General features: G+C 34.1%; 2 protein-coding genes across 5 annotated transcripts; both read left to right on the plus strand.

The window, feature by feature from the left end:
- The first annotated feature begins 12081 nt into the window (after positions 1-12081).
- Positions 12082-31922, plus strand: LOC125859983 (OVARIAN TUMOR DOMAIN-containing deubiquitinating enzyme 7). 4 transcript variants are annotated; one of them, XM_049539843.1, is made up of 12 exons: positions 12082-12257; positions 12467-12573; positions 14141-14216; positions 16475-16624; positions 16780-16841; positions 18655-18739; positions 18846-18992; positions 19108-19228; positions 21060-21172; positions 21301-21398; positions 22358-22501; positions 26900-27227. In XM_049539843.1, the coding sequence occupies exons 1-11, from the start codon at positions 12210-12212 to the stop codon at positions 22485-22487; spliced, it is 1137 nt and encodes a 378-aa protein (XP_049395800.1). In that variant the 5' UTR covers positions 12082-12209; the 3' UTR covers positions 22488-22501; positions 26900-27227. The 4 variants fall into 4 exon arrangements, with proteins under 4 accessions (XP_049395800.1, XP_049395801.1, XP_049395802.1 ...); XM_049539844.1 differs by lacking the exon at positions 26900-27227 and adding an exon at positions 31784-31922 and having other exon boundaries at positions 12096-12257; XM_049539845.1 differs by having other exon boundaries at positions 12096-12257; positions 21069-21172.
- A 37912-nt stretch (positions 31923-69834) lies between these two features.
- LOC125857651 (acetolactate synthase 2, chloroplastic) lies at positions 69835-72085 on the plus strand. Its single transcript, XM_049537255.1, has one exon. It carries the CDS (start codon positions 69925-69927, stop codon positions 71902-71904), a length of 1980 nt encoding a protein of 659 aa, XP_049393212.1. The 5' UTR covers positions 69835-69924; the 3' UTR covers positions 71905-72085.
- The last annotated feature ends 4 nt before the right edge of the window (positions 72086-72089 follow it).

Genomic DNA, 72089 nt, shown 5'->3' on the forward strand with positions numbered 1-72089 from the left:
ATAGTAACTACATATATACAATTATCTAACCGATATACATATAAAATCGCTGCGTTTTTATACAAACACGATGCCTGCATATGCAATTTATACAAATTAGATACTCCAAATAACAAAATTGTAGCTATACAACGCTAATATAATTTTTATGTTTGTTATTCCTAAAATTTGCTCATAAAAAATTATGGACTAGGCCCATTGACCACTTACTAAAATTAAATATTTAAAATAAACTCTATAATTACATAATCATTTTTAAACGAGTAATTGAAAATTCTCATTTAAAATTTACAGGAAAAGTTTTTTATGAAAAAGAGAGAACTAGTTCTTAAAATGGCCTAACGGGTCATTACAATGTCCACCACTAAAAACCATGTTCGTCCCTCGAACATAAAGAAGGAGAAGGAAGAATAACTGACATTTCCAAAAGCCTGATTTATAATCTTCCAGAGTCAGCTTTCATCTCTCCAAGTGAGCTCCTCCTCAAGACTATTCCATCAAGATCAACTACTAAATATTAAATTTTCGAATTAAACTTTGGCGGATCTACAAATCAAGAGTGATTACCAAGCCACAGACTAACCCATGAACCCAATCTGAACCGAAACCCCCAAACCAAAACACAACCATTAGGCCAATTTTTTTATCATATAACCACGGCAACATTCTGGTTCGATACTGGCTACAACCAAAAGTGAACTTGAACCAACCACCCCACACTCATAATGCTCAAATCATCACAGATCTTGTCAAGATTCCATTCTTACAACCAAATATTCCCACCAGGTTAAGCTATAAAATTATGATCTTTAGACATCGGGTACTCATCATGGGAGAATCAAATTTATCTAACTCAAATAAGGAAATGATCGAGTAACAACCCAGAGAGTGATACACTCAAGCATACAAAACCTCTAAAAACACTATAGAAATGCTAGATAAGTAAATGTGATTGTAGACAACACTTAAGAATGACATAACTAGATCAAATGATCTCCACATTCAACCACCCATAACGGAACGTGATCCCAATGATGAGATGAATATTAAGATTATCGGACAATTGAAAATATTCATGGTAGCTCTTCTATAAATTTTCATAAGCAAGGTGTCACGTATAGAACTACTGGAAAACTTTGACTATTCTAAGGCAACGCCAATTCTGCCATATCTAAAATGACCAAGTTCGCACAAGCATCCTACCCTACCAAGAGGACATTGCAAGATCGGTACACTCAATACACCACTAAGGATCCACCCACAGAAATGGAAACATGCACAAACATAAGTAATGAAACATAGATACTCTAAACCATGTCCAGAACGAAGTAGGTGGTCACATAAGAATGTACAGACTCGAGGTCGAATAACACAAGATATTCCTTCCATAGTGCCCATATCAAATATTTATGTTCATCTTAATGCATCTATTTGATTTTTAGGTACCCACAATCAACCAGTCTGATCCCCCTTATAATCATACACATACTCGATTTATCAAACCGCACATACTCCTCACAGTGTTCCACTGAAGCCAATATTCTTACTACTAACAGAACATCATAACCACACTGGCCATTTACCTTTTTCTCAAACTGTCAGCTTTCTTAGTAAGCACATTCTTGCCTTCAAAAATTCCTAATTGTGGCTCACTTTCTTTCCATGCAAGCATTCTATGACAGATACAAGTCTCACCCAAGGCTAATAGCACAAATTCCAAATCTGATAGTACCTTTCTGTCGATATAAAGTTATTGAATTAGCCAGAGTCAATTCCACGCAATCTTTCACATACCAAGTTTCAACTACCATTCACACTATCATATACCTCATGACAAAACTTAGAGAAATTCTTGGTCAACTCAATAATTATGTATACTATGAGCACATAATCTCTATTTACCATCAAGTGTCTATGTACGCATCACAACAATATGATGTGTATTCTTATTTAATACAGTAGTTTCAATCCCCTCAAAATCCTCAATAACTATGTAGAACAGTAGGTCCATACCATTGCGCATTCATAAGTCACCTATCATAATTTGAATAATCTAGCCCCACATAACAATGTATAATCTCCTACACATCACTGTTTGTTACCCAAACCTAAACTCAATCTTCATAAAAATCATTGATAAATCCCGATTAAGTCTGTCCAAATAAGTTCACATCTCATAGTCATATTTGAACTTAAAGGCATAAATTTACACAACCTTCAACTCCGAACAAAGGGTCTAAACGAGAGGTCTTATTCCTTTACCTTTCTAAAATTCTTTCCATGACGCGGATTCCAAATACCTTGAACTTTTTAATACATCAAAATCTTGTTCCTTTCGCTAATTAGCTTACCGATCTTATCCTTTGACCACAACCTATGACATTTCACCTTATACTCTAAACCAACACTTTCAAGTGAAACCCTTCCTTAGGTCCTTTAACAATCTAAAGTAACAAATTTTATGACCCAAACCATGCACAAGTCCTTCAAAATGCTCAGTAACCGATATGATCGATCATTTCTTACCTTACCAATCCATACATTGACAAAGCATACTACCACTAACGTAGACTTATAATGAAAGACTTGAACTCGGATTCCAACCGTACCAGTTATCAAACTCGAAATCGCAAAAGAACTTATTACCACATTAGAGCTGAGCATCTGTAGACTTCTTTCTCAAATCTTATCCAACAATTTTAAACCCATATGAATGACACTTAAAACTATCACCATAACCAGAGCAAAATAAATGTAACCATGTGTTTCTGAACCCAATTCTTCACTCTCTCTGAAACATCTTTGGCCTTTGCAATCAGAGTAAATATCATTGTCCTCACCTCCTCTACATCTCACTAATTCTTTCTATTTATGACTCTAGATATTTTCAATTCTATTCGAGTGGTGTCTCACCACATCCTACAACTTTCCATACAACTACGTTACTCACACAATAGTAGTAAACCATAACTTTAGATACATCCAAGTTGTTATTACCATATCAAATTCATTTAATAAAAAATATAATCATATGGTTGCATCCTTGTCATAATCCATCACGAACTCTTACTATCATTATTCTCAGTAGCCATTGCCATCACTCAATGCCAACCTTATCATCAACATGACACCTTAAATTAGCTACACCACCCAATTTCGAAGGACTAACCCTATTTTATATGCACTTTCTTACTAAAATCCTGAATTTCCTTCACACAAGTATACTCAATGGGACTTTCTTCACCCATAAGCTTGCCATTCCGAAGCTTACGATGAAATCATTGGTTCTCATTGAGAATTCTCTAAATGCACTTCACAACCTAAACACATTAATACCGTACCAAAGATCCACTAAAATCTTCCTATAAACAATGTTTAACTTATGCGTCCATAGTAATAAACTAGCTAGTTGGTTTCTCAAATATGAATGCGATATCGAATCTCATTATACGAGCATGTGATACAATTGATAACTCTTTAAGTAGTTAGTAAGCACTTTTGACAATCGACGTATTTGTTTCCATGTACCACTAGTACCACACCATGAAAGTCTGTGAGATCCACCACTAGAACACATGCATCATACCTACCGAGAAGTTCGTACCCAAATAGCCCACACATTTCTACCCATTGAATAACTACAAAACATTACCAAATATGTTATGTCTCTAGCCTAAGTGATATGCATTCTTTCGTAGGTCAGGTCGATAGCAGAAGTAACACACTCCATAACTCTAACCAAATAAGCATTGATACCATTGTAGTAGTCGTTTCATGACTCTCATTGATATACACTCAATCTATAAAATTGTAGTAGAGATTCTGACCTCAATTGGCATAACATCATCCTTATCATTCGCTAAGCAACCTATACATGTTATGACACTTTACTAACTGTAGTTTTCAAAGTTACAATGTTTATTATCTAGTTGTCCCTTACATTATTCCACTTCCAATTGTCGAACCAATCCGGATATCACCTATACCATACAAGTATTGTTCCCGCTGCTGGGTAACCAACCTTACTCAACCTTTTTGAATCGCTGAACATTCCAAATTTGATCACACATCCTTTCTATAAGTCTATCACTTCTACCTTAGTATCAAATCTAACATCTAAGTCATACACAACACACCAACTGCTCACAGGAAGAACCACATACGAGCCATCACTATAAGTGAGAGAGAATGAAATGAAGAGATCAGAATCACATCAAACTAAGGAAGCACGATAGAAATTCAAAAAGGGAATTTTTTTTCCAAAGAGTCACCATAGCCTCTCAAAGATAAGCAACAGACGTCTCCGGCCGATCTTAGAGACTCTACTAGACTTATCTTATACACACATGAGACCTATGAACTCGAGGCTATGATACCATTTGTCACGATTTAAAAATGGATATGATGGCACTCGTCTTATCATACTGAGACAAATCAACCTAAAACCCAACTTATATGATTAATGCAGAAGTAAAATAACAAAAACAGACTAACATCATCTAATAATGTGGAAATCAAAATCAAAACAAATAAAACCCCTAAACCTGTTCTTCACGTGTACAAGCCTATAAAGTATTATAATTGATTCGAAAGAAAAAGACAAGTCTCAAATGGCATTGTTTCTTCAATAGAACAAGATCATAAATAAGGACTAAGAGGGTCTGCTAAGTTGATAAACAACTACCTCACAAATCTCAACACTTAGCCTCGGACGTAGAAGAAAAGAGAGAGTAATCACACGGATTCGAACTAGTAACCTACACAAGTGTAGAAGCAAGGGGTGAGTACCAAATAATGCGGTACTTAGAAAGTAAAGTCCTAAACACAAAGTTAAGTAATATAGAATACGGGTACTCCTACCACTCCAACCGAACTTCCACAACTACAACCTACATAAAACTAGACGAACCTAGTAGTTCACAATTTACATAGCACATAGCTCAATAATAACACTCCAACAATTATAGACCAACAACAGACGAGATCAAGTTCATCCACCACAAGTTCCACAAAAAGGCACTCACAAGTTCACAAATGATAAAGATATGCATTGCAATTAAATACAATGCTAAGTATGGTGATGCAAGTAAGACATACTGATACACATTTGTAGTCTCTCAGTCTGGTATCCATGGGGGACATATATGTTCATGCATCTGTCACGACGTGTGACACAACCCTCGATAATAAAATCTATCATGGCGTATGCCACGTCCCTTGAACCATAATATATGTCGCGATGCACGATACATCACTTGAAATGGTACATCATCTTTAATGTCTTATTCTTCCTTAATTAACATAATACTTACCACAATCATGTCTCAGACCCAATGAAAATGACATGCTCACATAATTAGTGAGGATATGACCATTTCTATCAATGCACGATTTACAACAACGCAATCGTGATACAACATCAACAATGGAAACAATAAATTTTTACAATCATTCTCATCACAATATATGATCAAGTTGTTTTTTATTACCCTTTTCCTCATTAGGATCATTCAATATAAACAAGTCAACTCATCACCAAGTCTCATTATTCTCCAACACATACCACAAGGAAATACACGATTTTATACACTTAACAAGGGTCGAGAAATTCACTTGCCTCAAATAATCGAACGATCACTTCGGGACTTGAATCTTCCCCTTTCTTCGGCTTCCAAATCAATGCATTCTATTCAAATAAATAATCATAACGAGATTTAAAACTCACTACACACATAATACAATATGTTTAGCCTTAGCCCATAAACTCACCCAAATCTATAATCGAGCTCCTAAATGCTGATGCCAACCAATAGGTCAAATCATATTTTCTAGATTTCAAGCTTAGAGTTAGTTTTTAATTTCTCTAAATATCGTAAATCTAACAGTATTCATATAATATGATACACCTAATATTTAATTACATATACCAATATATCAAAACTTGAATCATAATGTGATAATTAAATAAATTTAAAAGAAATTGACCCACTAACTCGTGAAATCAGTAACTGCAAACACAAATTGACGCCTAACCTATTTGCAACTTTACTCTAATCTAATATCCCAATCATTGATCGCCATTAACTCCCTAATTCACTATTTATCATCCTTATCCAATGGTACACCAATTACTACTAATCCTTGTATATAACCTTTAACAGGAATCATACTAGCCCTTCAATTTAATAAGTCATTCCATACCAAACATATAATAATAGTAATATGGTCTCTATCCATATTCACAACATAGATACTATACGCAATTAGGATTTACCAGATGCAATTTGGTCTTGCGTTCTTGTTGTCGCCGAATACATTTGGTAATTTATTTATGTTTTCCTCTTTGTTTTGAAAGGGAAATTATGCCCAGAAATATAATAACATATTAACTATAACTTATTCCCTATGCATGAGCCAAGTGACATAGAGTATTAAACAAAATTATGGACTTGACCCATTAACCACTTACTAAAATTAAATATTTAAAATTATTCGCTAATTAAATAATCATAGTTAAACGAGTAATTGAAAATGCTCATTTAAAATTTACGAAAAGGATCTTTGATGAAAGAGAGATGACTAGTTCTGAAAATGGCCTAACGGGTCATTATAGTAAACCTAGTTCCAAAACAAACTTCTGCCCTTTACTATTTGCCTTTGTTTCATTTTTCAAAATTGATTTGGCTTGAAAGTAATACTGATTTCTAGTATGTCCTGTTTTACCACAATGAATGCACAATACTTCAGTTGTGTAATTTTCATTTTTAAGAGTTTTCTTCTTTTCCAAACTCACACCAAATCTATTTTTAGATTGATTTTATTGAATTTGGTGAAGCATTTGGGAAGACTTAGTCCACTTAATGTGTCTTTTCAAATCAAGTCTGGCTTTTTTAAGGTTTCCTGCAAAACTTTATTTCTTTGGGTAGTTGTTGAAAGTTTCGTTATCAAATTCTCAACATCATTTTCTGAGGATATTTGAAAAGTAACGATTTCACTTTTCCCTTTGAAAACACTGTTAAGTTTTTTGTTCTTTTCTTCAGGATTTTCACAAGTTTTCTCAAAAAGGTTGTTTCTGTGCTTAGTTTTTTGATAATCAGTTCTCAAGGAAGCATAATCGTTCATGAGTTAGTTCTTTTCAGAGACCACTGAGTGGCTTGCATAATGAGTATGGCGTATAAGGACTCTAATTTATTTTTAGAGCAGGTATGAATTTTTTTTTCTTTATATCAGAGAAACTTACCTCGGGTTTCTTTGATTCGTTGTCACGATCCAAAGTACATCCTAGGCGCCACAAGACATATAAGACCACGAGAGGCCCTACACAAGCCACTTGACATACAGACAACACAATATAATAGATAAAAGTAGAAAATCTCATATCAATAAAAGAGTTTGACATAAAAGTGGAAATCTAATCATAGTTTTGACAAGTCAACCTAATACATCAAGAATGGTTGAGAAGTAACATGTACACCACGTACAAAATCCGAAAACTAAATACATAAGAAAAGATATATTAAAGGTGACGTTATCCTCGGAACATGAAGACTCACAAGCGGGAGGAGGAGAAGCGTCTGACCCTACATTATTAGACAATGTAGGCACAAGTATGCATTAGTATATAGAATGTACTAAGTATGAATGATATGCATAAAAACGTAGAACATGATCATAAGAGGACATAAAGGATAACATGGTGTGCATGACCATGCTAAAACATAGTAAATCTTTAAAGAAGAATCATAAATCATGAATATGGTCAATGCATTTTAAAATCATATTGAAAGCTTCATAAAACTTTGAAAGTAACTTAGTTCATTTTTGTGGGATATTTACCATTAAGTGGCATAGACCACGTGAGCTATAATGTGGAATCTGGTGTCTTGATCCTACACTAAAAAGAGATCTCCTACTTACCAAGGTAAGGACCTTAAACTTCTAGCTTAGATGGATCCACTAGCTTTGTCTTTCTAAGACAAAACCTATTGGGTACATAATTAGGGACAAGGAGATTGCTACTAGAGACCTGACCTCTACTAACGAGAGAGCCCTCATCTCAATATCCTCTCGATGCTAAGTGAAATACTAACAGAATAGTCATATTCATAAACATATCATTATACATGAAAAAACACAATTAAGTTAAATGATCCAAGATTAAAACGTCAAGAGTAGCTCCTTAAATCATGAATTATGCATATGTGAGAAAACCACTCACCAATCATGATCCCTTAATATGTGAGAAAATCCATTCACAATTTCATTGATTCTTATCTTAAAGCAGCTGAGATCATAAAACATCTTTTCATAAATCATTATACATAAGTTCAAAGTTTTCTTCATAAATTAATAAACAAAATTATGGATAATGCATGAGTTCATGGGAAATCACTTAAAAACATGTAATTGAGTTAAAACAATCATAATAAGATCAAATTCAAATAATTGAATCAACATAATTTGAACCCATGGAGAATTGAATAAAACCCTGATCAAATTGAACTTGGAGAATTGAGAAATATTTAAGGCTTAATGGGTGAATGGAACCTATTGATGAAACCCTACATACCTTAATAAACAAAGCCCAAAAGCAATGGAGAAAAGGGAGACTTTAAGCTTGAAACTTTAGCTTTCTTCTTGAACTTGAGAGAGAATTGGGGAAGAAGAATATGGATGGGATTTGGGGTTTTGAGAGAATGAGAGAGTTAGGTTAATCTTAGGAGAAGAAGGGTAGTGTTGGAATGTATGCGTCCACCTATGTAGATGGGACCAGGTCCTCAACACAGTTACAGTAATAAACAGTAAAGAACAAATACTGAAAGTAAAGATTGACAATCAACTTTACGTGGAAACCTCCTTGCTCAAGGGAGTAAAACCATGACATGTTCTCAACAGGACTTTTCAAACTGCTTCCACTAATCTTCTCCAAGCAAAAGTAAAAGCCAGTTTACAAAATGAGACTAGCCTGCTAATCTCCACACTAAGCAATACCTCCTATCACTTAGCTGAGCCAGATCAGATACAACACTGCCCACTATACTAATCATAACCGATTAATATAGACTTTAGAGTAAGAAACTAAGTTACCCTTAACCTAGTTCTTACAATGATTCACACAAGATTGAAATGTTTCTTTCATAAGTGAAACGAATCCTACAATATAAGCACGATTACAAGCAAACAAAGTAACAGCAGGTACATGAAGTAAATGAAGCACTCTATCAGGTCCTTGCTATTTTTGAAGCTTGAAATGTCTCTCTTTGAATGAATGATGTTTTTGTTGTTTGTAAGTTGAATATATTAGACAAGAAGAATTATTATCCAATGTACAAACACCCTTGTTGCTTCTGATCTGTGAAGTACTCTGCAACTCCACCAACTTCCTGATGCGACAACTTTTATAAATGTACAACATATTGACACTGGACAAGCATACTTTGCAGAGGACCAGGTCCCTGCACTTGTGAGGAGATTATCAAAATATTTAGGAGCGTTAACACTTATCAGGTAGTTATAGGATTTAAAATTAGGGTCAAAACGATATAGTTTAGGCATTAAATGCATAGGAAACGATCCAAATACCCTTAAAAAATAACTGTTGAACAACCCAACAGGTTGGACCTACAGTCCGTAGAAATTTCTATGGCCCGTATTGGTCAACCGTAGAATCAACTTCAGAAACCAAAAATCACCTTAATTTCCACAGGACCTTTCTACGGTCCATCTAAATTCCTACGGTCCGTAGACCCCATCCATAGAACACAAGTTCAAGTCCAAAATTTTACCAAGTTCAAAACCTTTCAATGAGAACCTTTCTACGACCCGTAGAACCAAGTCTGCAACTTTCTTCCTACGGTCTGTAGATATGACTCGTAGAATCTGCTTCAGTGAAATATTTTGCACTTTCTTTCCAACTCAATTTTCCAACTTTCAAGGTGTTACATTTCTCATATGAATTAGAGCTTGCAATCATTGCTAGTGTTCTTTATTTGGTCTCATTGTCATCTTCATCTGCCTTTAGTTCTGAAAATGTCATAAGAACCAACCATGACTGATTTTTATGTCCTTTATTGTCTGAATCTCCGCCTGATGCATCACCTAATGCTGTCAGAGCCCTCTTTACTACCAAGCTACTTCTGAGATGTCATTCTTCTATATAAGGTAACATTCAAATATTTTCTAGTTTCTTGTGTCTTTTCAAGATAATTTTTTCTTGCATTCAAGTTCCCACATTGGACAATATTTTATAAAATGATCAGGACTTCAACACTTGTGACATACTTGTTCTTCGCGAGATATTTTTTTTGGAGTTTTGTGAACCTGGTTCTTTTTCTAAAAGTTGTTACATGTTCTTAACATCTCCTGAAACCTTCTAATTATGAGAGCCATGTTTTCTTCTTTAAAGTAATTTTTCTCATTTGCTTTTAGCACCATATTCCTATCTTTCCTTTCACCAGTCACTTCCACACTTCTAATTCTTTTTAAGCTTGTAAGTGATCTGGTTTCAGTCAAGTCATCCATGGTCAAGACATCTAGATCTCTTGCTTCAGTAATTGCTTTAACTTTACTTTCCCATGAGCTTGGCAACAGTTTCTGAACTGCCTTTCCACTTGAAATTGACTCACCAAGAGAATGTATCAGTTGAGAATTAATGTGAATATAGTGTGCATCTCTTGAATAGTTTTTCTATCCTTCATCTTGAAAAGTTCATCATTTTTGTTTAGTACATTAATCTTAGGATTTTTTACCTGGTTTCTTTATGATTAGTCTGTAGAGTATTCTAGGTTTCCTTCGCAATTGAGCAAGATGATATTCGATTGTATTTGTTATGATCTATTCCACATATTGGCATTTTCTTAGCCTTAAAATTATTTTGAACTTCGATCTTATCATCAGGTGTAAGTTTCGGTCGTCCTTTGGGAAACCTAATTTCCCTATCAGCGTCAAACTTAGTAGAAATAGTTGGACTGCCAAGTACAATGTTTCACAAATCATGATCTTCACCAATGATGAAATCCATCATCCTATTCTTCCACCAGCCATAGTATTAGCCCATGAAAAGGGGGAGTCAAGTTTGTGAAGCGTCTTATTGCGATATTGGTGGAGTTGACATGGATCCTTTCCAAGGTATTGTCCTTTGATTGAAAAGACCCCCTCTGATACCAATTTAAAGAACTATTAAGAACCAGGTTATCAAGGAAAGCCTCTTGCTCAAGAGAGTAAAAAATCATAACCTATACTTTGTAGGATTTCTACTTCAAATATTACTAACTTCCAAAGAGCAATGTTTCATATTAATATTACAACTCAACAATATAAGAGACTAACTCTAGTACCTTAACCCAATAGTTCACTAAAATTGTTCTAACTACTCTCCAATAAGTCAAACTCACTTTTTGTTACACACCTCATACTAATTAGTAAAACACTTAACCACAACCTATAAATTATTAGGAAAAATTACTTAAATGGGTACCTTTTAATAAATAATTATTGATTTTAGCGATACTTTTATTACCATTTATAGCAATACTATGTTAAATCTGCAATATGTATTAAAAGTGAATTATGTATGCAATATATATTTATTATAACTGCTTTTTTAAATATATTACGCTTGTTTGGTGAGAAATTGACACATTGTATTATAAATGTATTAAAATGTGTGATAAATATATTATCCATCAAGTATTATATGTGAATAATAAACCGTTCTTTGTAATATGTATTAAAATTGTATTATAAATGTATTAAAAGTGATCAAGTGAAAAATAAATGTTGTTGCTATAAATGGTAAATATTTTTTTAATATAGTATATTTATGTAAGTATACCAAATTATTACAACTCAGTAACAACCCTAGTTCAAAATTATAATTTTTTTTAAAAATAAATAAACTAAAATTTGATATCAAATAAAAATATGTCAAATAAATTGAAACGGAAAAATAACTTCTTCATTTTAAAAAGTATAAAAAATTAAACAAGGACTATCTAGTGAATTTTCTTGAAAAAATAAAAAAAGAGGTCAAAAACATTTTTTCAAACTTAAAACTTTTAATTTTTTTTTTAAATAGTTTAATTTTGTTTTCTGTAGAGGTTTTTCGAGAAGTGTGCAATTTTCCGTGGAGGATAAAAGATAGACCGTAAGACAACACCAGTCGCCGGTCTGCGTTTGACAGACCAACTGATAAATAACCAATCGACGAGATGGCTAAAACGAAGCATCAAAAATCCAAACCTAACAAACAATCTCATGTATGTATTTTGGATTACCTCAAATTCGTATAACTGTTTTCAATTTGTTTGGTATTGCAAAAATTCATTGTTGATTACTTGGTGTGTATGATTTTTCTTGCAAACTTAGCTTAATAGGAGTAGATTTTACTTCACAAATTTTGAGTGTGTTTGTTTGTTATCAATATTCAGTCTATGTGCTGTTTTGTGTATGTTACTGTATGCGACAGGCTAAAAAGCACGGAAAGCAGACTGATATTTCTGAATTTCGAGCTCAGCTTGATGCATTGGGCTTAAAGATTATACAAGTGACGGCAGATGGAAATTGTTTCTTCAGGTTTGTGCTTAGTAAGATTTCCCTTTTTCTACATATTGGTTGATCATTGCATGTGTAAAAAGTTACATCTTGAGTTTGGTATATCAAACTTCGTAAAGAGACTTCTGATGTTAGTCCCTAACTTAAAATACAAAACTTACAAAGAGCTCTTGGTGGATCATAAAAATATGCTGGTTTGGCTTGTTATAAATGAGTGAAGGTTCCATCTATCCATGTTCATAAGTTTTTTCACTTGAATGGGGATAGTAGTAAAGGAGTTGAAGATAATTTTGGTATTCAATTTAGATATTAAGAAATTTGAAATATCTTATGTGAGAGGCGATCTCATTGCTTATTTTGACAAGTAGATGAGCATGATCAGGACAGGCTCTGGACGAGTAAGTGATGTGTTGGAAATTGGATTAGTCTAAGCACTGTTATAAACAAGTCTGTCTAACTCTTTCAAATGGTGATGGGAGGGTCTCTGATGTCACACCAAGTATAAGGAGAACCTGTGTATCCTACATCTTGAAGACCACTATCATTGAGGCATTCTATGAAGTATAGATTTTCTTCCGGTCTATAACTTTTTCTCCTTTTTTTCATCACTGGAAGTAATAACCTTAAAATCACCAATTGGTCCCCAAGCTCCTTGAATGTTATTGGCTCTTTCTTTAAGATCTTGCCAAAGCTCCCTTCTTTGTTCCTCTGTGCATTTAGCATAGACTTTAGCATAGACAATGGTAGACGTATTGGAGGGTTGTTGAGGTAGTTAGCCTTGATCAGGACATGCTGCTCTCTATCTTGAATGATAGATCTACTTCAGAGGTCCAGTAAAGCCAGATTTTATTGGAGCAGTTGAAAAAACATTGAGGCATACCCAGTTTTCTTTTATATTTTTCAATCTTCCCATTATCTACCATTGGTTCTTGCAAACATATAGGGATTTGAAATTGTTGTTTGAATGATTGGAATCTCTTAAGAGATCCTACTCCTGTTATATTCTATGATACTGCATTAATCATTGGGAACAATTAGAGTTAGTATTTTTTGCTCTTCCTTCTCTTTTTTTCTCATCTTGTAAGCTTGGATAATATTTTTTTCTTATGACCGTGGCATCCGGGCCAGCTTTTGCGCACCTCGACTAATTCCACGGGATACCTACTACCTACCACCACCAACAGGTACCAGGTAAGTCCATCAAGGCTAGGACAGATGAGAAGAATCAACTAGTTTTTTTGTCTCCACTAAGTTTTTGAAATTAGACCTCAGGGTTATCAACCACTTCATTGACTACTAGGCCACACCCTTGGATGCTAAGCTTGGAAAATATCACCCACCTAGATTCTGGTGATTTCTTAGTGAGAGCTTGTTGAAAAGCATGATGTTTTGTTGAACTAGAGGTCCATCATTTTCATTCATTTCTTGAAGTTCAGAGTTGATTCTTCTTCTTGTGAGTTCATCATCTGAATGTATCAAAGTAATGTATTGATTATTGAATACCCAGTTATTTCTTGGAATTTTCATGATACATGTTATAGTAACTGTAGCTGGAATAAAGGCTAAACAAATCATTGTGCTTATGCAGGGCATTAGGTGATCAGTTGGAAGGCAATGAGGAGGAGCATGAGAAATATCGAGCTATGACTGTAAAATTTATCAGGGTACGTGTTTCTTTAGAAGACTTTATTTTGCTTCAACATACTATCAAGTGAGATGGAATTATTCCCATGCATTCTTGTCCATTCAAGGCATGTTGCACTCAGGATATGCCTAGAAATAGTAATTCTGTACCTATCATGTTGGTGTCATTTATATTATGGTTGTGAGTATCCTGTTGCGTGAAAAAAATTAGGTAGAAGAGGGATATCGGGGTCAAAATAAAATTTTGGAGGGATTACTGAATAATTAGCAAAATCAGAAAGATAAACAAAGAAAAGGAAAGCCTGGAATGCTTGTGATAAATAGTAGGAGGGATTAGAAGGTCTAAAAATCAGACTGAACTAGGGATTCAGACACATGAAAGTTTACAGTTACTACCCAGGGTTTCATATCAGATCCCGAAAGAGAAAGGGTAGGAGCAAGGTTGAAGCTGTCTGTTTTTTGGATTCCAAAGAATAAGGTGATTTAGGCTTAAAAAAATATTATAAGGAGAGCGATCCAGTTTTATTCTCAAAAGGTCCTCATTTTTCTGTGGTATCTGTATCAGATATGATCTCCACATTCCTATCCAGACTATATAGCTTAAAATGTTGTTCACAAGTGATACACTTTTTAAGTCTATTAACATACTCTAAACCCTTAATTAAAACAAACAAAATGTTGGGGTGGCCCAGTGGTTTGAGCTTGGGACTTCCATGTTGGAGGTCTCAAGTTCGAAACCCCTTGCCAGCGAAAGCAAGGGGTTTGCCTTTTGGGTTGAGCTCGTCGCACCAGGCTTGCCTAGAGCGGGTTACCTCTCCTATGTGGTTTGCGAGCTATTGTATGGGAGCGGCTGCGGGTTTCCCTTGTCATCAAAAAAAAAAAAAAACAAACAAAAACTCCTAAATTAGTTGAGGATTGAGGACGTATTCAGAGGGTTCATATAATTAATTCCAACTAGTTTGTTTCTGAGGCACAAATGATTGATATGATATATGATTTTGTGTAAACATTATGCAAGGTCATGATATTTAATTGTGTTGAGAGTCTAACTTTGATGGGATCAATTGCAATTCTACTGAGGCGTAATTCCATTTTGACAAGGCAAGAAGTAGCATCCACGGCTATTGAATTTTACTCCCTTTTCTTTTTTCCTTCTAAAGGGGCTACCTTTGTTCTCTTATTTGAGCTTATATCCCATTATTTGTCACCAAAGTCGCTACCTCCGTCAGTCTTATCTATATTGTACTCTGACAGATACCACAGTCTGTCCAGGAAGAACTGAGCCATCCTTGTGGCATTATTTTTTTATTTTGATATATACAGTAGATCTATCCTGTGACTAATGTGCAGGGTGGGTTGAGAAGGGTGGTAGAATCTCTGGTGACAGTGTTTTGGAGCCATTTCTTCTGTTTCAACTTCTATTGCAAAATTATTATTAATATTATTATTATTTTTAGAAGGGTGGTATCAGGTCTGCGTACACTCTACCCTCCCATACCTTTTTTGGGACTATACCGTGTTGTTATTAGATATTTGGTATCTATATCACTTTTTTTCAGCTGGCTCTTTTGATTTAGAAATGTGTAGACATAATTGCTAATAAACTTTATTGCAACCTGTTTTAGGTATGAATATTTGTCACAATTCTTACTAATAGCAAAGCTGGAATAGATTGAAAATAACATAGATTTTTTGAGCTGATTGAGGAAACACATGCATTCTTTAAGAATATCCTGTATTTTGTGATGTTATGGATGTGATTTCTCTTTGAGCCGAGGGTATTTTGGAAACAACCTCTCTACCTGACAAGGTAGAGGTAAGGTCCGCATAAACTCTACCCTCATTGCATACACTCTACCCTCATCAAATCCTACTTGTGGAACTATACTGGGTATGTTGTTGTTGTTTGTTATTGATGCTTGAGTGGGTGAAGTTTAAAAATATGATTACCGATGTCACATGATGAACTTTTGTCTTTATTTTTGATTCCTACATTTGCTGTTACGCGTCATGAAGAGGAGCCTTGGAGCAACGTAAAGTTGTCTCCGTATGACCTATAGGTCATGGGTTCGAGCCGTGGAAGCAGTCACTAATGCTTGCATTAGGGTAGTCTGTTTACATCACACCTCTTGGATTGTGTCCCTTTCGTGGACCCTGCTAACGTGGGATGCTTTGTGCACCGGCTGCCTTTTTTTATCTGTTGTATGTCATGTACTCTAGTACTTAGAACACCAAAACAATTTTTAAGGTAAACTAATAGTTGATCTATATTTAACAGAATAACCGTGATACATTTGAGCCTTTTATTGAAGATGATGTACCATTTGATGAATATTGTGAGTCCATGGAGAAGGATGGCACTTGGGCTGGACATATGGAATTACAAGCAGCTTCTCTTGTTACTCATACCAATATATGCATTCACCGAGTACGTCTTCTTCCCCTACTTTATCCCTCAGATAAGCGTTCTTTTTATAATATAGAACAAGTTTTTTAAACATCAAAGCTGCTCACTTCCTAGTGCACTGACCTGATGTCCAAGGGATTTTTGATTGACTGATTATTTAAATCCATTGTGGACAGCATATGTCACCTCGCTGGTACATACAGAATTTTGACAACCGTGAATCTCGGATGCTTCATCTGTAAGTGTTGGAAGGAATATGAGATTTTAGTTTTCACTTGCTTATGCTTTTGTATGGTCTAGAGCCCCTCCACTGCATGAATTTCTTTAGTTTGTATATCATGAATGTTTCTTAGCTGGGATATAATTGTTGGAGGACTGATACGACTCATTTTCATTAATACACTTACATCATTTAAAATTGGCATTTATGGGAGATGAATTTTAGTATTTTAGCTGTTGGTGAAGAAAAGACATCTATGTGGAAATTGGAATAGACAATCTGGTACTTTTTTTTTTTTGATAACCGAGAAATCCGTTTGTGACCTGCCCTTTGGACCAATCACAACCTTCTAAACTCAGTGGATAATGGGAGACAATCTGGTACTTTATTGAACTTAAAAAGTCATTTTATTCTTCCTCTTGGTTTACTTTCTCTTGGGACCAGTCTAATTTTGTATTTTTAGCTACATCCATCTAGAGTAAAAAAGAGGATCTCATGAAGGTGGATGAGCAAGTTCTCTGTAGTGCTAATGCACGATATGCCCCAATGCTTGATATCTAGTTTTTTTTTTTTTGATGACAAGGGAAACCCGCAGCCGCTACCCTTTGGGTGCGCACAGGGTAAAACCCCCGCTCCTATGCAATAGCTCGCAAACCACATAGGAGAGGTAACCCGCACTAGGCAAGCCCGGTGCGACGAGCTCGACCCAGAAGGCAAACCCCTTTCTTTCGCTGGCAAGGGGTTTCGAACTTGAGACCTCCAACATGAAAGTCCCAAGCCCAAACCACTGGGCCACCCCGAAGGGTTGATATCTAGTTCTATCTCCTCTTTTTTGAAGCTTCTGTTCTGTCAAAGACCCAGTTGAGTGTTGCAACCTTATTCCTCCATGAGCACTCTCCTAGTTGTCACACTTGCTATTTATTTCTTCACTTCAGAGTCTTCGTTTGTCTGGGAGTGGGAGTGGCGTTGGGGGTTGGGGTAGAAGGCAGAATAGATGTTTCGCTAGTAAAAACAGGTGTATGTAGATCATTCTCTTTTAGCTGTTACATACAAGCATTCTGAAAAAGTTCATGAAACGTGATGTAATTTTTCTAAGTACTTGATCCTGCTGCATAGACATCTCGGTCTCTCCCCCTCTTTTCTTGATGTTGCTTACAGGAAGGGGATCGGTGAAAACACAAGAAACTCATTTAAAATACTTTTTTAATTACTTTTTCTTAATCTGTGTTATTTTGCTTTGCTTTTCAAGTAGTTGTGAAGTTCAGAACATTCTATCTTGTTGGTTCTTTGAGAGACTTGAGGTTTTATTCAGTATACCCCTTCTTTTCTCTTGTTCCAAGGCAAAACTTAAATCCTATATGGATAGACATGGTCTTCTGAAATAGCAGACAGTTCAAGTTTTATGAGAAGCTTGGCCCCCTCCTTTTTTTCCTCAACATTAATGTCTCTCTCTTTTTTTTTTCATTAATGTCTCTTTCTTTCTCCATTATGGGGAGTCTGTCGTCTCTAGCTTTTTACTGTACTGTGATTGACTGACTATTTTGGCCCATCTTCATTAAATAACAAAGCACTCTTTCAGATCATGTGGAGGTTAACCTCCACTTCTGATTTGTTAATAAATTATTGATTATTCGCAGCTAGATTATAGTGGTGTCCTCTATAATCCTCTGAGATAATTGGTTGCCTACTGAAGCAAGAGCCACTTATTTGGCTTGAAAAGGAGCATCTTTTGGCATTTCTTCTGTGCTTCTTTTCCCCTTCATCCATTACTTGTTAGGCCCTTTGTATATTTTGCACATATTTGCTGCCTGACTTACTTATTTACTGTCAGTTCTTATCATGACGGAGAGCATTACAATAGCATCCGGCTAAGGGAAGATTCTTGCACTGGACCAGCTAGCCCAATTATTATCAAGGTTTACAGCATTTCAATTTTTTATTTTTTTGTGATAGGAATAGCAATATAATAACAATGAGTTAGGATTTCATGCAAGAATTCTAATAACCTTCAGTTATTTAAAGGCTGATGCTGATCTTTCAGCAAAATCTCGTGAAGCTATAGCTGCTGCCAAGTCTAAGGGAGACGCTAGTCGGAATATGGTTCAAGTAGGATCAGTCAAAATGGTTATGGCTGGAAGTGGGTGTGATAACAAACAAAAAGTGGTGCAGGTTATTTGCCGATCGCTCTCTCCTTAGTCGATGAAGTCGAACTTGTTGAGCGTTAAAAGAAACCTACAGATCTCTGTACTTGATATGTGTTTCTTATTTATCTGTTCTTCTCTAGGTTTTACGACAAATTGGTGGTGATGTTGATGCTGCAATAGAATTTCTAATCGCAGAACAAGGATCTGAGGACCAGTTAAATGCAAATGATAACGTTTCTTCTCTGGCAAGCACTTCACAAGGTAATGGCCAGTCAGTTCTTTTCCACTTGCTTTTAAAATAATTATGCATATTGCGTCTCGCTGAGATTGCAATCAATGTAAAGTCTGATTTTCATAATCATCAGGGTGTCCCAAGCACATGAAAAATAGAAACAGGAAGGCTTGTTATTCAACATGACTTACATACTCGTGTCAACCTGGTAGATGTTCAAATTTTAATGAATTTTATTGGAAAAATACAGACTTCTGTCCATATGGTAGTGGCTTGCCCAGGAATCAGGATTGACAGTGAAATATCTTTGGTGACACATTCTTCCTTTTCCCCTTTTTTTCTACTTCTATTGGTTTTGAGTTTTGATGCCTGGTCATCTTATCCAAATTGACTAATCTAGTTTAAATTTATAGATTTTGTAGCTATGTGAGTAATACTCGGGGCTTAACTTTAGGATTAGAAATAATAGAAGGAACTTTTAAAAATTGTGGTCAAGAGAGGAACTTGTTTGGCTCTTTAGATAGTAACTAGTTCAAACAAATGGACAGATTTCAGTACTATGTAACTAGGTTGCTCGGACTCGGCTGCAGGTGTCCTATACAGGTGTGGATCTAGAGGTCGGATCCTACATAATCTGAATTTTAAGATTTGGGTGTATGGATCCAGTAAGGATATGGGTGTGGGAATTCTGCTAAAAATAGAGTTATATGTCAAATTATAAGACATTATGTGGAGAACTTACAAACTATTCCGAGGAGAAAATATTGATAGAGAGAAGAAAACCAGAAGGAGATAAAAGGTTAAGGACTTGCATAGAAATTTCTCAATACAAGGTATTCCATTTTCTTTAAATTCACCTTAGCTTTTGTTTTGATTACGGAAATCATAGGTATCTGTCCTGAATATCTCTGTCAATTTTGGTCAAAATACCCAAGATCGGGTACGGATCCCACACCCACATCGTGTCGACACGGGTGTGGCACTGAAAGTGAAGAGTCCGAGCAACTTAGCTATGTAACATGTAGTCAAAATTTTACTTTATAGGAGATAGAGAACCATTCATTTTACTTTATGCTTTGCTAGTTGACTTTCTTGACCTAATTGAAAAAGCCAAATAAGGGGTGGGGGGGTGGGGGGGGGGGCTCTATTACTGGATAGATATTTCCACATCTTCCAACTGCTATGAGAAATCTGTCTACAGGGAAGCTAATGTGCCATCTTAGATAGTGAGGGATGTGGGACTTGGGTAGATAGCTTTTTCTCCTATACACTCATCACTCAGTAATGTTCGACGTGCAATCATCTGCACAGTAGCCCCTTTTTGGGGCTGCCTGAATGCATAGTAGAAGGAGACAATATATTTTTTAATACCTTGGGTGCTAGATATGAAGATGAAGTATTCTTTTTCATCTACTTGTCAATTGTCATTATTGTCATAACTTTGTAGTTAGGTGGATACTCTTTTCTACGTTCTCTTTGATAATTGTTCTCACTCTGGGAAACCCATCCTTCATGCTTTGGTGCTTAGTGAGCTTGAATGTGTCTTAGCTCGGCTCTGTAAAGTTGACCTCTTACCATGCACCAGTTACTCCAGTAATATTATACGGCTTGCTGAGTTGGGAAGAAACATCTTTAATGTTATGAAACCCACTTAATGCTATCAGAATCTTGTCACAGAGCCAGAGGAAAAAGTGATAATTTTTTGGTTGTGCCCATTAATTGACAGGCAAGATACATTCCGATAAAAAAACACTTGAAGTACCTTCCTATTGCGTCTATCATGGATGGGGAGAACTGATACAACTATGCTTTCACTGTTTTGTACCGGCACTATCTTCTTATACTTTTCATTCTTTTTAGGGTCTCCAGGAGAGCATGCTATCAAATCTGGAGACTCACCTTGTAAAAAAGGTTCCTCTGACTGTAGTGTAAAAGGAGCTTCTGATGAACACACCTCCCAGGAAGATGAAAAGGTAAAACAACCTGAATCCTTTTGTATCTTTAAATGTATTTGTTTTCCTTTAGTACGTATCTAATTGGAAACTTGACTTGGATTTTGTTACTTAAATAATTAAAGCTTCATCATCGTTTGATGCTATAGAAAATTCCAAGAAATAAGGCCTGTCCCTGTGGTTCAAAGAAGAAATACAAGTCTTGCTGTGGATCAGTTGCTGGAAAACATCCTACTAGCTTTACAGTGTATGGTTGTCAATAATCACCTGTGTTTTTGTTTATTCCTAAATGTTGTTGAGGTTTCTTTTTTTTTTTCTTTTGATAAAGGTAACTTTATATTCACGTCAAAACTCATCAGCAGAGCATGATGAGGTGGGATTTACAGCCCCACAGGGGGTAGTTTCAAAAGCCGAAACTGGGCAAAAACTTTACAATTGAGCTCTAAAATCCACTAAGCTATCTACCTCCTCCACCAAATCCTGTTTACACCAAAAATACAGCAAACTCAAGCTATTCATCTTGAGGTTTCTTTTGATAATTCTTTTTTGCGGTAAATTTTATTCTACAGCCAATGCCGTTAGCTTGTTGTAACTTGTGGGATGCTTTCTGCTTGTTCTATGCATGTGTTTGTCTTCTTCTACTATGCATATATTTGCACTAGAATGTATTTGCAATAGTCTACAAGGATATATTGGAGAGCTTTCGATATGAAAATTTTGGAAACTGCGCTCCTCTGTGCTAAAGATATTTTAGCGGATTTGCCCTTTCAAGGTCTCAAGTTCGAAACCCACTAGGTGCAAACAATTTCTGAGGGCCATCGGACTGGGTAAAACCTGAATTAACCGTGGTGCACTTGCGGGAAACTCCTTGCCGAGGGCCTGTGCATCCCCGGGATTAGTCGGGGCTCAAAGAGACTCGGACACCCGGTGCAAATAAAAAAAAAAAGATATATTAGCGGATTTGTGGGCTCTCCAATTATGAAGTTTGACAGCACAAGTATGAAAATATAGCTATAAAGCTAAGAGACATGTATCTATCTTTCCAACTGTTTTCTTTTGGATTAAATTAAAAAATCGTCTATATAATGTTGGGTTTGAAGTCAAAATACTTAATTGCAGCCTCTTCTGTTTCCTAACTAGCTTAATGTTCTGGCCACTTGGATTTCTGATTCTCTTCATTTTCTCATGCAATGGTATGTTTTTCAGCAACCATACAATTGATTATGGAAAGGGTCGGAGAGACAAAAAGCAAGGAAAGAAAGTTCCACCTGTCAATGTTACGACTTCAAAACAATCTGATGCAAGACCACCTGACATGGGCGCGCTTTGTATATAGTCAGTATTTTTGAGGTACTTTCTGGCTATAATTTGTTCTGTCCTTGCACGTTTTCATTCTTTTTATCTTTACGGCCACTGATCAGGATTTTGGTTTTTGCGGCATATAGCTTCAAAAAGTGAGGCAACACTGGTTATCCTAATAGTTCAAATTTTGGTTGATTCCCTAGCTAGTTTTGTTAGTTAGCACAACATTATTTGCAAATATCATGGATCATGCAACCTCGTCTTGTATACTGTTGGTTAATTAATGCACAACTATGGGAAAACTGAGGACTCAAAGTAGATCGTGGTGTTAACCTATGGTTATTGGGAGCTTCTCTATATTGAAGGGGAGGGAGAAGAGGGGAGAGGAAAACCTGATAAAGAATTGGGAAGGATATTTCTGCCATGAAAGGAAGTTAGAGAAAAAAGGAAAGTGAGGGTGCTTAGACTAAATAGGGGGAGGGGGGAAGGTTTGTTGAAGAGGTAGGGGCATGACAAGGGAAGGAAACAGATATGGTGGAGGAGGTGATAATTTCTGGTTGAATGGGAAGGGAGTTAAAGAGATAATAAGAAGATATTGATGACTGCTAGTTGGGTGAGAGGGCTCGAGTGTACATGGACAGATTGAAGGAACAAGAAAAACAGAGAATAGAAATGGGAAATGTTTGGTAATCCTGTTATATGTAAGGGACTGTCTTTTCATGTCCTTGTAAGGATAAGAATCCCTCCTTTTTCAATATATTTGTACCTTATCTCATGAGAGGAGAGTGAGGAACAGGGAAGTTCTTAAGAAGTGATGGAACAGTTTGAGATGGTAAAAGAGTGGGGTTGACAGGGGAAGAGAAGGCTTTTATATGAATAGATGCCTTAAGTTTAGTGATTCTGATTGATCAGTAGTATTAATTGGTACGCTTTGTCTTGTAGCCTTGTACATCGAGATGTTGCAACATTGGCCTAGTTAACAGTGGCATAAAGGCAATGCATTTCTTATCATCAGCACAATTGTGCTGATGATAGTGATGCTGTTTTAGTGTATTCCTGTCCTGAATATTAAAAAATAGTATGCTCCTTCCCCATGGATATTTTAGGAACATCTTTCCCACAGCTGCTGGGGTGAAGTCATAAATTGTTAAGTTGCAAGTCGCTGTAGTCCTGAGCTTTGAAAACTGTAAGTTAAGTTGGTTGGTTTCTTGCCCAGGAAAACCCTTTCCATTTAAGAAATTTGTGCATTCAGGTCCCAAGGATTGGGCCTGAAACCGCAGAAAAGCCAGCACTGATCATTCAGTCTGTCCTTTTTATACTGTTCCTGACAGGTTCCTTTGTGGCTCTTTGCTCCAGCCCTAAGTTTGTGTCTTTGGAGAACTACAAATAGTAAACTTAAAACTATCCATCATATTGGTCAGCTCAGTGATGGCTTGTGCGGAGGAGGCATTGTGACCACGAGCTTGGACACTCGCTAAGAAAACGGTAAATAAGACAAGCAATCAAGCTGGCACTGCAGCAAGCTCTGCTTGCCTCGTGCTCCATACTAATGTCGTCTCAACGTTCTTTCTCCGAATTTCATAAATTCCATGATATCCGTCTTTATACACTTACGGCGTCATAGGGACTAAAGAGGATCCATTGTTTATTATTCCCTTTGTACTTCCTATATGTCCAACAACAACATACCTATTGTAATCCTACAAGTGGGGTTTGAGGAGGGTAGGATATATGCATACCTTACCCCCTACCTTTGTGGGTAGAGAGACTGTTTTCAACAGACTCTCATCTAAAAACAAATGTTATCAAAACACAATAGGAAGATAAAAAACCGGCAGCAAAGTAGCAAGATAAATAGAACAAATGAAACATCAGGTAATAGTGAAAATTAGGAGAATAAGATACTACGCATATACTAACTAATACTTATAATGCTCAGCTACCTATTACCCTTCTACCCTTATCCTCGACCTCCAAATCTTCCTATCTAGGATCATGTCTTCATTATGCTGAAGATGTTCTGTGTCATGTCATGTCTAATAATCTCCCTCCTGTTCTTTTTCGATCTACCTCTACCTCTCCTAAAACCTACTATAGCCAACCTCTCATACCTCCTCACTGGTGCATCTATGCTCCTCCCGTTCACGTGTTCGAACCATCTCAGTTTGACTTCCCCCATCTTATCCCCCAGGAGGTTACTCCAACCTTGTCGTATAATGTCGTTCCTAATTTTATCTCTCCTAGTATACCCACACATTCATCTGAGCATCCTCATCTCCGCTACCTTCTTCTGAACATGTGTATTCTTTATTGGCCAACACTGCCACATACAACAAAGTAGGTCTAACCACCACTATGTAGAACTTACTTTTAAGCCTTTGTGACACTCTTCATCTATTAATCCAACACTGAACCTCTTTGTCATAAAGTAGATTTATATACCTTTTAGTATAATAATTGAAATATGATGAGGATATAGTCTTGGTATGAATAAACAATGGTAACATTTCTCGGGGATTTTGCAGTTATCAAGAGAAAAAAAATGCGGAAACATTTCTTCCGTTTCATCTTGGTACCTAAGCAGCTGTTGTATTAGAACAAAGTTTACCAAAGAGGCAATGTAAGCGTATTTCAGGTCAAAAAGTTAACAATGGGTTGATTCACATACTAACGTTGTCAAGGTTGTCAATGTAGTCAAGTTACCAGTTTCAAAAAAAAAAAAGTTGTCAATGCAATCATCAATTCTTAGGGATCGTTTGATTGCTAGTTAGAGTTATGAGGTAATAGTAAAATATGAATTAGTTATGTAGGGTTTGCAAGGTTTAGTTATTCCATCTTCCATACTGCATAAAATAATACATAGATTCACTCATAACTTATATAATACTCCCTTTGTTTGTCCTACTTTCCTTACGAGTCTGTTTAAAAAAGAATGTCTCTTTCCTTTTTTGACATCTTTTTAGTTCCAACTTTCCACATGACATGTTTAAGGTCACAAGATCTACATATCTTTAATTTAAGACCACAAAATTCAAAAGTTCTCTTTACTTTCTTAAACTCTTTGTCAAGTCAAAACAGGACAAACAAATTGAAATAGAGGGAATATTAGTTATGCGGGATTCTAAATTGATAATCAAACACCGTATTTTGGTGTGTTGAAGTTTATATATAGCAAAAGAATGCTACCAAACATGGTATAAATTGTGCATAATTTAATACATGAATAAATCACCTCCTAACCAACAACCAAACAACCCCTTAGGGGATGTTTGGTTACTGGTTAGAGTTATGCAGGTATTAGTTATGTAGAGTTTAGTTATGCAGGTATTAGTTATGCAGGGTTTAGTTATGTAGGTATTAGTTATGCAAGTATTAGTTATGCAGATATTAGTTATACAGGGTTTAGTTATGTTGGATTTAGTTATGCGGGTATTAGTTATGTAGGTATTAGTTATGATGGTATTTTGTAGAGATTACAATACATTATAATATTTATAGTAAATATTCTATCAATATATTGTATATATTGTTTATACATTTTTAATACACCAAATATATGAATTAGATATAAATTCATGTCCTAAACAAAATAATAATACATGTTAATTAAATATGTGAAATATATTTAATAATATATCACGCTAATATATGATTAACATATGCGCCATCAAAATATATACCATCCAATTCGTAATATTAATAAAATATTTACATTTGGTATCCAAATGTAATAAAAAAATAAAGGTTGTTCGTGTGTTAAAAAAAGAAAAAAAAAATAGGAATGGAATATAGTCAGGTTAAGTTCTCAATTTAAAAAAATAAAAATAAATCAATAGCGGTAAATATGTAATTTACTATTTTAATACATGTATAACTAATACCCGCATAACTTATTCCACCTTTCACCCTGCATAACTTGTACATAGATTTCCTCATAAGTTATGTTGGTATTAATTATGTAGGACTACAAAGAACGTAACCAAAAACCGTATAAAATTAATACATGAATAACTTTTATACAACTTTTAGAATCATACCAACCAAACATGGTATAAGTTTTGTTGACTTTTCTACCTAATAAAAAACTTCTACCAAACATAGTAAAACTAATACAACTTTTTATACATGAATAAAATGGACTCTTATACAGTAACCAATCGGTCCCTTAATGTTTACTCTTTTACCTGAGCTTCGCTCAATGGTTTTATTTGTGAAACAGGAGAATAAAATAAATGTTACCGTCACAGGTGCAGACTGAAACTGATAGCATAAGTTTTCTTTTGAAACTGTTAGTTTTAGTTGAAAAAGTGCTTAAGATTAAGCAAGTGCTAGTATATATTTCTTTCATCCTAATGGTCCTATCAATATTTTAGCTAGTTTAGTAATCTTGTTCATTGGATGTTTCAGGCTTGTACTCACTGTTTTCAAACAAATAATACCATGTAGATTTTCATGTTCATACCATTTTCTCCTCTGCTTTATAATATGGATGAGATGTCACAACTTCCCTGTGGCTGGCTCAAAAACATGATTTCTGGAGGCTTGACTTCCCAAAGTACCGTATTTGATATTTCTTAGTCGCTGATTATTCCATATACTGTTTTGGAGGACCATCAGATCTTACAGTACTTTGTGACCCTCCAAGGACTTGATTCATTGGAAGTGAGAACATGGAGTGAGAATCCAAGAGGAATTCAATCAACTAATTATTGATTTGTGAGGAATGACTTCCATTCATTTTCAAGAGTACCTTGGTATTGGCTGGTGCAACTTGCGAAAATATCTGGTTTCCGGCCCTTTTTCAATTACTTAGTTCCTTTGGTTGTTTGGAGTAAGAAGTGAAAAATGGAACAAGCGAGAAATCGTTCTGGAGAACAGTTAACTTACCGCAGCCAAATCCAAGCATTTCCTTGAGATAAAATATGGCGAGTATGAGAGAAATGTAATTGATTGCAAGTGAACGTTCGTTTGTGCCTGAACTGCCATTTTTCCCTTTGACTGGTGGCATTGTTAGCTTTTTGAATGGCATCAGTTTTTTTTTATTTTTTCTAATCTTTTGTTATGTTTACGTTTTGCTTTCATGCATTGCTGTTGGTGAAGTTGAAGTTATTCCAACTGTGTATCATCCAATATCCACCAATCTCTAGGATTTATATTAAACATTATTGAGCTTTTGTCTAAAACTTATTTCATCGAGCAAATTTGTCATTTAAAGGCCGGTTTAGTTAAGTTACAATTGTGTTTTTGTCATCCGATAATTGGTTTAAAGTAGGGGTGGGAAAATTAACCCAACTTATTTGATATTTTTACAGGATGGGTTATGGCCTGTTTGTTGAGTTGACCATATGGGTTGAGCTCAAAAAGACCTATAAAAACAGAGTCAAAACGGGTTAAGGTAGTTCTCTCCAGACAGTTTGCTATTAGGGCTAAGGTAGTGTACTCCAGATAAAATATAAGAATTAGGGGTGTGTAAAAATTGAATCGAAAAAAATGCTATTGGCTTATTGCTATTGGTTTATGGGAAAATTTCGCAAATAGCCACTAAAAATAACTTGCTTTGGCTCCATAGCTATAGTTTGTCAATTACGATTCGTAGATACATGTTAGAGGGAGGAGAGAGGCGGCGAGATTAGGAGAGGGAGGAGAGAAGCGAGCGAGAGAGGGTAGAGAGTGGAGAGAGGTGAATTTTATTTGTATATATGTTTAGATAACTGTATATATGTAATTGGTATACATATGTATTTGTATATCTGGCGAGCGAGATTGGGAGAGGAAGGAGAGTGGCGAGCGAGAGAGGGAAGAGAGTGGAGAGAGGTGAATTGTATTTGTATATTTGTCGTTTAATTGTATATGTATATGTATAAGAGAGGAGAGAAGAGAGAGGCACACATAATTATAGCTAAAAAGAGGTTGCGAGTGGTAATTACTTTAAATTATAGCTATGTTAGCTAATTAAGTAGTATATGTTTAATTATCCGCTTAATTTCCCTTGGTTTATTGGGTTAATAGGTTAACGGGGTTTTAATAGTTTTGTAATAAAATTATCTGATTATCAGTTTGGTTTTGATTTTTAATAGTGGGTAAACTTGCAACTCATTAAGATGTAGTAATTTACTACTTTATCTCTACACAAATATTAAATATTAGTCTCCGTACAATACTAGTTACTCCCTTTTCCCTTTAACCTTCAATTCACACTTCACAATGGATTTGAGTTCACAACTTCACATTATACAAAGGGTCAAAACTTAAAGTAAAGACCTTATTCCTCTTAATTTCTCTTTGTGTTGCACCTGTATAGTTTTTTTCATGTTAGTTATTATTGTTTCTATTTTATGAGCGTTCTGTAAAGTTACTTTATCTTGTTGTGTCAAATTATTGGACAAGCCATATATTTATTTTATAAGCATTTCTTATTGGTTAAATAAAAAATTGGTCCATTAAGGACCAAAATTGATAAATCGAAAATCGATTAAAATATCTTATTAGTTTGGGTATTGATTTGGCATATTTAAAAAATTGAAAACCAATAATACATAAGAATACAGCTAGTACAATAACATATACCAACGAGCTTGAACCCTTGAAAGTAGGGCAACAATCCACTACTTACTAATCTTCTATCCTAAATGTGACCTCCACATCTTTCCATCTAAGGTCATGTTCTTGGTAATCTGACATGTCTTGTTTAATCACTTTTCTTCAATGTTTTTTTGGCCAACCCCTACCTCTCCTCGTGCCTGTTACATCCAACATCTCCCACCTCTTCACTGGGGTGCTGTTAGAGGCGGACCTACATGCAAAGTTGTGCACTTGCATTCATTAACTTCGGAAATTAGAATATGATTAATAGTGTACCCATGAGGAACATATGAATGTCCTTGTGTTTTTGATACATGTCAGAGGAATCGCCTGCGAGACTAGGATTCAAAGATAATATTGATGCATCGCCTAAATTAAGATAATATTGATACACCTAAAGTCTTCAAATCTTGGGTTTGCTTCTGACAATAAGGACTCTAATTCGTTTAAGGAGGGAACACTGGATAGATAAGCTTTCTAAGCACTGACGAACAAAAAATACATTATAAATCATGCAAACATACTATAAATTATGCATATCAGTACTAATAAAAAATAGTATAGTATAAAGATCATGGGAATATAGATTGGTATAAATAAAAATTTAAATAGAACTTGTTTACTATTATTCAAGTGATCAAAATTTTGAATTGTTATTATGATAATAAATCACGATTATTGATTACAAATTAAAATTAAGATAACTGGCAATGAGCAAAGGTTACTATCAAATCATATTAAAATAAGTCTAATAAGTACTAATTACATGATTAAACATTAAATAAATAATAGAATTAGATTTTGTATTTTAAATGTCTAAATCAATGTAAAACTAAAGAACAAATATTCAACATTATTGTCATTTTTAGTGTTGAATTAATTGTTTTGTTAGCATTAGTATTGATTTAATTTTGATTTGTGTAATGACCGGTTGGTCATTTTTGGTTTTTCCATGAAATTTACCGTTTTGTCCTCCCGTGATTGACCCAGAGTCTTCTATGTTTGAGTTTTGAAAAGTTGGTTTTGAACTTTGAGTTAAGAGTTGAGAATTTGGCGAGTTTTGAGATTGAAAGATTAAGTTGTTAAGAAAGTGGTTTTTGGTGTCCTTTGGAGTTTCGAGTGTCGGAATGGGATTCCTCAGTCCCGAAAGGTGAAATCTGATCCGTGAGAGTTGTTGGTTTCTGATTCTGAGTCTTTTTGAGGATTTGAGGTCCTAAGTTGTGAAATTGTGAAATTTTAGACTTTGGGTTGACTTGTTCAATATTTGGGGTTCTGATGCTCGGATCGGATTTTTGAGTTTTGGGAGCTTTGGGATGACGATTTGAACCATGTTTTCGAGGAAAAACTTTTGGGTAACGATTCTTAACTCTAAATCTTCAATTACCCATTATAATTTATGAATTTATGTGTTCAAATCAAACTTCCGAAATGAGAAATTTGGGTTATCTTCAAGAACTTAGTAAAATGGTGATTTTGAAGTGGTTTTGACCCCTTTTTCGAAATGGTTTTCTCTAATCAGTTCCTAAAGCCTTAAACATCATTTTCAAGTATCGTTTTCCTGATTCAAACGTCTATTTTGAAATTGGGTTTTGAGTTGTTTGACTCATTCTCTACATAATTGATGTGGTAATTGTTGTTTTCAAGGAGTGATTGTAAATACTTGATTATTATAGATTGTGTGGCTTTAGAAGTGATTCGAAAGGGGAAGACTGAACTCTTGGGGTGATTATTGATTGATTTAAGGCAAGTGACTTCCTAAACCTCGTATTCTAGTAGACTTTGTGTGCTTCCTTCGTTGCTTATTTAAGTGGGGATGAGGTGAAAGGTTTAAATTGTCCACTTGATGCATCTAAACGAATAAAAAATGGATTTAAATGAAAAGGGCTATGTTTTGAACATGATGATGTGAATTGTCTTATTATGACCCTTGTTGATTGATTGATGAAATGGTAGCATGAATGTAAACTTGAGTTGTATAAATTGTTGTGTCTTCCGTGTGGTGTTATATTGCTTGTGTGCATTGATTGTGAACACCATGATGAGACATGTGATTATTTATGATGCTGAGGTCTTTGCTGGCAAATGTTGTGATGCTGAAGTCTTTGCCGGTGAGTGTTATGATGTCGAGGTCTTTGTCGACAAATATTGCGATGCTGAAGTATTTGCCGGCTAGTGCTATGATGTTGAGGTCTTTGCCGGCAAGTGTTGTATGCCCATGTCATTTCTGGCAAGTGTTTACCGATTGAAAATGATTTCGGCTAGTGATTTGATGTAAAGCTGATGAAAATGGTTCCGGCAAGTGATTTTTTGATGTAAAGCTAATGGAAAATGTATCTGGCTAGTGATTTGATATAAAGCCGATGGAAAATGGTTTCGGCTAGTGATTTGATATAAAGCCGATGGGAAATGGTTCGACAAGAGATTGATTATTGTGACTTGAAGCTTTTGATGCATATGCATGACTTACTTGTTAATTGTGATTATGTACTTTTGCGTGTAACTGAACTACTTGATATTGAGATTAACCTATTTGATTTGTTGAATTGTGATTATTGAAATGTGTATATTGGGCCTTGTGAGACGTATATTGTAAAATTGTTAGGTTGGACTGATTTCTATGCAGGTTGTAGTTTGAGGAGGTTCGATTGGAGTATAAGGGGTATTCAATTTCTAGCTAGTTGCTTTGTTTAGTAAGTTGTTTGTTGCGTACCGTGTGTTGGTACTCACCCCTTGCTTCTACTTGTGTAGGTTCCGAGGTCGGACCCGTGTGATCTTCTTCTTCTTCTTCTCTTGGCAGTCGAGGCTCGTTGAAGATTTCAGATGTAGCTATTGTTATCTTGGTTAACCTTCTTTTTCTTTTAAGCTTTGTTCTACTTGAGAGACAAAGACTGAGACTTGTATTTATCTTTCAAATTTTATATTTTCATTAGTGTCTTATACACGTGACAATCAGATTTTGAGACATTGTTTAGAATGAATGAGTTTTCCGCCTTTCTCTTGTTCTTGTTTTACTGTTTTCTGCTTTTTTTTTTGTTTTCGTTGGGTTGAGGCTGAGTTGTCTTGGTGGGAAAAGACAAGTGTCATCACATCTATTTTTGGGTCATGACAATTTGAACTTTATTAGAGTTACTAATATCTATGGACTATAACATTTATTGGACCATTCAAAATTCTAAATCTAGAAAATTTGAAATAATATGTTAAGATATAAAATTATGAAAAAATATAAGAAATATTTAGAAATTATATCAAAGTAAATACTTTATGTATAAAATAAATTTTAAAAATTATATATATAATGCCGGGTTGGTTTGATCTCGGATTGACATTTTTTAGTTAAAATCAAACCAACCCAAGTATAGCTGGGGTTTTTTCAATACCAAATCAAATCACTAGTTGGGTTTTTTTCCCCAGATTTGACTCAATATGTGATTTGGTTCCATTTTCGGTTTGGTTTTGTACACCCCTACATAAAAGGTAGAAAAAAAAGAGAGGTTTGTTGTAAAACTCAAGCAAAATAAGACAAGAAATATAGAAGATGAAAGCTTTTCTATCCTTCCAAGTATTCAAGTGTATACAATATGAACCCTTATGCCTCTATTTATAGTGTAATACAGAGACATACAAAAGGTTAGTCATAAGCATGACATTAATCATGAATATAATGGAGGAGGTTATGGAGGTGTAAGGTTACAAGAATAATGATCATAAAGGCGGAAGCTATCTTCATAATGGAGGAAGATAATGTAGATAATTGCTGGGAGTAACTTGTTGGTGTAGTGAGCATCTATACTATATTATTTTTTAACACTCCCCCTTTGATGTAATAGATAATATGTCTCGTTAAAACCTTACTAGGAAAAATCTCATGAGAAAAATCCTAGTGAAGGAAAAAAAGTACACATATCGTTTAACACACTTTGAATGTTGACTCGTTAAAACCTTACTAGGAAAATTCAATTGGGACAAAACCATGATCAAGGAAAAGAGTACAACACGTATTTTTCTCCCCCGGTAAAAACTTTACTTGATATCTCGAAGACGATACATTTCAATCTTATATCTCAACTTCTCAAATATTGATGTTGACAATTCTTTGTGCATAAATTTACAAGATTATCACTTGAATGGGTCTATTGAACGTCTGTCTCACCATTTTACAGAAGATCATGTGAGAATTTTTTTTTGATGAAATATATTTTGTCCGGTCTCCTTTAATTGTATCCTTCCTTCATTTGAGCTATATATTATTTTCGTATATGGTGGCTGGAATATTCATTTCCAAAGAAAAATCACATATTTCTTGAATAGGTCATGATTCCAACCAAACACACTCCCGACTTACTTCATAAATCAATATTATTTTTGCATGATTTGAAGAAGTGGTTACTAGTGTTTCATTCTTTGAATGTCAAGATATTTTTGTGCCTCAACATGTAACCAAATAGCTTATTTGCGATCGAGCTTTATGCAGATCAAATAAATATTAAGCATCTACATAATCAAATCATTTCTGACTTGGAGATTGACCATTTCAATTTTATTGAAGCTCGCCTTTTCTTCTCAAAGAAAACCACACATCTTCTATGTGTTGAGTCACTTGATTTGATAGTTTCTTGGCATAACTTGAATGATAACATGACAATCCTTTCACATAACTTTCATAATATAGATTAAATAATCTTCTAGCATTTGCATAACCAACAATTTGTAAGTACACTAATTGCGCTAATACATGATATTTTCTAATCATTTTCATGCCATCGAAAAGATTCTTTCTCTGTGTTAAGCAATCTCATAATCATTGAATACTCAATGGAATTTCTTTAAGATCTTTTAAATCCTTCAAGGATTTTCATATCTTTCATCGTCTAGTTAGACATAATAATCATTCATTATACATATTCAAGTATTTTATTTGTTGCCACACTGAAACAAGTCTCATTGCATCCACCACTGGAGAATATATCTCCATTTAATAATGTCAGAACTTTTGTGAAAATTCTTTATGCCCCAAGGCATAAACCGTACTTTATATCTTACGAGTATACTTTCGCACAATGATTTATTTGTACCTGATGAGTCCACGACTTGAACTCATTTAGGGTTTTTTTTTGAATAATTTTGGTGTCCTCAAATGAATATTTTGTACCAATAACTGATGTAAATCCTTGAATTTCAGGTATTTGGATTGAGGAACAAAGCATGGACATTATTGAGCAAAAAGGAACAAAGCAGCTGAAAGAACGAAGTAAAGAAGGCCTGAGGATCTCCTAACCCATTAGGCGAGTCGCTAAACTGCCAGGGTCTCGCCTAATGTTCCAGAGTGCCAAGCCCTGAAGGAGAAAATCTAGTCGGCGAAAGAAAGGAGCAGTCGGAAAGTCGCCGAACGGTTTTGTGATGTAGTGCCATATCGCCCAAAGTTACAGAACCTGAAGATGTTGAAGGCAAAAGCAAAATGACGATGAAAATGACCAAAGGGCGGATCGCCGATTGGGTCGGTGATCCTGACTAACTGCACCGACTGAACCTCCGCAACACACTTTTTGACAACTATAAATACTTGTTTAAATTTTTAGCTTAATATCTGATTTTGTGTGGAATCATATTATTATTTAGTTGTTGAAGTTTAGAGCTTAGAACTGAATAGAGAGACAATTTTTCCTTAGCTTTGAAGATTTGAAGATTTCCATTTCTAAGAAATTGGAAGTGGGTGTTGAAGATTGTTCATCTTAGACCTTTGTAAAGACTATATCAATCCTACCCAGTTGATGAAAACACAATTTGGTAACGATTTTTACCTTTTTACTATGTCTAGCTAAAACCCTAATTCTTGGGGTGTGATTATGGGTTGATTTAACTGTTGGGTATTGTTAATTGATAGTTTATTTGTTGTTTAAAAGTGATTTCGTTCACTAATTGTGGTTGAATTTAATGAGTTGTAGTTGCAAATACAATCTTAACTTCGTATTTTTTGGCTTACTCAAGAGAGAAGTTTTAAAACCAAAATTATTGAATCGATGGTCTGTGGGTATTGGGTTGTCATGGGTTCAGCTCGAGAGAGTGAATCCTAAACCCTTTTCCACACATTTAGCTCGAGGGGTGAATGGACTAAAGCGAAGGTTGTGCTTCATTGCTGCTTATTGGTGTTCGAGAGAAACCAATTTGATTCGGGGTAAATTGTTCGAGAGAAAGTTTACCCCCACCAAAGTCTAGCTAATCCACCGATTTTGTAGCTATTTACTATTAATTGCAATTACTTGATTATTTACCTTAGCCCATAATCCAATCACATCCAAGGAATCCCATCTCCATATTCGTATTTTCGTGATATTTGTTGTTTTAGTTGATAATACATACAAATTTCCTATTGATATTTGACACTTGTGTCACCTATAATTTAAACCCATGCTTTTATTCGTAAATGTTTTTAACTATGATTGACTAGAGCATATTCTTACTTTTCTATTGATTCTTGAGTATAAACCACTCCCTTAAGACTTGACCCCAACTCACTAGTTGGGTTATATTACTATTGAACGATCGCTGATGCTTAGCATTGGATGAAGTATCTTTGATAGTGTTATCTAATTATCAAAATGGCGTCGTTGTCGGGGAGTGGTGTTAGTTGAGAATTTTTAGTTAAGTTGATTTTTTGTTCTTGTTAGTTGTAGTGATAGTTACTTAAGTTTTAGTTTTGTTTTGTGTGCTTGTGCTTTGAAATAGAGGAGGTGAGCATGTCGGGCAGTAATTGCGAACAAATGGATTTTCCTCCGTTAGAAGTGATGATGTTCAGGGATCGCATCCTAACCTTCAAACAATTGGAAGATGAACGGATTCTTGAGTCGTGACTAAGGTTTAAAGCACTGATGGTTCAATGCCCAACTCATGAAATTCCCGATGTAGTCCTCTTGGAATATTTTTACAGAAGTCTTGGTCTCGGGAACAAGGTGTTGGCTTATCAACTCATCCCGGGTGGTATTGCACAACAACCCTATGTGATAGCAGCCCAACTACTTGATCACATACCTGAAACAAACCAAGAAGTAAAGCGGGACTTCATGTTCGCCGCATTGATAACACAGCTGGATGAGTTGGCTAAAAAGATAATGGAGATTGATGTCCAATGCAAAAGGAAGGTTAGATACATCCCTCCTCATGAGCAAAGAAGGCCTAAGGACGATGAGGGTAGACGTGTCGAAGGAATGCTCTCAATTATTCTCCAAAAGGTCAATGAGCATGATAGAGTGCTGGAAGAGATGAAGGAGAATATCGAAGTGCTAAATTAGATGATTGACTCTCATTCCAGATCTATCCAGCTGCTTGAGAACCTTATGGGTCATGCGCTACCTCATCTCTACTTGCGACAAAAAAAGGGTTGCCTAGTGATACTATGGCTAACCCCAAAAATGAGGTTTAAGTGTTGACTTGCGTCGTGTCACGACATTAACTAAGGCGCGCTTCTTGGGAGGCAACCCAAGTATTTATTGCTTTATTTTTATTTTAGAAATAATGGTGTGTTGATTGTACAGATTGAAGTGTAGAAAGGTGTTTGAAAAGTGCAGGTTGGAGAGCCAATAGTCCAGTCGGCGCATCGCCAAAGAGGTCGGTGAGATTTACTTGAACCGCTGTTGGACTCAAGACAATTTTAAATTGGAGTTTGTAAAACTGGCGAGCCCAGGAGTAACTTGGCAAATCGCCAACCTGGTCGGCAATCCCGATCTAATCCGCCGTTTGGACCCCCAGATTAACTGGAAGTCTTGTAAAATTCGGCGAGGTAAATGACCACTCAACGTGTCGCCGAGTGGTTCGGTGAGCACGACTTATGTCGTCGAATGGGCAAGAACTGGACGTTTTTTTATAAGGCCAAAGGTTTAAATTTTCAAACTCTACACTTTCCCTCACTTTAAATCTTCACAGGATCACACCCACACCTTAGTTTATATATTTTCGCATTTCTAGAAGTATTTTAGTCATTGATTTGTACTTGGATTGGGATTACATTGCCGCCTAGCATTTCAATATCAATTTATTCGGCATTAAAAGTTGGTTTTACGAACCCCAAGTTTATTTTTAACAATTTTTTACTCTTATGCAAATGATATTATCTTATTGAAGTGTGCTGGGCCTCTCTGCCTGTTTTAAATTGTTAATCTTGCCCCCGTAATGCTTATATTGTCGAACTCCCATAATTTTGTGCTTTAAAATGAATTAAATCTTGTGGGGTTGTGCTTGCATATTGTTTAAGTTAGTTAAGTGAAGTCTGAGTAGACCATATTTGTGCCAAAAGACGTAATTTGCCCAATGATAGAGCGAGTGACGTCATTCTTAAGGGAAAAAGTCATCAATTGGCCAAATTTGGCAAAACCGAGAGAAGTCTGAGTATCCCGTGGTAATGGGTGCTATGGGTCTAGTTTTAATTTGACTAGTTCATGCTTTGACTTTGTTTTCGGGAGTCACAGGGTTGAATTCGAGAAGTTGGGTTGAAAGTAGACACGTTGGGTCGAGCTCGCCGAACCACTTGGCGGTTCGCCGAAAGTCCCCATCTTGCCTTTAATTTCATGCTTTAATTGATGTTTGGTTCTGTAACTTTTGGCAAGAAGCCTAAGGTCACCTAAGGCACTCGGCGACTCACCGAAAGACTTCTTGATCGCCTTTTGTCTGCACCCCTGTAGCCTTTTTGCACTGTAACATTCGACGTGCTACCTCTTGCTTGCCGAAAGCTATCAGCGATTCGCCGAAAGGACCTTTCCATCGCCGACTTGTCAAGAGTTTAGAGCCAATCCTTTCGGCGAGCACGATCTAGCTCGCCAAAGCGATTCGGCGACTCACCGACTGGTTCAGCAAGGTCTGCAATCATTTTTATGTACCTTTGATTTAAATGTCTCTAACTTTATCCTGATGTTTTACAGACATGGCTAGACAAAAGGTTGCAGGTAGAAATATGCCACCCCGAAGGAAGGCTAAAGGGATAAAATTAAATGATGATGCAGCTCAAGCCACTAAACTTCCCACAACTGGTGGGAAAGGCAAAGGCAAAGAGAAGGCACCTGCGTCACCGGAGGTCAGCTTCGATAGTGACGGCATCTATGACTTACACCTCACCACTTCTGAGGGTGAGGGTGAGCATCAGGAGCCCCAGATTGCAGCTTCTGATGATGATGAGTTGGTATTAGCACAAAGGGTAGAGCTACGTTAAAAAAGAATGCATGATCCGTCTAGGATTAGAACTCCTCAGCCCACCACTTCTTCTCCTCCAGTTCCAGCGTAGGTTTTAGTCCTAGCACCTCATCTGCAGGGTCCTCCCCCAAAGTCTATGAACATATTAAAGACTGAGGAACTAAGGACAATCATTGAGGAGAAGTGCATGTCCACTGATAGTGTGATTAATAGGTACCCCAAGATTATGAGATGTCTGAAGTCTCATAATTTCCAGATCTTCAAAAAACCCCGGGGCCAGTATATTCTAAATTGGGTCCGGGAGTTCCTTGATACCATAGAGGAAGAAACAAGAAGTTGTATTTAAACTGGTTGATTATGTAGTAGTTCGGGGAAAGAAGGTCAAGTGTGATAGTGAGGCTATCAATGTTGTCCTGGACTGTTCTGATTATATTGATGACGACTACCAACACATGATCCGGACTACCACATTAGAAAATATGAAGAAGTGGTTAACTTCTCTCATATCAGACAGTGCCCCCAAATGGCTGGAAGTTAGAGCACCTATCGAGAAAAAAGATCTAAACATAGCTGCACGATTCTGGTTTTGCTTTATCAGCAGTACTATTATGCCATCCTAGAACAAGTCGATTCTCTGGCATGCCAAAGCAGTCTGTCTGGGTTACATCATTGATGAGACGAGGCTTAATCTGGGGATGATTATAGCACAGGAGATGGTAATGAGAGCCAAGCAACGCCAGACCTCACTGTCCTTTCTGGTAGTGATCACCGAGCTATGCAGACGGGCTCAAGTTCTGAGAGATACAAAGATGGATGTGGAAGTGATTCCCACATCCTCTACTAATATCCGAAGAATTGAGGTTGAATATATAAAAGACCAGGTTGAGAAGAAGAAGAAGGCAGCCCCGGTGGATTCATCCCAAGCTGTTGATACATATTCACTACCTGCAGAGGCATCATTGCCTACTCCAGCCTATGGGCCTTCAGGTACCTCTTGTGTTGTCCCTTCTGATGTTCCTAGTTATTCTGCTGCTGCACTGCCTCTTAGACCTGTTGCTGTCTCCCGGGCCCCGATCACTCAGGCTTCATTACTCCGAATGGGACAGCTTTCCCATTCTGCGGATCGCCGGGTTGCCAGACTCGAAGCCTTCATTCTGAGAATGATTCAGACTACCCTGGTTGATGTTGTGACACCCTTGAGCACTACCATTGATGCCCTTGTGGCTAGGATAGCGGTGTGTGAGCGTGGCCAAGGGGCCATCGAGGAGGTGACGACTTTAAATGTCGCTATTGCTTTTTTGAGGAGTGACGTGGATCAGCTGAAGTCCACCGACATGTCCATGATCTTTGGGACGGTGGAGATTCCAGATATGCCTCTGGTTACCACCGGAGATGAGATTAGAGTTGAGGAAGCAGTTGATTCTAAGTCTGAGGTGGAGACTGATGAGGAGATGCTCGAGGTGGCTGAGGAAGCTTCATATGAGGGCCTAACTGAGACCGAGGAGGCCATGGTAGATGCAGTTGTGCAGGCGTCTTTGGCGGATACCCTTGGCAACTCATAGTGGATCTGGTACTGGTGTTTCTTATAAAGTGACTCCGGGCACTGATGCCTAAGTCGAGACTGATGCACCTGACACTGATGCCCAGACAGATGGAGTGACTGTGTAGACAGGAACCCCTCTTTACGTCCCTCTTTGTCTTTCTTTATTTTAACTTTTGGATATTTTTTGTTTGCATTTGAGGACAAATGACTTTATTTGTGGTGGGGTGAGGCCCACATTTTGTGTGATTTTTTGTGAATATTGATGTTTTGTTTATATATTTGGATTTTTGAGCCATAATTTTTTTTTACACTATTTTTGTGGAAGGTTTGAGCTTGTGGCACCGTGTTTTTAATTGTAAATGATTTCTGACCCTTCCGGGAAAAAAAAATTGTCACCTCTTGTTTGTGTTGAATATGGTTGTTCTTTTGTAAATTTGAATATCGATTTTGATCAATATTGATGGCTTGAACAGTGCTCATAATCGAACAAAAATAAATGTGCGACTACGATGAGGCCAAATGAAGTTGCATAAACAATATGTGAATTTTTTGCATCTCGTTGTGACTAGCTAAGTATCAAATTGAGTCTTTTGTGATGAACTTTGCACACTAGAGAAAGTGTGGAATCTTGTTTGACTTTGGTGTCAATGCCTTGTGTGATGAGCTTACCGTGAACCATGTGTGATGACACCTAGAATTTGCCCCGTTGGTCCGGTTGACTAAGTGATGCAATCTTTTGATATGATATTAGGCAACTTCAAAGAGTGTGAAACAATTTGACATTATACCTCTTTTGTGGCCTACTTTGTGAGTCTGTGAACTCCTTTTGAGCACCTTTTGAGCCTTAACCTTTCCTTGGAAGAAACTTGATGAAAACATAACTTTTCTTGATCCAATACCCATAATCCTCATGATTTGTGGTTTGTTTAAACAGCCAACATAGGCCAAAAGCCTAAGTTGGGGGAGTGGTGAAAGAGAATGTACATTAAGGAGTACAAGAAAGTCCCCTTTTACCCATGTTTTGAGAAAAATGGAACCCCTCCACACAAAAAAAAAATGAAAAAGAAGAAAAGAATGAAAAAGAAAAAGAAAGAAAAATTTGCGAAATAAAGTTGTGAAAATGCAAAAAGAAATGGGGTTTCCAACAGTCCATGGAAAATGAATAATGTGATGACTTGTAAGCACAAATGAAAAATGATAAAGAAATGTTGTTCACACCATATTTCATGAGGACTATAGCCATTGAGCCTAAATGACCATACTTTTGCACTCAACCCCGTTACAAGCCTTGAAAAGGCCTTTTTGATAAACAAATGATGGTTGGAAAATACGGGCAAACCTATGGGTGTAATCATAGATTGTGCTCATCTTTGTGAGTGTAAGCATTGCATTTGATTCTGGAACTTTAAATTGTTGAACCATTATGTGTGAATATGGAATCATTCTTTGTGTGAAGGCATTTGAGTACCTTTGTTGAGCTTGAACTTGCATTTGAAGAAAGTATTGTGAGCTTGAGATTCTTTGATATTGGTGAGTCACAACTTGACTCTTTGAGTGCACAATTGATCTTTGCATGAGTAAGTTGAGTCTTTTTGTGTGCATTCATGATTGAATCTTGTGTAGCATTGTTTGAGACATCCTTTTTGAACTGCTGAACTTGAGTTTTACCTGAGGACAAACAAAAATTTAAGTTGGGGGTGTTGATGAGTCCACAATATGGACTCATTTAGGGGTTTATTTGAATAGATTTAGTGTCCTCAAATGCATATTTTGTATCAATAACTGATGTAAATCCTTGAATTCCAGGTATTTAGATTGAGGAACAAAACATGGACATTATTGAGCAAAAAGGAACAAGGTAGCTGAAAGAACGAAGGAAAGAAGGCCTGAGGATTGCCTAACCCATTAGGTGAGTCGTCGAACGGCTAGGGTCTCGCCTAATATTCCAGAGTGCCAAGCCCTAAAGGAGAAAATCTAGTCGGCGAGAGAAAGGAGCAGTCGGCGAGTCGCCGAACGGTTTCGCGATGCAGTGCCATATCGCCCAAAGTTACAGAACCTGAAGATGTTGAAGGCAAAAGAAAAACGGCGATGAAAATGACCAAAGGGCGGATCACTGATTGGGTCGGTGATCCCGACTAACTGCGCCGACTAAACCTCCGCAACACACTTTTTGACAACTACAAATACTTGTTTAAATTTTTAGCTTAGTAACTAATTTTGTGTGGAATCATATTATTATTCAGTTGTTGAAGTTTAAAGCTCAGAACTGAATAGAGAGACAATTTTTCCTTAGCTTTGAAGAGTTGAAGATTTCCATTTCTAAGAAATTAGAAGTGGGTGTTGAAGATTTTTCATCTTAGACCTTTGTAAAGACTATATCAATCCTACCCAGTTGATGGAAACACAACTTGGTAACGATTTTACCCTTTTACTATGTCTAACTAAAACCCCAATTCTTGGGGTGTGATTATGGATTGATTTAACTACTGGGTATTGTTAATTGATAGTTTATTTGCTGTTTAAAAGTGATTTCATTCAGTAATTGTGGTTGAATTTAATGGGTTGTAGTTGCAAATACAATCTTAACTTCATGTTTTTGGCTTGCTAGAGAGAGGTTTTAAAACCAAAATTACTGAATCGATGGTTTGTGGGTATTGGGTTGTCATGGGTTCAGCTCGAGAGAGTGAATCCTAAACCTTTTTCCACAGATTCAGCTCGAGAGAGTGAATGGACTAAAGCGAATGTTGTGCTTAGTTGCTGCTTATTGGTGTTCGAGAGAAACCAATTTAATTCGGGGTAAATTATTCGAGAGAAAGTTTACCCTCACCAAAGTATAGCTTATTCACCGATTTGTAGTTGTTTACTATTAATTGCAATTACCCGACTATTTACCTTAGCCCATAATCCAATCACATCCCAAGAATTTCGTCTCCATATTTATATTTTCGTGCTATTTGTTGTTTTAGTTGATAATACAAGCAAACCCCCTATAGATATTTGACACTTGTGTCACCTATAATTTAAACCATGCTTTTATTCTTAAATGTTTTTAGTTATGATTGACCAGAGCATATTCTTACTTTTTTATTGATTCTTGAGTACGAACCACTCCCTTGGGACTAGACCCCAACTCACTAGTTGGGTTATATTACTATTGAACAATCGTTGATGCTTAGTATTGGATGAAGTATCTTTGATAGCGTTATCTCATTATCAGTACCGCAGTGACATTATATCTTGATCTATGAACTATAAGTTCAAAGACAATACTTTTCTAAGTGAAATAAAATATACTTGAATAATGCATTTTATTCGGCCAATCATTTATCTGTCTACATTATATCACAAAATTGAATTCAAGATCCTCGTCATCATTCATAGCATTGATTGCTACTTCATATCAAATATATCATCGACGGTCATTTGACTCGATTCTAATACGACATAACTGTCACACCCCAAACTCAAGGGGTGCAACTGGCTCTTAATGCCAAAACTCAAGTTTGAGCCGACCTTGTTAAACTATTTGCTACTAGCGTATGATAGCCACACGCAACAAACTAGGCCAACATGGTCATAACATAGCTATATACCCTACACACTAGTCTGCAAGCCTCTAGAGTAGTAAATATTGGCGGGACGGGACCCCAACCTACCCAGAAAAATATATACAACAAAAGCTAACAAACCTTCCAACTCTGGCAGCTCCGGAGGAAAGGGGCTAGCCAATCTGATAGAAGTCAATCTTGCTGTTGAGGAGGTCTACTGGGTTGTCTGTTGGGACCTGCATGCATGAATGCAGTACCCCCAGGCAATGGGGCATCAATATAAAATAATATACCGAGTATGAAAGGCCATAGACTATGAGCATGTATCCTAATATATTGGGAGGAATCCGATAAACAAATCAAGGATAAGATAAGTGTATTGACCTGCTTCTAAATCTAACCATATCAAAAATAATAAAAACAACAACCTAACCAAGCCCCCATAAGCTCAGCAGGTACAAACAGCACACAAGACCACCTACCCAGGCCCCCATATGCCTAAAAGGTGTCAATCAGTCTATATACCTCTATCGGTAGTCCCCTATCCCCATAGGCAGTCACATATCCCTCTTAGGCAATAATATAGCCCCGTAGGTAGCACATAGCTCTCTTAGGCATCAATATAGCCTATAGACAACTCATAGCCCTCTTAGGCAACAAAATGACCCTGTAGTCAGCACATAGCCTTCTTAGGCGTCAATATAGTCTCGTAGGCTACTCATAGCCCTTCTAGGCATCAATATAGCCCTGTAGGGAACTCATAGCCCTTATAGGCATCAATATAATCCCGTAGGCAGAACACAACCCTTCTAGGCATAGATCACATTCCTACAGCTAACCACAATAGCCCCAAGGGCAACAATAACAATCTAATAGGCTAAACCAAGCAATTTAGCTATAAGAAACCTATATGAATAGCCTTTAAGTCGTGTCCAACATAGGGACGCTACTAACTAAATAAGAATCTTGACAAGGGAGGATTATATCTACTCGAGCAGCCAACAATCAACAATAATGGCTACAAGTATAACAAGGATAACAACCCAATTACATTGCTCCTAAGCTTTAAGGAAACATGTTGTAAAAAGGGAATAGCCTTAATATATCTTTTTCGTTGAATTCACGTGGCCTTACCACTTTTACTCATAACCCTCTCGATACTACAACAAGATAGGACCATAATTAACACACAAGAATAGAAGATACCACGATACTCCGATAAAAGATATGTATATTCGTCGCAAATTGCTATTTGCGGCTTATCAAAGCTAGAGTCAATGAAAGAAGGGTCTTACCTTGATCTTAAGTTCTTAATACACCTCAAAACCTTAAAATATGTCCAAACCCTTACTGTCCCAACACCAAAGTATGATATGCTAGGAAATCGATAAAACAAATTATACCATGATGATGAGCTCAACGCGTAGAACAACTTTTGTCAAGGACTTACGTCGAGAAAATCTATAATTTGATTGATCCTAGAAGTGGGTTTTCTAAGTTAATGAAGAAAAGTCGAAGAAGAAGATATAAAAAAAGTTCCACCGACCTAGGGCCCCACCTTACGTGCCTGCTTGCGCAATCTCGCAAAAACACAAATATATCTCTATTCTGAAGTTGTATGAACAAACGGTTCAATGCATTGGAAACTAGACTTGTACCCCTTTGATTTGATAGGTCATGGGCTCCATAACTCTTTATAGATTGGGAGAAAACCTCCGAGACATTTGACCCAAATTTCAGAGAAATCTTTAAAAAGGAACTTACGATAACTTTCGCCAACTTTTATTTTGCCACTTACCTAACTTCAAAACTTGAGATACAACCCTTGAACACTTAAAATATGACATACCAAATTATTTTTAATTTATTACCCACCTACTTTGTCTTTCCACGAAGGTACGAGTTAATTTAGACGTTTTGAAAAATCGGGGTGTTACATCCTTTCCCCTTATTCGTCCTCGGATGAAAAATTTGAGTCACGCGGTTAAGTCCTTAGGAGTTGCCAAAATTTAGGCAGAGTATCCTTAGTAAAGTTCTAGTTTACTTTTGCATGTGATTCCATCATCATGCCCATATATACAACAAACAAGAGGAAATCATAGGTAATCTTTTACGTAAATATTTATAACCCGCTTTGATTGTAATAATCTGAAGATATTAAATCTTTTCATAATTTATAGTCTCAATATAATAATTTTTTCTTTTAATTTCTCTGAAACTTAAGTTGTTTTTGAGACTTACTAGAACCTCAATATTATGAACAATTTCATTCCTCTGGAAAGTAACAAATTACCCCTTTCGAAACTCGCAATTAATTTTGTGTACTACCAACACTATTCTTATGGTGATCATCTCCTTAAAGGAAAAAATTATGATTATTGTCATGTTTAGAATTATTACATGCAAGACTTATTTCTTGACAAACAATGACAAATTTGTGTTGTCACACTATCATATTTATTTTGATCATGATCACAACCTTTATAGGAAAGAATTATTTCTTTCTTTTGTCCATCAATAGTTCTTAATAAAACATACCACAATATTTGTGTAGTACTCAAACCAAATGACCATTTATGTCTAAAAAATAATTAATCTCTCAAACCTCTCGTAGAGGTGAGATGTGTCTTTTATCCAACCATACATGACCATGTTCTTATCCATACGAACACAAGTCACATTTTCTTCAAGAAATGGACCATAATTATTTGTACATGCTCCATGAGTATTATCAGAAACTTAGTGTCATACCTTGGCATACCAAATTTATGTGACCCACCTCAACATCACTTTAAAAGGTCAATGTACTAAATGTACTACCACTTTGTATTCCTTTATTTTTATGGAGGATTTACAAAAAAAATCAAATTGGGTTGCACCAACAACAATGTGCCTAATAACTTTTCATACCACTTTGATGGCAAAATATTACCTTCACATTTGAACGACCATCTGAAGAACCCATAATGTTCTTCTTTTTAATTACCATAATGATGACCATTAACATTTGAATACACTCATTCATACATTCAACCACTTGTCATCTTTCAGACATATTATGCATTGCCACCATATTTATATAAGAGAATGAAGTAACTTAATTGGGCGGACTTCATGACTTTAAGTCAAAAGTATACTACTTTGTGTTAGTCGTCATCATATCATCACTATATATAGTGCATTAGGACTTAAACCCAATGTCTTAATCATAACAAGGCATTTTATGCCATTATTTTGATGGGACTCAGATATAATATTATTATCATGATCCATCGGGACTTGAACCCGATGTATTACCCTCTTGGTGTGATGATACTCGAATCCACTATCTTACCCTTCATTAGTGGTGTAATAAGCCAGAATTCACCAAAACTCACCATCAAATCCTTAAAAATATAAACACTATTCGATAATATTTAATATAAATTTCTACACTTGACTAGATGATATATTATTTAAATAATAATATTTGATTGCTAAAACATAATTGCAATATATTCAAATTGTGCAAATCTTATCTGAGTGGCCTTTTAAATTACTCATACTTCCTCACTATTTTTAATAATTGAATAAAGAGAGATATAAATCAATTGTACTTCAAGATGATTTTAATCTTTGATTCATGTGGATATATAATTTCATTTTAAAAAATAATTAGATAGATACCAATAAATAGACAAAAGCATAATTAGTTGATGTAATAAACTATTGAAGTCAAACACCTAAAACTAAAAAGGATCGAAAATGACAAACACAACAAACTAGTATGATTGAAAAAAATAGCAAGGCATACCTGATAAACACATTCTTGAAATGTATAAGTTTGCTCATGTTGATTAGATTAAGAATATGACTAGAATAAAATTGTTAATGCATACCTTTAATTCATGAGCTTCGTGTTGATAACGTGTTGTAAAACTAAAGTAAAATAAGATAAGAAATATAAAAGATGAATGTTATAGAAATAGGGAGACAAGAGATGAGAGTTTTTCTTATTCTTTAAAGTATTCATGTGTATACTATATGAACCCTTATGCCTCTATTTATAGTGTAACATAGAGCCATACGAAAGATTAGTCATACACATGACATTAATCATGAATATAATGGAGGAGGTTATGAAGGTGTAAGGTTACAAGAATAATGATCATAAAGGGGGAGGTTATCTTCAGGGAAGTAAATTGAAAATAATTGGTGAGAGTAACTTCTTGGTGTAGTGGACATCCACACTATATTATTTTCTAACAAGTTCTTATTAGTTGAAGGAAAGTGTTCTTTTTGTGGAGCTTTCGACTCAACTATTGTCAAAAGTATATGAGTTATACTTTGTGAATTGGCTATTGTATCTTGGAAAGGACAAGTCAAGAAGACTTATGTTAGACCGGTGAAAAACATTTATTGCAGCCTACGCCTCGGCCTGAAGAGATTCTTTTTTTATTTTTTCAATTGTAATTTGTAATCTGTAATTTCACCAACAATTAATATGCAATTAAAATGGTCCCTAATGTATGAGAAATGTTTTGTTTTGTTTTGGTCCTTAATATATTTCAATTGATTGAAATGATCTCAATGTATGAGAAATGTTTTGTTATTTTGGGATTACATCCTACGCAATAAAACACACGTAAATTGTAATGAGTATAAATTCATCATATCATATATTAGCTCAAACTCAATTAAAATATAATAAATAATAGGCTAATAATAACTAAAAAAAATCAATGTGTATACTATATAGATGTCACGCCCTGAGCCTACACCCTGGGCGGGACTGGCACTCGAGAACCATTGCTGGCCCCAAGCAAACCCTTGGCCTGACTTACTTACTTAGCAGAAGACTTTACTCAAGATAAAAATATTTTAAAAGAACAACTGAACTGCTCAATAAATAACTTAGAATAAAACAAATAACATTCACTGCCAAAGTGGCAACTCAAGTCTCAACTTAACTTAAAAGAGAAAGTAAAAACGCATGAACTAACATCAACTAACTCTGTCTATGAAGCCTCTAAACTGAGATGGACGTCGGGACAAGACCCACGACGTCCTAATGAACTAAAATACTGAAAGCAGTAAAAAGGATCCTCTGAAAAGCTAGGAGGCTCACCAACTGGCTCTAAGTGCTCAACTGGATCAACAATGCGCTGGATGCTGACCCTGGTTACCTGTGTTTGGATCATAAAACGATGCAGGCCAACTGGCATCAGTACATTGAATGTACGAGTATGCGAGTTGGAATGCTAAACATAACATAAGCATGAAAAGAATCTGAAAGAAACACTTACATTGGCTTTACTCAACTCATGAATAACTTAACTCAATATAAAGCAAATGCAATATATAAGAAAGCTTTTTAAAACAGTAGAAAGCAACTCAGTTTGTTAAAGAAATGCAATAACAAACTCAACTTTGCTCATATAATAAAGTAATATAATTTTTGTGGGAGTTTCTCTAACCGACAACCACCACTATGAGCCTAAGTGGTGATACAACGTCTTGCCCACACTGCCAGAATTGTCATATACTTTGCCGTCATATAGAACGCTTAACTAAGTGGATCCACTAGTCTATGCTAAAAAGTACTTAAGGATTCATCTAAAAAGTATGATCCTTTACTATCCATGATGGCTACATGGTTTATGGAGACGTGAGTTATCTGAACTCAAACTCGTCTCCATATCAATGCTCAATACTACTCCCAAAATACTTAGCTCATATGTTTAAAAACATAACTTCTTTCTTTGGTTTGACATAATTACTCAAAACTTAGCTTAAAAACTCTCTTGAAATCGATGTTCCCTTTCTTGCTCAAATGTGAAATATTTATTCTTTAACTAAAAACTAGCTCAAAGGCTCTTTTGGAAATCAAGGTTTCCTTTCTTCTTTAAATGTGAAAACATTTACTCTTTAACTGAAAACTAGCTCAAAGGCTCTTTTGAAAATCAAGGTTTCCTTCCTTCTTTAAATGTGAAAACATTTTACTCTTTCGGAATACATAGTCCCGATATACTCTTTTGAAGAAATGAACTTCAAACTTTACTCTTTAACTCAACTCAAAACTCAAGTCTTAAAACAAAGTTAAAACATTTGTAATAGACTTTTGGAAGACTCTATGAACTTCTCTTGACTTGGCTCTTAACTTCTCTTGACTTGACTCTTAACTTTCCATAAATTGAATTATGGATTCAAGGATTGTGATTTGTGATAGGAAAGATCTTATGATATTTATGAGTGTTTTTAGATAGTTTATCATGAGAAAAGATTAAGAAATCACTGTCTGGAAGCAAGTCCGCGACGCGGAGATGCACTTAAATATTTTATCACGAAATTTATTTTTGAAACAGAGGAGTCCGCGACGGGGAGAGAAAATTTTCACACAAAAGGAACAGGTCCGCGACGCGGACCTGGTACCTATTCCTTGTCCGATTTTTCTTCCTCGTTTTCCCAATTCACATAATTCCGATTATTTTTCTCAATCCCTCTTTAGATTCAAATACCCAATATATGTACACAAGATTTTAACTCAAACAACTCAATGAAACAACATTATAACCTCAAGGAACTCCTTAATCTCAACTTAACTCAAGAACGAAGGCCAATTTCAAGAACACCATTCAAGATTCATCAACTTTCACCTTTCTAGAATGAATTTCGTTGAAATAAACATGATTGGCGCGTGGGTGAATGAAGCCAACACTATGAGAGTCTCACATACCTCTTTAGGGATCAACCCTTGTCGAAATCCACAAGCTAAACCTTCAAGAACGACGAACTTTTCTCTTTTTCCTTTCTTCTCCTCTTGTGTTCTTTCTCCAAAAACCCTAGCGTAAATTTCCAATTGTCTAAACTGAACCAATTCAGTTTAGACCCCAATTTAATTTCTAAAAATGAATTAACTTAATTGGGTATAAAAAGACCATAATGCCCTTCAATAATCCGGATTAGACTTTCCTTATTCGAACAGCCCAACTTCAAATAGACATATCTCACTCATACGAACTCGGAATGGCGCAAACTCGGTGGCGTTGGAGAGATTATTCCAAGATCTTTCCTACGATATTTGGAAACACACCTAACTCATCCTAAGATACGAGTTATGGTCGTTTGAAGTTGACCAAAAACTCAACTTAACACACTTAACAAAAAAAATTCCAGATTTTTATATTCTTTCCAAAAATGACTATTTCCAAATTTTAACTTCTTTCTAGTTCTTTCAAATAGCGAGATGTTACAATAGCATACCATCAAGATGCCTTACAACGCTGAATGTATATTTTTTTTAAAAAAAACATGTTGAATGTAAATTATGGTAGAAAATTTTAGTATCGAACAAAAAAATGATAGGTTATTTTCCTTGTATGCCTAATTTTTGGTGTACAAAGTTATTGATAAGTGTGCTAGATACACCCTCAATTTTAAGTTGTTTGTTTGATTTTGACTTGATATGGAATTTAAGAAAGTGGAAAAAGATATTTGAATTTTGTTGTTTTAAACTAAATATATGTTGAATATATAAAAATGTCATTTAATCTTGTACATGATGTTAACTGTTAACATATCAAGTGGAAAATTGAAATTAAGGAATTTTCAAAAAAACGAAAGAGACTTTTTTTAAATAGACTTAATAAAACGAAAAGAGTAATAAATATTCATCAAATATATATTTCAAGTGCACGTAATCTAACTGGGCAGGCGAGCACAGTCCATATTAACACAAAGTTATGTGGGAAAAATGAGAAAATAATAAAATGGTATGTATGAGAAATGTTTTGTTTTGATCCTTAATATATTTCAATTGATTAAAATGGTCTCAATGTATAACAAATGTATTCGTTTTGGTCAGTAATATATTTCAATTGATTGAAATAGTCCTTAATGTATAACAAAGGGGTTCATTTTGGTTATTTATCTTAAACTTAACTTATTTATATTAAAAAAAAAGTGTCAAATTTAATTGTATACCCTAGGTGGATTGTAAAATTCACCATTGTTGTCTTATTTGTTAGCTCCAAAGAAAAAACTTCATAAAATCTAACACCAATTTCACTACTTTCTCCAACAAAATTTACTTCAAGATTCAAAAAATTATATTATTAAACACAAAAATATCTAAGAAAGAGAAAATAAAAATATTTTTTTTAGAGAAAGTAGAGACTTAAATTATAGGGAAAATTAAAGGGTCAAAAATGCCCTCAATCTATTAGAAATGGTTCAAAAATGTCCTCCTTATATCTATTGGTTTAAAAATTCCCTTAACCTTTTTTTAGGTTAAAAAATGCCCTTTAATTAACAGAAATATGACATGGAGTTTAACTAAACAAATGGCCTATTTTCATTGGTCCACCTAATTTTTTATCAAATAAAAAAAAACCACCCATCCCAATACCCAAACCCATTTTCACCATCAGTTTTAAGTTTTCTCTGCTCTTTCTTCTTCCTTTGTATTTTTTCTTTAAAAAACAACATTCAATTCCAAAAATAACAGTAAATTGCAGCACTTAACTGGCCAAAAAACAAGTAAATTGCACTATTTAACAAAACAAAATTTAAAATATGTATTTTAACAGCTAAATTGCAGCAAATATGATAAATAAAATGTGGATTTTAAGCCAAAAAACAGAAACTTTCAACCCAACAAACAAAAATTAAAATGAAAGCTTGAAACCAAAAAATAACAGCTAAATGTAGATTCAAATCCACCAAAATTACATAGCAGATTTCTTAATCATTTCTCAACCAAAATAAATTTAGAACTGTATTAACAAGTCTCGTATTATGCTGTTGAAATTTTAAATTGCTGATTTCTAATGCCGCAAGATGGGAATTTGCATATTCGTGTCCACATCATGAAATGATTTGCAATCAATCTTCAAAAGCGATTACGTGATAAGCCTTGATTATGAGAAGCAAATAAATTTTTAAACATTGGATTTGAAGGAAGGAAACAAAAATTAAATTAAGTTAAAATGACAGATAGGAGAAAGGGGAAGGAGAAGAAAGAATGAAGAGAGATAACAGTTGGGTTAGACTTACTAGAAACGGGTTTGGGTGTTGGGATGGGTGGGTGGGGTTTTTTTTAATTCGATAAAAAAAAATTAGGTGGACCAATGAAAATTGACTATTTGTTAAGTTAAATTTCATGTCATATTTCTGTTAACTAAAGGGTATTTTTGAACCTAAAAAAACGTTAAGGCATTTTTAAACCAATAGGTGGAAGGAGGGTATTTTTTAACCATTTCTAAAAGGGGAGGGCATTTTTGACCCTTTTCCCTAAATTTTATGAAGCTCTTTCTTAATTTGGAGTTAACAAAGAAGACAATAATGCTGAATTTTATTATCCACATAGGACCTACAGTTAAACTTAACACTTTGTTTTTGGTAAATCTATTAGGTTTAAGATAAAGAATCAAAATGAACAACTTGACTTTGTTTTTGATAAATCTATTAGGTTTAGGGTAAATGATCAAACGAAAAACTTTTGTTATGAACCATTTCAATCAAGTGAAATATATTAAAGACCAAAATAAACACATTTGTTATACCTCAATAATAATTTCTATCAAATAAAAAATATATTAAGAACCAAAATAAAACATTACCCCATATATTAACGATGACTTTGATGTGGGAAATGTATGTAGCCTGTTATGTTTGACCAAGGAATTACCCTTGGTAGTTAAGCCCTTAGAGCCAATATAGCCCTATGTCACGTCCCGCCACTTAGCAGTAGAATTTTGCGTCCGGATAGGGGCGGAAGGGTCTAGAGTTGTGGAGAGGTTTCCGGAAGACTCTAGAACCCTTTAGATTATTCAAGAAGGCTAGAGAATTTCCTTGAATTCTCTAGAATAACTTAGAAGGCAATGGAAGGTCCTAGATAGTTTCCAAGAATGCCTTAGAATTCTCTAGCAGCATGTGTAGAGAATTCTAGAAAAGGGACTAGATATTTTCTTGGAGAGCTTTAGAATTTCCTAGAATTAGTAGAAGATTCTAGGGAGGGACCAAAGTGTAAATAGTTTAGGGACTTAGAAAGTAATTTAAAATTGTACTTTAGTCCCTAGGAGTTAGTATAAATAGATGGTGCCATTCATTTGCAAGGCATCCAAGCAAGAATCCAACAAAGAAAGCAACCAAGAAAGTGTAAAAGCATTCTCCAAAGCAATACAAAAAAGCCTTCTTCCAAAATTCTCTAAGTCTTTCCTTAAGCATTCTCTTAGCGATCTAGACTTAAAGGGCTTACTTGAGCTTACAAGATCGTGAAAGATTCGTGAGTAAGTTGTCAAGTGCCGCACGGAGCTTTAGTAAGACTCTAAGTCCGTGACACCTAGCTGCAGTGGCTAACATAGATGGTTGTTGGCAAGAATGGTAAGGGGAGACACCCAATTTTAATAACTTGCTTCAAATTAACCCTATATTGCAACTTGACATTAAGTCCAATAAGTAGGTCCTAACAAATGAATGACTTTAGACTTATTTTATTATTATTTTTGCATTTCTGTATGTAAAAACTAGATATTGGTGCCGTGTCAGCACGGGCACAATATATATTAATCTCTATATCTAAATTTAGTGATATAAATAAATTTTGAGAGTCAAATAATTTTTTGTATTTTGTAATTATTGATTAGTGTGATTTATAATATTTTTTACATAATTTCTAAATATATAAATTATGAAAGATTCTTTTTAAATATTTAAATGACTAAATACCCCTTAATAATGATGTAATCTCAAGATGCACACCTGTCGTCGTTGACATGTGTGATGTAGACTCTTATATTATAGTGTAAATGTAAATAAATGTAAATGTAAAGATAAAATTAGTAGACATCTTACTTTTGTAGTTAATTAGTGATAGGTCCTAGTTTGTATGTGAAAGTGAAGTTCCAATTTATTTGTTTTTCTCTTTATTTTCTTGTTACTCCACTCATCAAGAACAAGAAGGATATGAACTAGTTTTGTCTTTTTGAATCATTGCATAACTATAAAATGAAACAAGAAAATGAACACTATCAATCAATTTATTTTTTAATTTTATTTTAATTTATGAAGTTAAAGTTGCTTTTGATTATATTATCTTTTTGCAGAGAAGAAAAGATAAATTATTAAGATGGAGTTGGGAAATAAGTTTGGAGCACTTTTTGAAATTCGAAATCCAACTTTTAGAGTTGCATTCAAAAAATTTAAAATTAGATACTCATTTTAAAATAAAATAAAAATAATATTAGTTAGCAAACATAGATTGTGGTGGGATGGTTAAGATCTCTCTACCCTTCATTAAAAGTCTTCCTTTGAGCCTCGGCTATTTCCTTGGGTGCCCTGCCTTCAAAAGAATCATGTAATGCATGAGCCGAATATAATTAATTTTAATATAAATATTAAATACAGAATAAAAATGTATAAAAAATGAATAATTTTTATGGAGAAATAGAGCCTAAGCTAACGCATTCGATGAATTTTGTTTTGTAGTGTTTTAAGTGCTAGATGTATCACATGGCTGGCTAGACATCACCAACATATCATTCTTAATATGTTTGTAAAATATTATTTTTTAATTTTGTTAATTAAATTGATTTTTTTAAAAACAAAATATTATTTTTTTAAAAAAAGTAAAATAATTACAAACATATTAAGAAAAGCTATTGAAATAAATGAGATAGAAGCCCATTCACAATTAATTTGAACCTAACTATACTATATCATATGAAGGAAGGAAAATGTTGTACCTAAAATATATTTTTTTGGAAATAAGTGAGTTTATAGTTATTTTTTAGTGTTTGGTAAGAAAGCAAGAAAATATTATTCTAAAAATATTTATATATTATCCAAAACATTATGGAGATGGAAATAGAATGAAAAGTCCGGGTTCAGGGTCCGGGGCTGGGATGGTCATGAGGTGAGGGTCGGGGGATTGAGAGGGCAGAAAAAAGACAATAAACTTGGAACACTATTTATACAACTTGCTTTTCCTATTTTCATTAAGAAAGTCATTTTTCTCATCTTGAAGAAACTTATTTTTTTACTAAACACATAAATTGAAAAATATTTTTTAGAAAATATTTTCATTGGTACCAAACACATCCAACACACTTTGCAAAGCAAACCATTCATTGTGACAGGTTCTATAGCAAATTAATTAAATTTCCAAACCAACTTTGCTTCAACATACTAATTTCTCGATAAAAAATAATTATATTAATAACGTGCTATAAAATTAAAAATTATAAAAAATAATAAAGAAATTTTTTATATTCTTTCAAGTGTGGTCAAGTATTCAAGTATACAATTGCATTTAATGTGATTTTAAATATTTTTTAATATAGAAATTACATTGAAAAATATCAAATGGTGCAATAATAACCCTTAAAAATGTGGGAAAGAATCTTTATAATCTACAAATAAATTCCAAGATTTTGAAAACTTTCCTAAAAAGAAAGAACAAAAATTGGGTCAAGTTGAATGAATTGTACTATAACCCGACCCGTACATGCAACCCAAGTAACAGTTGGGTAAGATTGAGGTAATGACCCATCTTTTGAATCAACTCATTTCAATTCGTTCAAATTCAGTTCAAACTACTTATTCGACATCTTTAAGAAAATTATAAGATGTAAAAAATCAATGGAAAATGTAATGAAGGTAAGTGAATTACTCCACGTAGAGGTGAAAAGTAATAGGGAGAGCCGAAGAGGTATTTGACCATGAAATTTTTCACTTTTTTCTAGTGTTGAACTTCAAATATTTTTTCAAGTTTCACAATGAAATATTCTTAAACACCCATGTCATATAGTAGACATCCACACAATATATTTCATAACAACTATATCTTCTTTTAAAAAAAAAAACATAGACATACTATATTTGGAAACCATAGTGATTTTTTTAAAAAAAAATGGAATTAGAACTATCTTTTTTTTGGTTTCCCACCCAGTGTTCAGTACTCACAATGTAGCCTAACAAAATGGATTCGTGCCGAAAAATTCCACATTGCGGGGGGGGGGGGAGTTAAAGCGCTCCCTAATAAATGCGACATAACAACTATATCTATAGCTCTCATTGGATGTGATAAATTCAATGTTTTGAAAAAATAATTATATTTAGTAATAAGGATAAGTGAATAACTAAGTGAAAATTTATCTCTTAATATTTTAAATTAAACAAGAAAAAATAAATATTGATTTTTAATATAATAAATAATTAAAAATGAACGGAGGGGAAAAGAAGAATTTATTTGATGAGAAGTGTGTGTTTATGGTGTCCATTATCTTCATCTACTTTATTAAAATGATCACGCGGAAAATATGGGTCATAAATGAATGAATACGTCAAAATCATGAATATTAAAAAATCATTTAGAATATTTTTAAAAGAGTTATTTTTAATGTGTACTTTGGTATACCATTTCAATATTCTCTTTTAAGAGTTATTTTTTTCTATCTTTCCAAAAATCTTTCAGAATCTTTTTTTTTTTTTAATAATAGTTTAAACTAGTACATAATAGAATGTTTCTTTTTTCCTTCTATGTATGAGAGAATTAAAGAAGTTTAAATTCTCAAATGGGATATTTCACAACTAATCAAATCCCTAACAAATTGGTTATTTGATTGGCATAAAGACTTTTCATATTAGTTGTGTTTTGTGAAAAATCTTTTTGACATCGATATTATTCTAAATATGATATGTCAACAACAATATTATAGTTGATATCAACAATATCCTTGAAATAAGGCATATTTTTGAGATTTTTTAAACAATTTCCACATGATACATTTTTTTAAAAAAAAATCCAAAAAAAGAGAGCCATCCTCTCTGTTTTACTTTGTTCTATCTTTTTTTTTTTTTATGAAATATATCAATTAGTTATGCTTTAAAAAAATTTTATAAAAGTTTTTATAAAAATAGTTTTTCACCTATATAAAAAGACATAATACTATTTAAGATGGATTATCTTAATATAGAATTAAAAAAAAAAAAGATGATTCATTGTTAGTTAGATCTATGCATCACCATTACAAAACAATGACAATAATAATTCGTAAAATAAATAATACAAATAGCAGTTTAAAAAAACTACAAAGAAAATATTTAAATGGTTTATCTTATTTAAATCGATTCAAATGAAGCTATCATAAAACAACAAACAAAGTCTTAAGAGTAAATTCGTAGAAATAAAAATATTATAGATAAAAATTTAAAATATGAAAATTGATAAATAAAGAAATGAAATAAATAACTATATTAATATTATAAATTAAAATAATATTTTTACTAAATAATTATACATGAGAATAAAATAGAAAATTTCTCTAAATGATCAATGAGAATTGTCTTGTCATAACTTGTTTGTAAATGTCAAAATGATAGATTTTATTTGAACGTATAAAAATAAATAATTGAAATTTAATTAAATGTATATAATATTCTTTACTTATTTTAATTTTATCTGATTTTCGTACCAATTTTAGAGATTTGTTGTTTTATGAATTGTAACTGATCAACACATTATATAAAGACATAAATAGTCGATATTTTGAAATAGTCAGTACTAACGACAAAATACATAAGAGAAAAAGATGTAAGAAAATCAATTTATGTAAATTGAGCAAAAAAATGTTTCATTATTTTTCATTTATTCGATCTTAGATCAAATAAAATCTTGTGTTTTTTGAATGTTTAAGTGACTAAATTTGGTTATCATGTTCTTCTCACAATGTAACAAGTCCTGTTATTTTGTTTTAATTTTGATACCCAACATAGTATCAATTTGTCCAATATCTTTTATTTCGAATATAAAAAAAGATATATCCAAATAATAATATTTTACATGTGTTTTGTTTTTCTCTTTTAAATCAAGTTTACATGTTCTTTTTTTTATCGTTCAATTTTGGTTAACAATAAAAATCATTATCTATTAATTTTTAAAATTATGATAATTTTAGTTTTATTCACAAAGTAAGAATATTGTTGTGAATATGCCTTAATAGACTTCAGAACATTTTTAACTTATTCAAGTGATCTTAAACTTAATGGAACTATAATGTATCCACTGTTATAAAATAATTACTTAGCAAATTAAGATTAACACACTAAAAGAAGGACAATAGAGAGAGTAATGTACTGTTTATTTCTTCATTCGTTGTTTTCTTCAAATGAAGTGCAAAGCCTTTTTATAGGCAATGTGCATGAGGTAGTGGATGGCAAACACAAGCCATCCATCTCTTGGCACAAGGTGCACACAAAAGTCACACTTTCAACCTTGTCATGCACATACTATCCATAAGCCACGTTGAGACATCCATATGTTCCTTGGATGTCTATGCCTAACTAAAGAAACTTTTAGGGAAGGAAAATAAGTACATATATCTTTAAATACGCATTTGCTTGTTGTATCATTAAAAACCTTGCTAGGAAAATCCAATGGGACAAAACCTAGACTAAGGAAAAAAAAAGTACAACGCGTATTCTACTCCCCCTGATGAAGACCACGATTTATATTGTGAAGTATTCGCATTCCAATTTTGTGTACCATCTTCTCAAGAGTTGAGGCTGGTAAAGATTTGGTGAATAAATCTGTTGGATTATCATTTGAACAAATTTGTTGTACATCAATATCACCATTCTTCTGGAGATCATGTGTGAAGAATAATTTTGGTGAAATGAGCTACGTTCTATTTCCTTTTATGAAGCTTCCTTTTAATTGAGCTATACATGCAACATTGTCTTCAAAGAGCACTGTGGGTACCTTGACATCATACTTTAAACTACATCTTTCTTTGATGAAATGTATCACTGATCTCAACCATACACATTCTCTACTTGCTTCATGAATGGTGATTATCTCAGCATGATTTGAAGAAGCAACGACAATGGACTGCTTCGTAGATCTCCATGATATAGCAGTACCTCCGTATGTGAACAAATAACATGTTTGAGATCGAGTTTTATGTGGGTTAGATAAATAACCTGCATCTGCATGACCAACAAGATTTGCACTATCTTTGTTAGTATAAAACAGACCCATATCACTAGTCCCGTTTAGATATTGCAATATATGTTTAACTCCATTCTAATGTCTTCGTGTAGGGGAAGAACTATAGCTTGCTAATAAATTAACAGAAAATGCTATGTTAGGTCTCGCAGCATTAGCAAGATACATAATTGCGCCTATTGCACTAAGATAAGATACTTCAGGACCAAGAGGTTCCTCATTCTCTTCTTGAGGTCAGAATGGATCTTTACTCACTTCAAGTGATCGGACAACCATTGGAGTACTTAATGGATGCATGTAAAATCGTTTCAAGATTTTCTCAGTATAGGCAGATTGATGGATGAAGACCCCGCCTGCTAAATGTTCTATTTGTAGACCAAGACAAAGTTTTGTCTTTCCAAGGTCTTTCATCTCAAATTCTTTCTTTAGATATTCAATTGCCTTTTGGACCTCTTCTGGAGTTCCAATGAGATTAATGTCATCAACATAAACAGCAAGAATAACAAACCCTGATGTTGTTTTCTTAATAAAAATACAAGGACAAATGACATCATTTATATAATCTTGTTTTATCAAGTACTCACTGAGGCAATTATACCACATTCGCCCTGATTGTTTTAAGCCGTATAATGACTTTTGTAATCCGATTGAACATATTTCCTGAGATTTTGAACATTATGCTTTAGGCATTTTAAGTCCTTCTAGAATTTTCTTATAAATTTCATTATCAAGTGAACGTAAAGATAAGCGGTAACCACATCCATCAGATGTATTTCAAGGTTTTCATGTACAGCTAAATCAATGAGATATCAAAAAGTTATTGCATCCATAACCGGTGAATATGTTTCTTCATAGTCGACACCGGGTCGTCGAGAGAATTCTTGTGCAACAAGGCATGCCTTGTAACTTACAATTTCATTTCTCTCATTTTTTTCCATACAAAGACCCATTTATAGCCAACTGATTTAACATCACTAGGCATTTGGACTATTGGTCCAAAAACCTCACGTTTAGCAAGTGAATTCAATTCTGATTGAATTGCCTCTTGCCATTTTGGTCAATCACATCTTCGTTGACATTCTTCGACGGATAAGGGTTCAAGATCCTCACTGTCTTGCATAATGTTAAGTGCAATGTTATATGCGAAAACATTATCCACTACAATTTTTGATCGATCTAAACTTATCCCATCACCCATAGAACTTATTGAAAGTTCTTCATTCACTTGAGTCTCGGGTTCACTGATTTCTTCAAGAATATCAGGATTAATCATATCTTGTACTTCTTTATGAGACTCTTTTATAGTGTCATCTTTATTACTTTTCGCGCTTCTTTTTCTAGGATTTTTATCTTTTGAACCCAATGATTTCTTACGCTTCAGGCATGTTCGTGATTCAAAAGCCATGACACTTGTAGATGGTCCTTTTGGAACGTCAATCCGGATAGGCACATTCACTGCAGGAATATGTGACTTTGTTATCCTTTTCAAATCAGTAAATGTGTCTGGCATTTGATTTTCTAGGTTTTGCAAATGGATGATCGTCTGGACCTCTTGTTCACACACATTGGAGCGTGGATCAAAATGAGATAATGAGGAAATTTTCCATGCATTTTTACTTTTAAGTTCCTTTTTCTCTCCCCCTAATTGCGGAAAAGTTGTTTCATCAAATCGACGATCTGCAAATCTTGTAGTAAATAAATCTCTGGTTAATGGCTCAAGGTAGCGAATTATGGAAGGTGAATCAAACCCAACATATATGTCTAACCTTCTTTGGGGGCCATATTAGTGCACTGAGGTGGTGCTACTGGCACATATACAGCACATCCAAAAATTCATAAATGAGCAATATTTGGTTCATGACCAAATACCAATTGTGACGGAGAGTATTTATTATAATGAGTCGGTCTGAGACGAACAAGTGATGCTGGATGTAAGATAGCATGACCCCAAACAATAGTGGGCAACTTAATTTTCAGAAGTAGAGGTCTTGCTATCAATTGTAAGCACTTTATAAATGACTTGACAAGGTCATTTTGAGTATGAACATGAGCTATAGAATGTTCAACTTTTATCCCTATTAATAAGCAATAATCATCAAAAGATTGGGATGTGAATTCTCCAGCATTATCAAAGTGAATTGCCTTAATTGGATAATCTGGAAATTGCGCTCTTAATCGTATCATTTGTGCCAATAATTTTACAAATGTCAGGTTGTGAGATGATAAGAGGCACATGAGACCATCTTGAAGATGCGTCTATTAGGACCATAAAATACCTAAACAACCCACTAGATGGGTGAATAGGTCCATAGATATCCCATGTATACGTTCTAAAAATTGAGGGGATTCAATGTTAACCTACATTGGTGATGGCCTAGTAATCAATTTGCCTTGACAACAAGCAGCACATGAAAATTCATCATTTGTAAGAATCTTCAGGTTCTTCAACGGATGTCCATTTGAATTTTCAATGATTCGTCTCATCATTATTGATCCAAGATGACCTATTCGGTCAGGCCAAAGTACAAAAGTTTTTACATCGATAAACTTCTAGTTTACGATAGAGTGTGATTCAATTACACTTATTTTTGCATAATATAAGCCAGAAGATAAAGTTAATAATTTCTCCAACACATATTTCTGGTCTGAGACAATCTTGGTAATACCAAGATATTTAATATTCATTTCATTTATTGTCTCAACATGATATCCATTTCAGCGAATATCTTTAAAACTTAACAGGTTTCTTGAGGATTTAGAAGAGAACAATGCATCTTCTATAACAAGTTTTGTCCCCTTAGGCAGAAATATAATAGCTCTTCCGGAGCCTTCTATTAAGTTCGAATTACCAGAAATTGTAGTAATATTTGCTTTCCTTCTAAGCAAGTAAGAAAAGTATTTCTCATCTTTGAATATGGCGTGCGTTGTTCCACTATCAATTACACAAATATCTTCATGATTAATCATTGATCCAAACAAAATTTGAGAGGTATTTATATATTCTTCAAGATAAAAAATATAAACGAAGCAAACATTATAATATTATTACTAAAAACACATTACACAACCTTTTATTTATTTATAAGACTAGGAAAACATATTCATAAGTGAAATATAATTACATTATTACAGACCCATCACCTATCAGGTGATCTATTTTTCCTCCAGAATTCTCAAAGAAATCCACTACATCTAGATGCATGGGTTCAACATTATCTTCACAGATAAAGTTTGCTTCTGCGTTATTTTTCACCTCCTTCAGGGAAGCTTTATACAGCTCAACCAGGTGCCTTGGCGTACGACAGGTACGTGATCAATGCCCTTTTCCACCACATCGATAACATTTGTTGTCTGAATTTTTCTTCTGCACCACTTCATGTTTTTCATCCTTCTTTTTACACTGCTAATGGTGAAGGTTATTATTTAGTGCAAGACGATCACCATGATTGAAATTTCTTCCTCGACCACGGCCACGGCCACGACCACGACCTTTTCCACACTTAGATTGGTGAAACTTTGTCGTATTTACTTTAGGAAATGACACAGAACCAATAGGTCAACTTTCATGATTTTTCATCAGTAAGTCATTATGTTGTTCAACAACAAGGAGATGTGGAATTAATTTTGAATATTTTTCAAATTCCATTTCTCGATATTGCTGCTGCAAGAGCATACTCGAGGCAGGAAAAGTGAAAAATATTTTCTCCAGCATATCATGTTCAATGATATTTTCTCCACATAATTTTAATTGTGAGATGATTTAAACATGGAAGAGTTATACTCACTGATTGATTTAAAATCTTGAAGTCACAAATGGATTCAGTCATAACGTGTCTGTGGAAGGACGACCAACTTCAGGTGGTCATCTTTGTCTTTTAAATTATTCCACAACACAAGAGGATCTTTAACAATGAGATATTCCATTTTTAAACCCTCATCAAGGTGATGGCGGAGAAATATCATTGCCTTAGCACGATTTTGATTCGATGCCTGATTTTTTTCTTGGATGGTGTCTGTCAGACCCATCGCATCAAGATGAATTTCTACATCAAGTACCCATGATAGATAGCATTTTCCCGATATGTCTAAAGCAAAAAATTCAAGTTTAGAAAGATTTGACATTATTTAAGAAAAAAAAAATTATCCTTCGAGGCTTTTAAAGTTTTTACTTGAACTGACAAAGACTCATATTGATTACATGTTATAAAATAATTACTTATCAAACTAAGATTAACACACTAAAAGAAGAACGTAAAGAGAGTAATGTACTGTATTTATTCCTTCATTCGTTGTTTTCTTCGAATGAAGTGCAAAACCCTTTTATAGGCAATGCAAGGTGCACACAAAAGTCATACTTTCAACCTTGCCATGCACATACTATCAATAAGCCACGTTGAGACATCCATATGTTCACGACATCCATATGTTCACAACATCCACCACAATTTTATCAAAATATATAAATAATTTATATATCAAAAACTAATTTCAATACATGTACCTTGTGTTTTTTTTTTTTTTGGCGTTTGGTGAGAAGTTGAATTTTAAGCTTAAAAAGTGGTTCGAGAGGTAAATTTGCCATATGATCTCTTTTCGAAAATTCAATGATTTTGTTGAGTCAAAAATGTAGAATTTAATGAGGTAGCATGTCTGGTTTATTTCTATTGAACTCCAAACGATTTTTGAGAATCCATTTGGAGGCATTTTTCCTTGTGTGAGTTGTTGGTGCATGTCATTTTGACCTTCGTGATCGCAGTCCATAGGGTCATGATCACGATGTGTCTGTGGTGCTAACATGTGATTATGTGGTGCATTTTAAAATAAAAAAATTAATAATTCTTTTTCATTATTTATTCAATCGTTTTGTTATCGTGTTTTTTTTCTTTCTATTTTCATTGTTTATATGTAAATAAAAATGTAAGTGATGCAGACAAGTAAAATATTTTCTTATATAATTTGATAAAATTGAAGACAAAATATAGGGACATGAAAAAGAACACGAAGTTTATAGCGTATCTTCGGTTCGGTCCGATTTTAAAATTTATCAATTCGTCTTATTGATTATCAATTTATAGACATGCTAACCCATTTAGGAAAAAAAATCATTAAACCGTTAAGGATCCATAACGTGATAACCAAAAATATCAAAAACATTAATTAAATATTGAACCCATTAAATTTAGGTCGATCATAAATCAATCTCTCGTGGCACAAACTTAATTGTAGATATATGTATGCACATATATAGATAGTCCTGTAATTTTATAAAATATACATATTAAACTTAATTTTATCCTACGTTTGGTAGGAGGTATTAGACATGCATGAAATTATTTATCCAATTATTTATTTCTTAATGATGAGATAAGTTATCCTTAGACATGATGGAATAACTTATCCCAAAAAAATTATCTAAAATAATTAATTCTAAAATAATTTATTTCCGACCAAGACCCCGAGTAGTATGTTAAATTCTTTTCCACCAAAATAATTAACGATGCAGAATTTTGGAATAATAATTGTGAGTTTGTGACGGTTAGGTATTAATGAAAAAGTATGGAAAGTTATTTGAGACTGTTGGTAGTGGTAGGCATGGATTCATCCATAAATAGGATAATTAAATTATTTAGAATGGTATGTGGATTATGGATAGTTTACTTTTTAAATTTGTAGTTCTAATTTCAAATGTAATTTAATAATAATAATAATGATAATACCATACTAATTTAATTGCCAAATTTTAATTTTAGTTACGATAGGATAGGGAAAAGATTCATAGACCTTCACTAACTTTTGAATGTTATTTATCACCTAATACTTCTAACGAATATGAAAAGACCACCATTGGATAGTGTATTAGATTCAGAGTATCTTTTTACATGAAGGACAAACTAATCGATTTGCTTTGAGATAATGAATGACAGTTGCGAATCGAACAGTTCGGTTCAATTTTAAAATTTATCAATTTAATTTATTGATTATTGATTTGTAGAGATGTTAAATTGTTATAGAACTATTAAGATATTGACTTATCGGTTATTGGTTATTGATTATTATTGGTTACAGTTATCGATTTAACTATTAAGATTTGACATAAAAAAACCATTAAAAATCACTTAGAAACAAGATGCTAACAAAATGAACCGTGCACATGAGTTCATAAGTTACATCTTGCTCAAAAGCAAATATTTTTATATTGTAAAATAATCAAGAGTTTGAGATAACCAGAAATAAAAGTAGTAAACCAAACTCGAAGACAAAGACTTTATATACAAAATAGTATAAATATGATTATTTAATTTATTATCGGGTTATTTGTTAACCTGTTTTTAGAAGAAAAAAAAAACTCAAACTGTTAAGAATCAATAACCCGATAAGAAAAAAAATCAAAACCGTTATCAAAACCACTAAACCAACAACTCATTATTGATAAACCAATAACTTTTTTTCGATTTCGAGTTATCAATTTCGGTTCGGTTTTGAACCGCCTTAATGACAATGGGTAGGGTGAATAAGGGCCCGTTTGGCCATGCGATATGGTATCATGATATGGAATCATGAGATGAAATTGAAGGTTTGTTTGGGCATGGGATATGACATTTTTGTGTTGTATATTTTCTCATAAACATAAAAATCTCATAAGTTGTAAAACTATTAAAATAGCCCCAATTGTTTATTGAATCTTATCAAATAAACAAAAATTATAAAATCGTATAATAAATTATTACAAAGTTATTTGTTCTTCACTTAAATAATTGTTTCATCTAACTTTAATTTAATTTAAAAAATTGAACATAAATTGTACTTGATATGTTCATATCTCTCAACTACTCTTACAAATAACCTATAAAGTAGAAAAAAAACATACATTAGTGAGTAAATATTAATTAACTTAGAAGATAAATGCACTAAGATAAAAATTAACAAACATCACTAACTTCTAACTATTTACAAGAAAAATCAATAGTTAAATATTATTGTATAACGAAATTTTAAAAAGTTACCACAAGTTTGAGTCAAAAACACTTCTAACAAAATTTAATCAAAAAAATTATAACTAGTCCAATTGACTAAATATTAATAACTAATTGATCAAATTTTCCCAAATCCTCAATCAATTGGACTTGATATGATATCGCATGGCCAAACACCTACTAAGTCTTTTCCTATTAGGATTTTGTCCTCTTTTATTTAAGTCATTATTTTATATAATTATCGAGTAGGGAAAAAAAATAAAGCCCCATTTAATCGGTCAACTTTGAGATTATGGAGAAATAGAGTAGGACGGGTTAAAGTCCTTTCCTATTAAAATTTGTCTGGATCCATTTAAATCGTATTCTATTTAAATCAAGCCACATTCTATCCTAACTTCTCCTTGCCTACGTAGAAAAAAAAAAGGATAACATAACAAAGTGGTTATTTTTTTAATTTGAATTTGAAAGTGATTATCTAAAATTACTCAATTGCTCATGTATACTTTATCTTTAAATGTTCATAAATAAATAAATAAATCCAATTAAAAAGTTTTTTCAGAAAACAGGCATATAAATTCTACATACTAATCAAACTCACACTAAATTGCAAAATTGCAATGGTAAAGCAACACAAAGAAGTCACCAACATTCTTGCGTAAAGTAAGCAGTGTTTTGGGCATGCATATATATATGTGTCGCTCTACTCGTGTGAAGAGATCGTTTTTAACAAGTACGATTTAGTTACGGTCTCAATTGAGGACAATTCAGTTATAATAAAAAATTTTGTTAATTTTTTTTTAGATTCTAGATATATTGTATGAATATTTGAGGTCATTTTATATGCAATATATATTGAAGATATACTGAGGATGGAGACTTGCTTGAATCACAATGGACTAGACGGCAGAAAAATTTACCCAATAATGATAAAGCACAAAACTTTAAACTTATAACTAATTTTTCAGTGTTAAAGTTTATCATTTTCATCATTATCATAACACAATCACTTTCAAAATATAATAAATTGTGTTCTTCAATGTTAAACTTTTTCGAATATTGTTTGCATGATATAGAAGATATTCAGAATCAAGGATGAATTATTTTACAACGAAAAATAACTTAACAATTATGATTTTACGGTAATATATCTAATACAAGTTTTTTTCTTCTTTTTTTTACTTCTTCATCTTTTAACTTTCTCTTTAAATCTCATATGAAGATGATAAAACACATCGATTGAGGAAATATTCACAAATATATTGAACTTGTGATATTAAAAATAATAATTAAGAATAAACTACTTACTTTCTCTTTCAAATATAATTCAATTTGTACTTTGGTATGTATTGTTTATTTATTACATCTTATTATCTATTTTTGTCTCATAAGCATTTAAATATCTACTTTATTTGTTTATCTATATTTATATCTTATTTATAATGTATTTTGTGTATAAAAAAATTAGATCAGAAAAAATATACAAAATATGAGTGAAGATACTAAATCTTGAAGTTTGTTGCATTTTGAGTATGGAGTTTTAAAAAATATATATATACTTTTGACAACATTTGATGCTCCTTGGTGTGATTCAAAAAAGTTTCAAAAAAATGATATTTATATATTGCACATTTTATTTTATTTTAATCCTAGCAATACTATAAAAATAGGTGAAAATACTTGCATAAAAAAATCAACCAAATTATTATTTACACATATTTAAAGTGTCACTCTATTATTGAATAAAAATAATAATTTTATTTCGATCATCAACTTTCATTTTGAAATCCAATAAATAATATATATATATATATATATATAGAGNTTTAATTTGAATTAATAGTTTGCTATTATATACAATTTTCCCATATATATATAGTCACGTGTTCACGCTATAATTGTTCTTGAATTTTTAGTTTGAAAATCATTTAATTAAATATTTAAAATAGATGAAAATTGTATGAATTTTTTTTTATTTCTTATGATTATAAATTAATTAATTTATCTCCATTTGTTACTGCAATTGATTTTTAAGATTATTAAGGTAAATTTTAAATATGTGTTCAGTAGTTTATGATAAATTTAGAAAATTAAAGTAATTGATTAATAACTATCTAAAAATTAAATACTCCTAACAGTGTAGAATCTCTTCTACTAAATCATAGGAACACAATAATTCATTTATCTTCACTCCAAATAACAAACACTAGAAACTAATATTCTTTATTTAGTCTTAAATAAAATTATAAAAATGAAGATGGATATTCCTGTAAACTACATACTAAAGATAATGGGAAAATGGAAAATAAATAAATTAATTAAAAGATTAAAAAAATTAAAAAAAAATCCTAATATAATCCACTAGAAAAATCACGAAAATATACAATAGGATTTAGTTTTGGCTCTTTATACTTATTTTTAAAAAATTTAATAGGATTTACAATAGTATTAAGTATTTTATTTAACACCATCTTTTTAAATATAGTTAACCACAATTAATTTAACTTTTTTCATTTTTTTAAATCTAAATGATTATACATGTGGCTAACGTTTATGTTATTTTGAATTCTTATTTTTATCATAATTAGAATACTTATCTTTATTGATTGACATCTATTTCATTATTTTAAAAAAGTATATAATTATTTTTAAAAATAGGGTCATGTAAATGTAATGTAAAGAAAACAAAAAACTAATTTTTAACAATGACAGTTAAAACAATTACAGGAGATTTGTGTTTTTTATTTTTTTTAAATAACAGATTTAATTAAAGAAAAATTAGTTGTTAATATTTTAGGAGGAATATATGTATAATCAAAATTTAGTCGATAATGTCATGATATTAAGTAGTTAATAATGTAGTAATAAACAAAAGCAAGTGTATTGTACAAGTTATCAAATGATTACGTGATATCTTCTTCAATTTCATGGAGATTTAATTATATTGCGTTTAAGAAATAAATAACAAAAAAAGTTTTGATTAAAAAAATGAGAAATGATATATATTGAAATAGGTCATTATTATATATATGATTAATAATTCTTAATATTACCTGCGCAACGCGCGGGCACATATACTAATTTTATATAATTATCGAGTAGAAAAAAAAAATCATGCCCCATTTAATCGTTCAACTTTGAGATTATGGAGAAATAGAGTAGGACGGGTTAAAGTCCTTTCCTATTAAAATTTGTCTGTATCCATTTAAATCGTATTCTATTTAAATCAAGCCACATTCTATCCTAACTTCTCCTTGCCTAATTTAATATATATCTGATTTTACATTATTAGAATAATAAAAACTCACTGCATCATTTTTTTTAAAAAAAAAAACAAACTAATTACAAAAAAGAACATGGCCAACAAAAAAAGTTAGAACTAACATCATTAACAAGCAAATCTATTTATTCTCACTATGTAATCATGTTATAAAAAGACACAAAAATATTATTTTATTAAAAAAAATGAAAATATTATTTTTTTAAAATAGGACTCATATTGAATGGTGATGTGAGATAATCCATAATTTCTAAATTATAATATTTTTTTCCATTTACATTTGAGTCAAAGTAGGACCCTTACACATTTTCGTGGCGCTCATCACTTCTTATATAGCCATTTTGCCTCCTTTCACTTCTCACCTTTATCGACAACACCAACAATGGCGGCTGCTGCCTCACCATCTCCATGTTTCTCCAAAACCCTACCTCCATCTTCCTCCAAATCCTCCACCATTCTTCCTAGATCTACCTTCCCTTTCCATAATCACCCTCAAAAAGCCTCACCCCTTCATCTCACCCACACTCAAAATCATCGTCGTGGTTTCGCCGTCTCCAATGTCGTCATATCCACTACCACCCATAACGATGTTTCTGAACCTGAAACATTCGTTTCCCGTTTCGCCCCTGACGAACCCAGAAAGGGTTGTGATGTTCTTGTGGAGGCACTTGAAAGGGAAGGTGTTACGGATGTATTTGCGTACCCAGGAGGTGCTTCTATGGAGATTCATCAGGCTTTGACACGTTCGAATATTATTCGTAATGTGCTGCCACGTCATGAGCAAGGTGGTGTGTTTGCTGCAGAGGGTTACGCACGGGCTACTGGGTTCCCTGGTGTTTGCATTGCTACCTCTGGTCCGGGAGCTACGAATCTTGTTAGTGGTCTTGCGGATGCTTTGTTGGATAGTATTCCGATTGTTGCTATTACGGGTCAAGTGCCGAGGAGGATGATTGGTACTGATGCGTTTCAGGAAACGCCTATTGTTGAGGTAACGAGATCTATTACGAAGCATAATTATCTTGTTATGGATGTTGAGGATATTCCTAGGGTTGTTCGTGAAGCGTTTTTTCTAGCTAAATCGGGACGGCCTGGGCCTGTTTTGATTGATGTACCTAAGGATATTCAGCAACAATTGGTGATACCTAATTGGGATCAGCCAATGAGGTTACCTGGTTACATGTCTAGGTTACCTAAATTGCCTAATGAGATGCTTTTGGAACAAATTGTTAGGCTGATTTCGGAGTCGAAGAAGCCTGTTTTGTATGTGGGTGGTGGGTGTTCGCAATCAAGTGAGGAGCTGAGACGATTTGTGGAGCTTACGGGTATTCCTGTGGCGAGTACTTTGATGGGTCTTGGAGCTTTTCCAACTGGGGATGAGCTTTCCCTTCAAATGTTGGGTATGCATGGGACTGTGTATGCTAATTATGCTGTGGATGGTAGTGATTTGTTGCTTGCATTTGGGGTGAGGTTTGATGATCGAGTTACTGGTAAATTGGAAGCTTTTGCTAGCCGAGCGAAAATTGTCCACATTGATATTGATTCGGCTGAGATTGGAAAGAACAAGCAACCTCATGTTTCCATTTGTGCAGATATCAAGTTGGCATTACAGGGTTTGAATTCCATATTGGAGGGTAAAGAAGGTAAGCTGAAGTTGGACTTTTCCGCTTGGAGACAGGAGTTAACGGAGCAGAAGGTGAAGTACCCATTGAGTTTTAAGACTTTTGGTGAAGCTATCCCTCCACAATATGCTATTCAGGTTCTTGATGAGTTAACTAACGGAAATGCCATTATTAGTACTGGTGTGGGACAACACCAAATGTGGGCTGCCCAATACTATAAGTACAAAAAGCCACGCCAATGGTTGACATCTGGTGGATTAGGAGCAATGGGATTTGGTTTGCCTGCTGCAATAGGTGCGGCTGTTGGAAGACCGGGTGAGATTGTGGTTGACATTGATGGTGACGGGAGTTTTATCATGAATGTGCAGGAGTTAGCAACAATTAAGGTGGAGAATCTCCCAGTTAAGATTATGTTGCTGAATAATCAACACTTGGGAATGGTGGTTCAATGGGAGGATCGATTCTATAAGGCTAACAGAGCACACACTTACTTGGGTGATCCTGCTAACGAGGAAGAGATCTTCCCTAATATGTTGAAATTCGCAGAGGCTTGTGGCGTACCTGCTGCAAGAGTGTCACACAGGGATGATCTTAGAGCTGCCATTCAAAAGATGTTAGACACTCCTGGGCCATACTTGTTGGATGTGATTGTACCTCATCAGGAGCACGTTCTACCTATGATTCCCAGCGGCGGTGCTTTCAAAGATGTGATCACAGAGGGTGATGGGAGACGTTCCTATTGACTTTGAGAAACTACATAACTAGTTCTAGGCATTGTATTATCTAAAATAAACTTCTATTAAGCCAAAAGTGTTCTATCTGTCTAGTTTGCCGTTGGTCTTTGGCCTTTGGCGTGGCTTTGCTTGTTGTGGCTGTTGTATTACACTCTACTTGGTATTTATGTTTACTTAAAGTTTTGCATCATCTT

The sequence above is a fragment of the Solanum stenotomum genome, chromosome 3 (genome assembly GCF_019186545.1).
Source record: "Solanum stenotomum isolate F172 chromosome 3, ASM1918654v1, whole genome shotgun sequence".
Classification (NCBI taxonomy): domain Eukaryota; kingdom Viridiplantae; phylum Streptophyta; class Magnoliopsida; order Solanales; family Solanaceae; genus Solanum; species Solanum stenotomum.

What these genes read in the sequence shown, in the direction of transcription:
- LOC125857651 (XM_049537255.1), top strand. Translation starts at nt 69,925, where the DNA reads ATGGCGGCTGCTGCCTCACCATCTCCATGTTTCTCCAAAACCCTACCT.
- LOC125859983 (XM_049539843.1), top strand. Translation starts at nt 12,210, where the DNA reads ATGGCTAAAACGAAGCATCAAAAATCCAAACCTAACAAACAATCTCAT. An exon ending in GATGGAAATTGTTTCTTCAG is followed by an intron (nt 12,574 to 14,140) that starts GTTTGTGCTTAG and finishes GTGCTTATGCAG; the next exon opens with GGCATTAGGTGATCAGTTGG. An exon ending in CATCCTACTAGCTTTACAGT is followed by an intron (nt 21,399 to 22,357) that starts GTATGGTTGTCA and finishes TATGTTTTTCAG; the next exon opens with CAACCATACAATTGATTATG.